Consider the following 67,858-nt stretch of genomic DNA (forward strand, 5'->3'; position numbering starts at 1 on the left):
CGTAAAAGAGGGTTGCCTGAGGAACTGAAATGCACTGTGTTTGTTTTCAGAGGCGCTTGGCAGGGTGATTGTGAGCAGGAAAAGGGGAAGAGGCTTTGAGTCATCGCGGTCCCCACATTACTCAACCTGCTTCAGCAAGTAAGCAGATGCCATCCCTGAGATACAGCTCACTCTTCTCAGGAAAAAGGAGAGCTTTCGCCCTGCCTTACATTGCTTTTTAAACATTTTTTTTTTTTCCGAGCAGGCACCATGGAGGAGATGAGAGACATTAATTGTGAGCAGGGTCAGCGCTGGCCCTTGACCGAGAGGGGTTCCTCCTGCTTCTGTCCCCCTTCTCGGAGGTGAAGGACGGATGTCTAAAACGTCCCCGCTGTGCTGCTGTGGCACGGAGCACTTTTTCTGTCCCAGTCTGTCTGCCAGGAGAGGCACGGGGACCGCAGGGACTCGTCACACGTCAGCCACAAACCTTCTCCAGCTGCGTGGACCAGACGTTTTCTGACAGAGCGCTTCTCTGTCGCAAGATGCTGGGTTTTTGAGGGCTGAACATTTAAGGTGGGAATGTAGGAGGACTTCAGCAATCCGAGGGAATGAGCGGGTCCCCTGGAGATGGGGGAGCCCCGTGCCACCGATTTCCTCTGCTCCGGCAAACGCCTTCCCGGGCGGCTGGGAGGGCCGAGCACAGGGCAGCTCGGCGCGGTGGGAGAGGGGCGGCAGGTCAGTGTGAAGAGGAACATCGGCTGGAGACGTCAGCTTCTGTGGCACTGATGGCGCTCACAGACTGAAGCAGTTTGAGCCTGGGCCAGAATGTGTCGTTGTTTTCACTGCCGATATCTGCCAAATGTAAAAACGCTCCAGTGGCCGTGTTCTGAATTGGTTTTGCTTACCCTGAGTTTCTGCCGAGATCGTGATGTGATCTAGAGTGCTCTGCAGTCCAAAACCGGGCTGGTTTCCAGTGTAAGAGGAGACACAAGTTTCTTTTTAAAGAAGATCTTAATTTTAATCCCTCATGCTGCTTCTTTTGCAATCTCTTCCTTAAAAGCTGTGATCTTTCCTGTGGGTGGGTGCCCTTGGCCACAGCCAGGCACCATCCCTGTGCCTCCTCCATCCCCACTTACAGAGGCAGAGCCGCTGTGACAGGCATGCAGGTCAGCTCTGGGTTGAACTGTGGTGACGGCACACACCGGGCTGCACCGAACTCCCACGAGGTCGGCGGGGACAGGACCGAAGAGCCCTCTCCCCACTGCCCGGCCCCCTCCTGCCTGTGCCCCTGCTGCCTGTCCTCGGGGGCCGGGCGTCCAGGGCACCTGCAGCGATGCTTTGTAAGGGTGCGAAACAAGTCTCTGCGGAGAAACATCAACGGAACTTGGAAATTTTTATTACTTCTCTGTTTTGAGAGCGATAGCCCTGCTTTTCCCTTGCAAAGGGAGAGAGGGGACCTTAGAAATGCCTCTAAATATCTGCAGGGTGGGGGTCAGGAGGACGGGGCCAGACTCTGTTCAGTGGTGCCCAGCGACAGGACAAGGGGCAACGGGCACAAACTGAAGCAGAGGAAGCTCCAGCTGAACACGAGGAAGAACTTCTTCCCTCTGAGGGTGACGGAGCCCTGGAACAGGCTGCCCAGGGAGGTTGTGGAGTCTCCTTCTCTGGAGATATTCCAGCCCCGCCTGGACGCGGTGCTGTGCAGCCTGCTGTGGGTGACCCTGCTTGGGCAGGGGGTTGGGCTGGGTGACCCACAGAGGTCCCTTCCAACCCTGCTGTTCTGTGAGTCTGTGAAAGGTTCGAATGCCAGCTAGGGTTAACTGTGACAAACTCTGGTTCCTTCGTACCGTTATTGTCCCTGGTATTTGTCCAGCCATCTCAGCTGAAAGTGAGCCGGTGTCAGCCCCGTCGGGATGCCCAGCCTTGCCAGCTGCGGCTCCTGGTCACCGGCAGCGGGCAGTACCGGCTGTGAGGGGCACGGGGCTCCGGCCATCGGCTGCAGAGCTGCAGGGCAGCTCCGGCCCCTGCGTTTTGGGACTCGCTAGGCCAGGGGCTGAGGCTGGCGGAGCTGGCAAGCAGCCCTGCCCGGGGGCTCTGCGACGTTCTCAGCCTGCGGGCTTCAGTCCTCGCTTCGCTCCCTGTGGCTGGAAAGTCAGGCACTGACACCGCTGTCCGAAGAAAGCGTGATGTTGCTGTCCTTGCTGAATGGCAGCCTGAGCAGTGCAGGGGATGCTGAGCAGGTGAGAGGGCGAACAAGCTGAGTTCAGGCAGGCGTCTGGAGCAAGCAGTGCTTTGAGGACAAATCATTGTGGAGAGAAGCAGCTGTTTGATGAGAGTTGTTTTGTGCGGGAATGGAAAAATTAAGCAGATTTCTTCAACTGCCAAGCCTAATTCTTAACTCTCCCATGAGCACAACAGGCACCGAGCGCCCTGGTGATCTGCTGGGAGAGATTTATGTAAGTGCACCTAAACCACAGGTCACGTGCCTGGCTTTCCGGCCCCGTGCTCCGTGAGCGCTCGCAGGGGCGAGCCCGTTTGAGTTTCCCCGGCCGTGCCGCGGCGTCTGGCAGTGCCGCTGTAAGTGCCCTCCCGCTGGCATGGCTCTGCGGAGGCTCATTCAGCAGGACCACAACGCCAACTTCGCCGGCTTCGGTGCCGTCGGGGAGCGCGCCGTGCCGACGGACAGCCGGAGGGTCCAGCACCTGGCCAACACGGTGGGGACGCTGCCCCGCGGGCGCCGGCAGGTACGGGTCGCGCCGTGCCCCGGGAGAGCCGCGTGATGCCCGCGCGACCGCAGAGGTCTGCGGCCGCTCCCGAGGCCGGGGTGCCGAAGGGTCGCCGAAGGGTCGCCGCCGGGCTCCTCCAGCCCCACCGGTCTGGGGACCGCAGCGATGCAGCGAGCCGGAGGAGGCTCTTGCTGCCCGGTTTCTTCAGACCTGCGCTTGCTTCAGCGTGGCAGCATGGCAGGGCTGGGCTGCGTTCGGCCGCGCTGGCAGGGAGAGCCCACCGTGGGTTGTTGCCACCCGGCTCTTGGAGCGTTCTGGGGCTGGCTGGGCTGCCTCTCTCCTCTGGGCTTCCCCCCGGCACGTTTGTGCACGTTGCTGCTGTTTGCAGCTGGATGCCCACAATGCTCGCTGTTGCTGTAGATTGCTAGCTGAGCCACTCCAGCTCCGGTCCGTGTGTCTGGCGTGGAGAAGCCTCAACAGAAAATGTTTGAGACACGTTGCAATCTGAAAGCGTTATCAGAAGACTGGCGCGTTGTACCCGCGCGCTTACGGCTCAGCTCTGTTCGGTGGCAGGAACGCGCTTCGTGCCGCTCTTGGTGCTCACGGCTGCGAGCGATGAATTACAGCGCGGGCGCCAGGAGCGAGGGCCGCTGGCACAGACCGCACCGCGCGGTGCCCAGCAGCCCGCGCGTGCGCCTGCCCGCGGCTCCTTCCCCGGGCGCTCGCTTTGCTGCTGTGTGTGCGGTCTCTCCCTCCTCGCCTTCCCTCCCCGTAAACCCGCGGCTGCGGAGTGTTGCCGTCGGTGTCACGCTGTGGCACCGCGCTGCACTGCCGAAGCCCCAGTCGCTCGGTTCTGTCGACTGAACTCTGCACACGCTTCAGTGATAATGCCAGTCCTTATCCGTGGGTCACTTTTCTGGGAAGAATCAATGTTTAACACCGATCCTGGCTTTTTCCAGAGAGCTATTGAGGCCCAGGTCTCAGAGCCTGCCGCAGTGCTCGTGGGTGCTCATGGCCGTGACCAGGCACCCATCAGCTCACAAAGGCCAGGCAGCCGCCGCAAGGAACCGCAGAGACAACTGACTGCGGTTACCTTAATTTACAGGTGCTTTCTGCCTTTTCTGACCGGTGTGAAGTTTTCCACTTGCTCTCGTGCTGTTTCACAGCAGTCTCTGCACCCCCAGACAGCACCTTCCTGCTGCAGGGTCTGCCGGGGGGGCTGCTGCAGGGACCTCCAGCCCGGCTGCTGCTGGGTCCAGACCTCTCCCCCCCCACCCCCCAGAGCAGGCGTTTGCGAGGTTCTGAGAGCAAATTGTGAAGGTGCCAAATTATCACCCCTGTGCAAAAAAAGAGCCTTTTGTTGCTTGGTTTTGTACTGGCTGGGTGTAGCTCTGCTCTCAATTTTGACTCATCGCAGGTAAGATTGGGTAGCTAGCAGCTGGCTGATTTTTTCAGATGAAGCTGGAGCAGGTACGGCGTTGCTGTCTCCCAGTGAGGATGCCTGGTGTGTTTCTAGAGGTGAACGACTGTGACAATATTACAAAGTGCTAAGAGTACCTGTGGTTTTTTGCTCTGTAGTGTTACTAACTTGGAAATACTCAATTTTGTATTTAAAGGGTTTGGAAAAATGAAAGAACTGACATATGGCCAGCTTTACAGGTCTTAATTTCCAGCCGGGGGTCGTTGCTGTTGGCTGCGGGCTCTCTGCGATGCCACCAGCTGCGTTAGCTGTTCTCTAAAAAACTGATTTTAGCCATACGCCTCAGAGAACCACGAACCTACTGTTCCTTTTCACTCCCGTTTCTGGTTGCAGCTTGCCTTAACCAGATCCAGCTCCTTGGGTGACTCCTCCAGGCCACAGAGGTATGGTGATATTCTTCTGCAGTCGCTGTTACTTAATTGCTCGGCGTGAGACGCGTGTCCTGGGAAGCTTCCCGTCCAGCAGCCCCAGCGGGACAGCGGAGCGAGGCAGAGTGGTCCCCAGCACCGGGGGGTGCGGGTGAGGCTGTGGCACTGGGCTCGAGCAGGGGGAGAAGGCATCACCCCTGCAGGGTCCGAGGGAGCGCACAGGGAGGGGCAGCGGTGGGGACCGGTCGTTTCGGTCCGGCACACGGAGTGCACGCAGCCCGGCACCCCGGCGTTCGTACGGAGCTCTGTGTGTTCCCCTTACAGGCACCTCGTTGCTATACTGAAAGAAGATAAAGAGACGTTCGGGTTTGAAATCCAGGTAAGACTGAAAGGACAAGTTGATTCATTTGAAAATAAAATACGGTGCAAACTCGTAAGTGTCGCATCCTGCAAATTAGGTGAAGACAGCACAGGGCGGAGAAAGGTATCTGTCAGTTCCTCGTGAAATTTGAAGAGCTTACAGTTATGACACAGAAATAGGATACGTTACCAAGGATTTTTTCGTAGCGAAGGTCACAGATGAGAATTTCCGGCCTTCCCACAAGTCAGAGCATTGAATGTAGGAGAAATCTCATCCTAATCCAGATAAGAAGCGATCGCAATGCCTTCTTACCTCCATAAGTGAGTATTTTTTTTTTGAGAATTTCATATGAAAATATTTTAATATAAAAAGAGAGAGATCAGAAAACTCTCTCTCCAAAAAATCCCTTATACTAGCATTTTACAATATAGAGACATACGTATTTTTGAAGTAGATGTACAGCACTGGTATGTTTTCTAGTAAATAACTGGGCTAAATGACTTTGGGATAAACCATACAGGGAAAAAACCCCACGTTAGATGTAGAAGTCAGTAAATCATCAAACAGGAAACCCAGAATCCTATCAGGAGCACTGCTAATGGGAGATTTTAGTTCTGTGGACTTTTCTCAGGTAACTCTTGGCTCGGCAGGCCTGCTAAAATCCCGGTTATAAATGAAAGCGAATCCCAGAACCGAGGGATGCCGCTCTGGGGCCGGGGCAGTGCGGCAGAGCTCTGCTTGCCGGCGGGACCTGCAGGCAGCAGCCGCTGCCGTGAGCCCGCGCGGCCCCTCCGTCGCGGCTGCTGCGGCGCAGGGCGTCTGCGACGCGCTCGCCTGGGGCTCCGCACAAAGGGAAAGCAGCATTCTCAGTGAAAGCGGAGTATTAGGGAAAGCTAAACTTTTTCAGATGTGGTTCTGTGACTGATAAGTGGGTAAGTGTTCAGCTCGTGAACGGTGGAGAGCTTTCAGAAGAGAGGATAATTGAGTCAATTATTGGGCTTTTATATAAATTGTCAGGGCAGATTTTCATTATATGTGACATTCTGATTAAAAATAATTGTTCCTGGCATATTTTCTTCCTGAACATACATTCAGCGCGAGCGCTTCACTAGAAGGCCCGGGCTACGGAAAGGCAGCATCTGTCTGGTACTAAGGATCAGCCATTACTTAGAAGCTGTAATTTCATTACTGCGAGTTAAATTAAGGCAAACCAGAATCAGACGATGTGAAACTCTAGGTCTACCATCTGCAGGGAGCTCGCGAGAACTGCAGGGATGGCCGAGCGCCAGAGCTTCTCGCGTGTTGCTGCTTCTTCTCCTGCTTCCCACCCATGGACTGGAGCTGGGAGGCGAGGTGGGCACCATGCGGCTCTCATCGTGCCTCGATGTTCGCAGAGCAGGCGCTGGTAGGACATCTCTGCCCTCGCTGCAGCAGCCTGAAAGCTAGGTGCCCCCTCCAAAGCCACGGGCCTGCTGTCTTCCCCAGTCTGTGAGGAGAAGAAGGTAGAGTCCACCCTCCTGGTTGGAGTGCTTCTCTTGGGGCCATCAGGCACACCCAGGAGATGTCCGCCTCTGCCGATGGCACTGGTGGGGATGTCAAGACACCTCTGTCCAGATGGCTCCAGTGAGGTGTGGTGAATCCCATCCTGCTCAGCCAGCTCGTACCACTCAAGCTGGCCCAACCTTTCAGGTTGGTAGGTGAGACTTACCACTCTGAAATAGGTCAGAAAGACCGAGGCAGGTGTGACCTGCAGTGGCATGTCCTCCCAGACCCTCACGTTTCACTTGGTGCTCTTAGTTTAGCCAAAAGTTTTACTGTTGGTCTACTGTTGGTGGGCATCACTGCGTTGGTGTGATTTGGCCAGACCTGAACTCGCCCGGTCTTCACCTCTATTTGTCCCATGCTGACTGAGGACCTTGGGAATCTAACATGACTTTTGTATCTGGGTTAGATGTGGCTGTCGTAGGTTTTCAGGAAGCTCAGCTTCAGTCTTAGATTTTGGTAGGAAGAGGTGGCTGAATACTCATATTTGCATGTAACCAAGAAGAGATTTCCTGTCATTGCAAGATCTGGCCGGGTTCCATCGCCTACCTTTGCATTTTTCTAAATATATGTCAGCACTGATAATCACATGACGGATTTGTACTTAGAACTACTTGACGTACATTTAATGTGTAAGTCAGTAAGAACAAGCACTTTTTAGGGGCTGCGGGGACGTGTGTGGCTAATGAGTTTCAGAGGCCAGAAGAACAAAAGTAGGCTCAGCTCTTCTTGCTTTTCAGTTCTCACTGCGAGCCGCTCTATCTGGCAGCGCCGGCTGAGTCCCCGCCGCAGTCGCAACGAGCGGGAGTCGGTCGCTGGAGCAGCCCCAGCCGCACCCTGCCGTGCTGTGCCGGGAGCGCAAAATTCCCTTCCGGAAAGCAACCCGCGCCCATGCTGGCAGACACTGCTGACTGAAGTTACAGAGTCTTTCATAATGAATAACCAACTTGCTTTAAAACTATTTTTTTTTAAAAACAACGTCCAGGCGTCTGTCAGGTGTCTGCTGTTCTCCATCGGAGAATGCAACTTCTGATGGCTAGGTCGGAACACTGCGGTGTTCTCACTTGCATGGTAATGCACCCTGCTCGTCACAGCCTTCTCATTTTAAAAAACAGTGTAAAAAGACTATTAATTTTTAAATTGTTTTCATAGCTTTAATATGGGTAACCTGTCACTTTGGTATTAACAGACTATTAGATTTCCGCACCAAAATGATTACTCCCTGGAGGTGTGCACTTGCATCTGCAAAATTCAAGAAGAGAGTCCTGCCCATCTCTCTGGCCTTCAAGCTGGTAACTATGCATGGTTTTTTCCTGCTGTGTGTGGCCTTACCTTGCTTTTCTCCCAACTACTGTTACTGTAGAGCACATGGAAGGTGCGTGTGAGGCAGATGCTAATTGTCACCTCCGTGTACCTCTAACAGGCGATATCCTCGCCAGTATCAACGGCGTGAACACCGATGGCTTTAGTCACAAGCAAATAGTAGAGCTGATAAAGTCTGCAGGGAACTATCTGAGGTAGGCATCCCTCCTTCACATGGTTTTTAGCTCAGCAGTCTCTCCTGCTGGAAACCGAGAAAGCTTCTGGTGCTACCCTGCAGTCCCGTGCTGTCCCAGAGGCAGCCGTCCCCAAGGGTTTGGCTGTGCAGAGCCGCGCTCCTGCTGCGGGAGAGGGATCGGGAGGGCGAGAGGAGCTCCGGGAAGGGGCCCTGGGGTTCCCCCCAGCCCTTTCCCTCCTGCCCCTGCCAGGCCTTTGCTCGCCTCGCACCAGCACCGACGCTGCTGACGACAGCTGTGGCGGAGAGGGGCTGGCCGCGTGCTCCTCGCCCCCGTGTGCCACTGTGCGATGCGGTGCGGCGAGCTGCGGTGCGGTGCGATGTGGTGCGGTGTGATGCTGTGTGACGCGGTGCGGTGAGCTGCGATGCTGTGCGACGCTGTGTGACGCGGTGCAGTGCGGTGAGCTGCGGTGTGGTGCGATGTGGTGCGGCGAGCTGCGATGCTGTGTGACGCGATGCGGTGAGCTGCGGTGCGGTGCGATGCGGTGTGGTGAGCTGCGATGCTGTGTGACACGGTGCGGTGCGGTGAGCTGCGGTGTGACGCGGTGCGGTGAGCTGCGATGCTGTGCGATGCAGTGCAGCGAGCTGCGGTGCGATGCGGTGTGGTGAGCTGCGGTGCTGTGTGACGCGGTGCGGTGCGGTGAGCTGCGGTGCTGTGTGATGCAGAGTGACACGGTGCGGTGAGCTGCGGTGCTGTGTGACGTGGTGCGGTGTGGTGAGCTGCGGTGTGGTGTGATGCGGTGCGGTGAGCTGCGGTGCGGTGCGGTGAGCTGCGGTGCTGTGTGACACGGTGTGGTGTGGTGAGCTGCGGTGTGGTGCGATGCAGTGTGACACGGTGCGGTGAGCTGCGGTGCTGTGTGACACGGTGCGGTGAGCTGCGATGCTGTGTGACGCGGTGCGGTGCGGTGAGCTGTGGTGCGGTGCGATGCGGTGCGGTGCGGTGAGCTGCGGTGCTGTGTGATGCGGTGCGGTGTGGTGAGCTGCGATGCGGTGAGCTGCGGTGCGGTGCGATGCGGTGCGGTGAGCTGCGGTGCTGTGCGATGCAATGCGGTGCTGTGGGGTCTGGCAGCCCTGGCAGCGCTCGGTGCCCCTCCCCGCTGCGGTGCCAGCGTCGCCCGTTCTTCACAGGTTGGAGACTGTCAACGGGGCCATGTTTCTGCGGAAAATGGAGCTCGAGACCAAGCTGCAGCTGCTGCAGGTAACACGATTACTGAGGTCGCCTGCTGTCGGACGCGGAGGCGGCTGGGGGTTTGCTGCTAACGGGGACGGGGGGGGTGGCCGCGGGGCTGGGTGTGCTGGGAGGGGGCGGACACCCGTGTGTCCCCTGCACCCCAGCCGCTGTCCCTAGAATATTTTCCTGTGTATTCTTTTTGTAATATTTTCCCCCACAATAATTTCTGTAACTCTCTAAATATTTCCATTTCTGCCTGTGTCTGAGCTGTGCCCAGCTGGTGGGCAACCCTCCCCTGTGATAACAGAGCAGCTTATTTTAATATACTCTGTATTTAGCAGAAAGGGAAGGCAGGCTTCTGCAAGCAGAGCTCAGGCTCGTTAGGGAGGGCACGCTGACGGACCCCCGACCTGTCGAACTCCTGTTCCCCCTGCCGAGTCCGAGGCAGCCGGGCTGGCAGCAGGTTTTCAGGTGCCGGCATCCCGGCGTGCGCCAGGGCTTTCCAAAGCCAGGACTCGGCCCAGGTGAGGGGCTTTTCCTCCGGGCAGCTCTACGCCAAAACCCTCCACGCAGGAGCACAGCACTTCAAAAAGTGTGTGAACAATTAGTCTGGCTAGATTAAACCTCGTGCCGAAGGGGTTAGGCTTGCCAGAGCTGAGCAGCAGCGACGGGGTTTGCCATACGTGCCGTTGCCTACGAAGTGTAAGTCCTGCCATGGGGGCAATGCCGTGCTTAGACTTCAGCGTGCTCAAAGCAATGTTTGTTTAGTTTGGGTTGCGCTGCGTTTATGAGAGTGCAGCACAGGGGGCTGTAACTGGCTGCACGACCCCGATGTGTAGGTGCTGCTGGGGGGCTGGAGGGCGAGGAAGGGAGGGTCCCTCCCAGGGTCCGCCGGTCTGCGGCGGGGTGCCGAGGGCCAGGCGTGGCTGTGCAGTGGCATCCTGGGCACTGTCACTTCAGCCTGGAAGGTGGGCAGGGGCGAAGAGACACGGGCGAGACCTCCATGAGCTTAGTTTCCCCCCCAGGGCTCGTTAAACTGACGGGGGCTGTGGAGGATGCTTTTGGAATGGTTTTAGGCATCGCTCGCCTGCAGCTGGCGGCTGTCGCTGGTGCTCGCTGTGGGGCTGGGACAAGCCCTGCACGCCCGGCGTGGTCCGGCAGGGTGGGACGCCTTGGGGGGCCATGCTGGCCTCGCATGGAGCTGCCTGTGGCCGTGACCCCGGTGCCCGAGGCTGGCGGGGTGGCTGGGGGTGCTGAGACCGTCTGTCCGTCCGGCTGGTCCGGAGAAACGCGCCAGACCCCAGAGCCAGAGAGTTCAGTGCTGTGTTAACGAGGACACCCCTCCCCCCCGGAAATTATAAAGCCAGAATCTCAAAATCTGCTGCGAAAGATTCTGTTTCGAGACGGCAGTTTCTAGAGAACAGCTGTTTCCCAGAAGTGCCCAACCTCTGCCACGAGCGTCGTTACAGAGTGAGACGTGGGCGTGTGCCGGGCCCTGCGCTCTCGCACCGCTGTGGCTGCGGCGGAAGGAACCGAGCTCTGGTTGTAGCTGTGATGCCTCACGGCAGGGCGTGCTCGGGCGCTGCAGACCCCGTAACCGCAGCGGGACGGCGACGTGCCTGCCGGAGCTAAGCATCGCCGGTTCGGCCGCGCGGCTGCGCACGCGTGTCCCGCCCTGTGCCGGTGGAGCGGGCATCCGGCCGCCGGCAGACACCCACCCCGTACACCCCTATTCCGATGGTCTGGGTGCTGTTACAGGTTAATTAGGTGGGAGGAACCAGGACTAGGAGGTGGTTGCTCTTTCAGTTGGGTCTGGATGGGGAAAATTTTTGGGCAACTCCCCAGCATCTCTTCCTTACAATTTCCTCGGTTTAGTTGAATTATAAATTCCTCAAAACTACTGCGCCAGACCGTGTCCAAAGCCGCTGGGGACTCCTTCAGCGGGAAGAGCGGCTGGGAAAGGCCGGTTGCCCCGTGCCCCTGTAAATCGCTCTGCCCAGCAGCTGGAGGGAGCCCTGGGAGACCCCCCGTGTACCCCCCTTGCAGCCCAGCCTCTGCGGGGTGCTGGGCGCTCGCTGTGCATCCTGCAGCCTCACCACCCCGCAGCCCTGCAGTCGTTCTGTGACTGATTTTCCCGAAGTGTGGAAAAGAGAAAAAAAAAAAAGTGAATGCAGTGGCAGGCTTGCCCATGGCCAGCTGGGTTGCAGGAACGCGTGCCTTGCCAGCCTGTCCGTCTGCGTGCCTGAGGTGCGCCGGGCTCATCGGATGGCTGGGGAAGTGCCCGTGGCGACTGTCGCCACGTGGAGATTCACCTCTCGGCTTGGGGTTTGTTTTGAATCGACTGCCATGGTTTATTTTTACACCAAAAGCCGACCTGCAACAGAGGGAAAGGAAAACTTTGCTCGCCGTGGGCTGGCGTGTGGCGGGGAGAGGTTGTTGGCTGTTCACGGGGGGGTCGGGGATGGTTGGCTGTGCAGTGCTGTGGGCACGGGGAGGGGGTGCCCGTCCCTGGCTGCGGGGCTGGGGGCTACCGCGGGGAGCGGGCATCCCCCTTCGCAGCTGGAGCATCCCGGACACGAGCAGGGCTGTGCTTTCTGCAAGAGCTGTGCAAAACCCTGGGGAAATCGTCTGGGTAAGCAGCGGGACGCCCCGGTGCTGCCTGCGGGTGACCTGTACTCGCGCGGCTGCCGCGGGGCGCGAGTGACGGAGCCCTCTTTGTCCCCCGCAGCGGGCCCTGCAGCAGAGGCGGCTGGAGCTGCGCGCGCTGCTGGCGCGGGAACGGCGCCTGCTGCACGGTACGTCCTCGCGCCGGGCGGGAACGCGCCGGGTGGGAACGCTGTCCCGTCAGCGAGAAGCACATCTTTACCCTCGTTTTCTTTTGCTTTCTTTTCCCCCTGCTCATGCAGGCGTGGGGCAGGCCCTGGGAAAGCTCTTTTCCCAGGAGTGATGAGTTTGGGCGCTGCTCGACTAACGCAGACCAAAGGCTCTTTTGCACGAGTGCTAGGAAAGGAGTTGATGTGGGCTGCAAAGTTTTTTTTCCATTCTTATTTTGGACTTGTAAGGGGGGGGAGAGTTTTTTTTGCTTGGTTTTTGTGTGGGTTGCCCAGGGATCAGCTCTGACTCTGGCGCAGGGAAGGCAGGGAGCACCCCGCAGCCGGGGAGCAGCCGGTGCCGGGCACGGCGTTTCCCCATGCCACCGCGGCACAGACGTCCTGCTGGCCGGCCTCGAGCAGGCGTTGGCAATAACGCTTCGCTGTGGCTTCTGCTTCCAGGGGAGGCGAATGACAACGCGCTGCTGGGCGCGCTGGAGCTGGAGGAGTCCGGCGTGCTGGGCGGCTGCGGCACGCCGGGACCCCCCTTCGCGATGAAGCCCCGCTTCTCCAGCGAGAGCAGCTCCCGCAGCCGGCTGAGCTCGATGACGGTGGACAGCGAGGACAGCTTCTACCAGGGCGGTGCCTTCGAGGATTCGGCTGCGGAGAGCCTGAGCCGGCAGTCGAGCGTGGACGACGACTGCTTCCTCCCCAGGGATGGGGACGGCGGGGCCGGGAGGAACCGCAGCGTCAGCCTGGCCAGCAGCGGGTCCATGTCCCCGCTCTGGGAGGGCAGCGGCTGCGCCAGCAGCTTCGGGACCCTTCCGCGGAAAAGCAGGAGATCCAGCGTCCGAAAGCATCTTTCGAAATTCATTCCAGGCCTTCACCGGGCGGTGGAGGAGGAAGAAAGTCGGGTCTGACGTCACACGTGTCCGGGGCTCTGCCGGCGGGACCGCGGTGAGGCCGGGCACGAGGGCAGCCGCTCGCCCGGGAGCGTGCGGTGCGTGAGACGCGGTGGCACTGTTTTTTTACTCTCCTCACACGAGCTCACAGCAGGACTGGTGATATTTAAAATGCTCTGGGTCTTTTAATTATTTTAATTTTTAATCAGCGCACACTGCGGACCTCTTCATTAACGTGAAAAAATGACGAACTCTGAAACGTGAAGAACCTTTGCAGAACTTCCTCAGCATACTTTAGAGTTAAAAACAGTTTTTAATTGAATGCAAAATTGATGGGTATTTATTTCCTGTTACCGAAGCCGTAGTCTTCCAAAGGTCTTGAATAAAGCGAGTGCTTCTGCTCAAAGCCCTGACAGAGTCCCCCTGGAAAGAGGACGGAGCCCAGGGCGTGTGACAGGGCTAGCCCCTGGGCAGCAGTGGTGGGAAACGAAGGCACGTCCCCAGCTTCCCGGTGCGGCTCTGCGGGAGCAGAGAGTTCAGGCACGAAGGTTGACTTGGTGGCTTGGATGAAGTGATTTAATAAATGCAGGCATAGATGCGAAAAAAAGAGAGAAATTTCATTTCCCTCTCAGGCCACACAGGAACTGTTCCCTCAGCCCAGGCCACCTAACTGTGTTTTTCAAATACAGCTGGAAGATTTTAAATGCAATTTAAACACCTTGTGTGACTCACTCGTCTTTCGGCCGAGCAGACCGTGCGGTTGTTTACCGTTCAGGTGCTGCTGCGGCAGGATTTCCTCGTATTTTCAGAAACCTCAGGCTAAGCCAAATCGCTTCGCTCCGAGATGAACCCCAAATAAAAACAACCTGTTCCCAACAGCCCTCTAATTAACGAGCGTTGCTAAGCCAGCAGTATCTGTACCGGTGTCTGTAATTTCTCTTAAAGGGATTACAGCAGACCGTAATGCGGTGAGCCCCCCGCGAGCGGGAGGCCATCAGGAGGGCAGCTGGTGATGTTCTGACCCGTGGGAATGACGTTCTGTCTGCGCTGCCGAACCCAACGCCCGCCGGTCAGCCCGTGAGCCCCCCGCCGCCGGGTCGGGCTCTGGAGCTGTTGCTAGACAGCACGTTCTTTGCCCCTGATTTGCTGTCTCAGGGTAGAGTTTTGTTTTCTTTGCCAACAGCAGCAGCTGGAGCAGGAATGCCCCTCTCTGCCTGGCCACGGAGTCGTGGCGGGCGCACACATTTTGCCCCTGCAGCTCCTCGGAAACCAGCGCTGAGCTAAAGCCTCCTGTGCCTTCCCCGCGGCCAGTGCCTGGAGACCCCGGGGCTGGGGCTGGACAAGGGCGCCCGGTCACAGCCCCCGTCCTCCGCCTTGCTTTGCAGAGGGAAAAAGCAGTGCTTAGCACACTGTATACGCTCCGCTCCCTGAGCCTGCGTCCCTGGTGGAAATCGGTGCAGCTTCATGGTCCAAAGAGGCGATTCCTTCTGGTACGGAAGGTTGATCTGACAAGCCCTGGGAGATGCGCGCATGCTTTCGGTGTGGAAGGGCTGAGTGAGCCTGGACACCCGGCACGCCGAAGACAGGCCTTAAGAGCCACCAAATAAACGGTGCCTTTCCAGCAGGGGCAGAGAACGCTTTGGTCGCTACAAGACGACAGCCGACACGTTGACGGCCGCGACCGAAAACAGGATGTGGGCGGCAGGCGGGCTCCGCACCGCGCGGGGAGCAAAGCGAGCAGAAAGCTGCTCGAAAACGGGGCTTCTGCTTGCCGAGAGCCGTCTGCAACGGTCCCCATTCCCCCCCAGGGTTGGGGCAGGAGCGCTGGTCACAGGGCATCGCAGCGATGCTCTCAGGGGCCGGGGAGTGCCTCTGCTGCTGCCCCAGACCAGTTCGCCTTGCTCACGCTGGCTGACAGCTCGCGAGCCATCCTCACCCTTTTTTCATGACCTTCACAATTTCTCAAGTGGTGTTTTTTTTTTTTTTCTGGGCTCTCTCGGTCTGCTTTTTTCCACAAAACCGTGACAAGTTGTGGCTTCTGCTGGGAACATTTCAAATCCAGTGGAAAATCACAGAATCCCAGCATGGTCAGGGTTGGCAGGGCCCTCTGTGGGTCCCCCAGCCCAACCCCCTGCCCAAGCAGGGTCACCCAGAGCAGGCTGCACAGCACCGCGTCCAGGCGGGGCTGGAATATCTCCAGAGAAGGAGACTCCACAGCCTCCCTGGGCAGCCTGGGCCAGGGCTCCGGCACCCTCAGAGGGAAGAAGTTCTTCCTCGGGTTCAGCTGGAGCTTCCTCTGCTCCAGTTTGTGCGCGTTGCCCCTTGTCCTGTCGCTGGGCACCACTGGAAAGAGTCTGGCCCCGTCCTCCTGACCCCCACCCTGCAGATATTTAGAGGCATTTCGAAGGTCCCCTCTCAGCCTTCTCTTCTCCAGGCTGAACAAGCCCAGCTCCCTCAGCCCCTCCTCGTAGCAGAGATGCTCCAGTCCCCTCATCATCCTTGTAGCCCTCCGCTGGACTCTCTCCAGTAGCTCCTCATCTTTCTTGAACTGGGGAGCCCAGCACTGGACACAGAAAATCATTCTGGCTTCAAGGCTCTGCTACCCCCTTGCAGATTCAAGGTCCAGCCCTGGAGGCTGCTGAGAGACGTGAGGAGCTCCCGCATTTCTCTGTCTGTCCTGTGTTTCTGCATGTCCTAGGTGTTTTTTTTTCCTTTTTAACTGTGCTCGGAGCAGGTGGCTGTCCCTCCAGCGGCCGCTTTCCTGCTCGCTGGTCGGGGATGGCTGCATCTCTGCCTCCGTGCGTGCAATTCTGCTCTGCCGATTTCAGCTTTCGTACCTGACGTTTCCGTTCTCGTGCCGCTGTTTTAGAGGCTTTCAGGTGTCGCAGCTGGTTGCACCCAGCTTTCGTAGCGCTGAAAAGAAGATCACGGAGCATAGTTGCCATGGGTGACGGGGTTTGTCCTGCCACTGCCAGGCGGAAGGGAAGCACACCTCGCACAGATGTGACGCCAAGAATTTACAGTGGTGCTCCCAGCACAGACCAGCCGCTGGCGACTGCTGTCTGCGTGAAACTGGCTGTGCCACTCACAGGTAAGCAGAAGTAAAGCGAACTCTCCACAGGCACCCGGTTTGTCACAGAGGTCCCTGTCGCGGCGAGACCCAGCCAGCGAAGCGCAGAGCCCGTCCGACGAGCCCCGGCGCTGAGGCCGTGCAAACTCGGCGCGGAGCTGGTGGCCTGTGGCAGAGGACGGCGATGCCGCGCTGCTGCCGTTGGCAATGGTGGGCTGCACGGCCGCGAAACGGCCCCGTGGCACCCGTGTGAGGACCCGAGCTCCTCCGGCGCGGAGGGGAGAGCCCGGGAGAGCAGAGAGCGGGGCTGTTCGGCGATGCTCTGCTCGGGGAGGGAGCCGCAGCGTGAATCGCTTCCGTAAAGCCTGGCTCTTTCTGCACAGGCTGCTTCTTTTTTTGAAAGCTTAAGGAGGCAGGAATCGGAGCACCTCAGGTCTGGGCAGGTGAAACGCTTTCCTCGCCGGAGAGGCGGTTTGGCCCGGCTCTGTTCGTGAGGAGCTGCCTGCGGTGCGGGGAACCCGCAGCGGCTTTCCCCTGTTCCCAAGTCCAGCTCTGAGCTCTGCCTGCTTGGAATCGCCGCTGGGGATGCTGCCCGGCTCCCCAGGGCCCTGACCCCCCGGGACGGGCGGCGGCGGCCCCTCGGCTCCCGGGGGTGGTCCGGGGGTCCCTCAGCAGCGATCCCGTCCGGCTCCTCGCACAGCGCTGGCCAGAGGGAACCAGCAGCTGCCTGTTATCAGCGCTGTCAGAACTTGCATTACTCTGTGACTAGCACGCCCTTGCTGCGTCGCTCCTGCCCATATTTGCCCTGTTTTCCAGAGGAAACCTGCGGCTCCTCCCGCAGCTCCGCTCTGAGCCAGGCGCAGCGAGCCGCAGCATCCCGGCCCCGAGGAGATGTAGCTCTGCCGGGTGTTCCAGCTTTCCTTTCGTTCCTCTGCTGGGTGGAAAGCCAGAATTCTGAAATTTTCTGTAGAAGAGGAATCCCAAGGAACGTTGTTTTTCCTAAACAGAAGGTATTTATCTTGCTGACAAAATGGAAAAGCTTGATTAAAGTTTGTTGACGTGACCCACAGGAGTTTTCCTCTGGGTGTTGAAGTGAAATGCAGTCCCTCCTGGCTGCAGGCAGCGGTGGGAACGGTTGTCTCCAGTGCCCCTGTGCCTGTTGTCCTGCCTGGCTGCCGGGGCCATCGCATCTCCCCCGGTGACCCCGGGTTGTGCGGCTTCTGCTCTGGAAGAGGCTTCTCCTGCAAACTGGGACTGGAGCAGGGACTGGGGAGCAGAGAGTTAATGACAGAGGAGCCAACAGAGCTCTGCAAACACCCTGCAGACACCCTGCCACCGCGGCCCCTTCCTATTTCTGGAGCGAATTTGAATTGCTGTGGCTCTAATGATTTACCTCACCGACTTTCAAATCCCTGTTGCTCCCCAACGCCTCTGAAATCCCAGGTGCTGTTTCTGAAATTTTAGCCAAGGACAGCTCGAACAGAAACTTCCTGCTGAAAAGGTCAGACGGAAAATGATTTATAACAGGTTCATGCAAATCGTGCTTCGACCACGAGGCGCTCATTTGGGAAAACGTGGATTGTCGAGCATCGGTTGTGTAGCCAATAGATGGCACCAGGAAATACCGAAAGTTGTTTCAGTATCTTGTTGGAACCCAGAAGTCGGGCAGGCTGGTTCCTGGGGAGACGGGGACAGGACCTGCCCCTGCTCCTGTCCCCGCGGGAGCCGCTGCGGCTGCCAGGTCGGCAGAGGCTCCCCGCTTCTCAAGCCCGATGCCGTGTTGTCAGCTTTGAAGCCCGGCCGGCAGCGTGCCCCACGCTCGAGCCCCGGTGCAGGATCCGTGCTGGCGGCCCGAGCTGACGGTGCAGCAGGGATGCTCAGGTAAGTCCCAGCCGTGAAACACTCTCAGCAGTGCTTTCACACCAAGGGAAGCCCTGGGGACAGGACCTGTCAGACCAGCAGTCACCTGCCGGGGCCCTTTGGATTATCTCAGGGATATGGAAACAGCTTAATGAGAATGGAAAGTAACCTGCCCCTCTCCAGCCGTCAGCCCGTGCCAGGCACCCAGCCTCTGGCCATCAGCCTGTGCCGGGCACCCGGCCTCTCCTCATCATCCATTTTTCTTGGATGAATTTTTCCAGCAAAAGATTGATTTCATAAATCAATTACAACAAACTCATTTTCATAACAATGATGGGAAGTTATTGATTTGGAGATGCGAATTCACAGGTGAACAAAACCAGTGGAAAGGCTTTGGGTCCATTTCTAACCAAGGGCTGAACTCGACAAGAGGATTTCCAAATCCTAAAGCCCAAAGATGTCAAAAATGTCGTATTGTAGGAATACAAAAAGTCATTCACAGCAGGAGATTACACTCTTACATAAACCGGGCTTTGGGCACCAGGGCTGAGATGAGTTCAGCTACGGTCAGAAAACGCAGCAGTGCTGCTCGGGCGATGCTCCTGCTTCCCCCCCAGACAGTCCCGTCCCACTAGCCCTGGTCCGGCTGGCGGGTGGTGATGTGGGTGCTAACCCCAGCCCCTGCCCGTCTGCTCTTCCACCGCGGTGGCCAGGAGCTGCTTCTGCCAAGGGGGTTGTGCCGGGGTGCGGAGGGGAGCGTGCGGGGCTGGGGGTCCCGCCGGGGTGTCGGCAGGCAGTGAGTGTCCCCTTGACGGGAGCTGCCGCCTCGGTTGGCATCTCGTCATGAGGCGGTACGTGGGCTTGTGCTTCTGGTGTCCACCTCCCAGCCCGGCTCCCCGAGGGCCGAGTGTCGCGGCGCGTTTCGCTGGGTGGCCAGTTGCGGGTGCTTGGCCGTGCCGGTCGGCCGCGCAGCGGGGAGCGTGGCGATGCGCCGTGTGCGGGGCACAGACCCCTCCAGCCATCGGCTTGTTCCCGGCCAGCGTGAAGCCATTCCCTGTCCGTCCAGCGGCACGGCGAGGTTTGTCGGCACCCGAAGCCCCGGGGAATGTTAAGCGGGTTAGGTGGGAGCAGCGGCTGGAGGTGGTCACCCTCCGGGGATTAGCGGCCGGAACAATCGCGGTCCCTGTGACCGGGGGCACACAAAGGGCCGTTGTGCCCAGAGGACAAGCCCTCTGCTGATTACCGCGGGCTGACACGCTGAAAGGCCCGCTCTCCCTGCCAGCACAAAAGCCTCCTTGCTCCAGATTGTTTGTTTATGTAAATTAAAATGGTGCGTTTAATTACGCAACGGGGCGAGCCCCGGCAGCGGGCGAGGTGCTGATTGGGTCGCCCGTGGCCAGAGCCCCGGCACGGCTGGCGCTGCGGCCGCGGACGCTGCGCCGGCAGAAGGGGCAGCGGGCGCTGACCCTCCGAGCCGAGCCCAGCCGAGCCGGGGAGCCCCGTCCCCGGGGGAAGAGGGGCAAGGAGCAGCGCTCCCCACCCCGGGCTGCAGAGCGGGGCCCAGAGCTGCACGGCCCCAAGCATGACAGAAGAAGTCCCAGCGGCACCCGGCATGCCCGAGTGCAACGGGAGCGTGCCCCCGGAGAAGGGCCCGCTCCAGCTCATCGGCGTCGTCGATGAAATAGCAAAGTCTGTCGGGACGGGTCCTTACGCGAACGCAGAAACGAGCCCTGATGCTCCGCTCGCCAAAGAAAACCTGGAGGAAACCAGAAATTCGTTGGCAGAGGACGTGATGCGTGGGGATTTTGATGGAGAGAAGCAATGCGAAGGTAAAGTACGAGGCTGCCTTTCTTCAAGTGTTTGGGAAGAAAAGCTCTGTTTTACGTACAGCCTCATGAATAACTGTGTGTGTTAGTCAATATTCCGAACCTATGGTGGCTGTGACAACGACTCAGAACAATTCAGAGTTAGGGACAAATTTTAGCTGGCGGCTACACTGGATGCAATGAAAAATATGTGACTAAAGAAACCAGCAATTTTTTAATCTGCTCTGACAATCTGCTGCCAATCTGCAGCCGTTAAAACCTAATTATCATCGCTAACTGCTCCATCAATCCATTTCTTCTGCTTTGTATTTCCTAAAGGAAAGCGAGAGGAGAACGCCGGGACGCTACAGCAGGGAGCAGCTGAGATCCAGGACGCGGGAGCCGACGGCCACGAATCGGAGGAAGGTAACGGGAGATGCTGCGTGACGTGAGGTTTTCCCAAAGCACAGCAATGAGTAGCCTTCAAAGACAGTGACACACGGGTGGTTATTATTTTTTTCAAACTCAGCCAAACCTGTATATTCCGGAGAGCAGTGACTCATTTCTCATCCATAGAGGTGCTGCACCTCGGAAAACACGGCTGGCATTGCTCTTCCTGAGGTCTGCCTGCATCTCCATTACCATGGGTTAGCGAAGGACCTGGGGGTCTTCAACCAGGAGATCTCCAACAGCCCTGTGAGGCTGGGAGATGCTTGATCTTCTGCTCCGTGCAGGGGAGCTCAGGGAATGACCTGGGGAGGCTGTCAGTCAGCAACGGGCGGCCTCAAAACCCAAGCTCTTTCTCTGCCTGGTTCATGAAGTGCCTAAATCCCCCTGGTGCCCAAGTACCCAGCAGAAAGTTGCCTGCTCCCAGGTCTCTCTACTCGTTCCTAGGTGAAAATGGTTAAAAACCAGCTGGAGCCAGGCTGGAGCTTGCACCTGCCTCCTGCGGGGAGCGGGGTGCAGGGGGGTGCTTGCTGCCCGTCCCGGCAGCGCGTTAAAATGTATTGAATATGCACGCACACGAACATGTTTAATTATCCTGTGCAAAATGCAGCCCCTCCTCCGACAAGGAGGAGTATTTTACTGAGCATTATTGGAGGAGGAAAGCCATGTCGCTCCGCGGATGGGCTGTTGGCGTTGCTGCCCTCCCATGCTTCCCGCCGGCGGGCTCTCGCCCGGGCCGTGTCGGGGCGCAGGGCTGGCGGCTCTGCCCCCGCTCCCCGGCACCCGGCCGTGCTGCCTCCTCCGTCATTGGCACTTCCACCCGGCCGCACTCGGGACGTATTTTCTATATGTCAGCTGCCACATAAATACGAAAGCCCTCCTCAGAGAAGAGCACATTAACAACCCAGAGTAGCTGTCGCGGCGCTGGCAGAGGTAGCACCGCTGAATGTGGCTCTGAAAGATGTATGGGCCATGCCTTGTAAACAGAAACTTCACCTTCATTACGGAAAGGAAAAAATATATGAACATTTGTCACGGGCAAAACAATATTTCATAGCAGCTACAAAGGAACTGAGGGGGTGAATCATGGCGGAGGCTTTCCCGCTTGGAGCTGACATCCACACTCCAGCTGTGCGGCTTTATGAGCGCACAATCAAAGCTATTAAACGATCCCGCACTGCTCCCCGGCACCCCCCGCCCCAGCCACAAGCACTTTATCTCTAAATTGCAGGCAGCTTTTTAGTACCTAACCAATTTAGTCTAATTAATACTTGGGACCCCACAGGCAAAATGTTGAATAGCCCGTTTGTTGCGACTCTGCAGCATCATTTAACGCAGAGGCGTGCCGAAGAGATGGCCATCTCCGCCTGGTCAGCCGCCGCCGAAGGAGGGACGCGTCCCGGGGGGCTGCGCTGGGGTCCCACGGCATGGCCGGGGCGGCTGGGGGCCCCCCCTTCCCACCCTTGGGTCCCACAGCGGGGTCAGCGCGGCTATCGGCCCCCAGCGCCTGCCCCAGGGATACCCGGGGGGAAGCCGTGCCCGGCAGCGGGGTCTTTGCGGCCGTGGGTCGGCGAGGGCAGGGGCAGGCCAGTGCGTGCAGGGAGGCCGTGCCTCTGGTCCTGGGGCGCGGGGGGATGCCGTGCCGCTGCCCCCTCCCCGGGGCTCGGCCACCGGCACCTGCTCTGAGGGCAGGGCTCCGTGGGAAGGGTGCTGGGGACAGAGAGCAAAGAGAGAAAGCGCTGGGCGCTGAGAAACGCCAGGGCAAGAGGCCCTAAGCGGTGAGCAGGAGAACGCACGAAGCCTTGCTCGAGCGCGGGCGAGCGCCCACGGAGACGGGGTGCAGCCCGCGGACGCGGGGCACGGCACCCGGCAGTCTCCGCAGGACGGGTGCGTTGGCGGCAGCAGCCGGTGGGGCACCGGGAGCGATGCGACGTCAAGAGCACCTACGAGGGGGGCATGGAGGCGGCCGGAGCCGTCCTCACCCACCCACCCCGTGTGTTGCCGCAGGGCCGGGCAGCGGGGACCGAGAGCTGGGGACGGCGGCCAGCCCCAGCGGGGAGCCAGCGGCGGGGACCCTCCCAGCCAGCGCCGATGGGAGAGGGGACACAGCCGAGGAGGAGGAGGAGGAGGAGGAGGAGGAGGAGGAGGAGGAGGAGGACACCGAGGAGGATGAAGTTCAGGTGATCGAAATCAAGAAGAACGGCGAGGCGTCCCGTCTAAAGCAGCAAGGCAGCGGCAAGGAGGTGTCTCCCCCGGCCAGCCCCGGCTGCAACTCCCAGGCGGAGAAGCTGGGGGAGCAGCCCAGCCTGGGGAAGAAAAATGACATCTCCAGACACAGCTACTCCAGGTACAACACAATCTCCTACCGGAGGATCAGAAAAGGAAACACCAAACAGCGAATCGATGAGTTTGAATCCATGATGCATTTATAAACTGAGGTGGAGAATTGCTTAACGAGCCAAGCGTTCGCTCTAGTTTCGTTTTTCTTGTTTCCCCCGAGACGTGTCTCTTCACCCAACACGAGGTCACCGCTTTTTTCCTTTTTGTATATGATTTCGTAATACACCGTGAAAATGTAACATCTTTGCTTTGACAGCGGGCAGAGACATCCATAGCGCAGGAAAATAAATAATCAGTTTGCTAAACGCGATACCATTTGATCTAAAGTTCATCCTCTTATTTTCTGTCCAACTTTTGTAACCGTATTCGAACAATAGGATGTCTGGAACTGGCTGGGGCTCCTCTGGCTGCCGACACGCACGTGACCCACGCCGCCAGCCGTGCTGGTAACCCGTCGGCAGCGCAGCAGCTCCGGCACCCCTGGCCAGGGCGGTGTGAAGAACAAGAGATGACTCTTCGCGGCCGCGGCGCGCTCCGTTCGCCGTCCATCCGTGCCGGCGTCTCGTGTCCTGCTAGCGACCGCCCGTTCCCTCCGCGTGCTGCCGCGGTGGAGGGGCGTTGGCATTCACGCGCAGACGCCGATGCGCGGGGACTGAAGCGGCTGGGCAGGCGTCGAGGCCCCCGCTCCCTCACCGCCGGCGGCGTGGCTCCACGGGCAGCCAAATGGCCGCCGGCAGCGCAGCCCCGCTTCCCCAGGGCACCGGCACCCGGCGCTGCCCGGGGGAGCTGCTGGTGCCGCTGACCGGCACTGTCCGCAGCGGCAGAGCGCGTGCCGGGGCGTGTGTCCACGCTCACCCGGCCGCTACCGGAAGCCTGCGTTCGCCGAACGCCACCAGTGCGGACGCTCTGACGCGTCTTCTCAATTCTCGCGCCACGTTTAGACACCAAATTTTAAAGATTTTTTTTTTCAAAGCAGGCAAGTTCTAGGCACAATCTGTTTTTGTGTCATCTGAACACCACTTTTCTCCATTTTTAAAAACCTTTGTTTCACTACAGTGGTGTTGATGCAGTCTTTTTTTTAACTATTTTACAGAAAGATTTGTCTTGAGCTGGGACTAAGCTTTGCAAATGTCAGCCCAGAAAGCATCTGGGAGTGGTGAGAGCAGCTGACCAGGGGAGGGGAGGTAAGGACAAAGTTAGACCCCGACCTCAGCTGCAGCAGCGTCCTGCAGCCGCAAGCGCTTTTTTAAGGATTAGTTTTACATCCCCAGGAGCACTGAATTTCGTTTTGACTTTTCTTGTTCTACATAAAGGCAATTATTTATTGGCAACGTGAAAATAATAAATGGCAATTCTGCATTGTGCAGACGAGACACAGCCCTCATTGTGCCACTCAGACTTGTTTATTCGCTCTCTGGCTCTGGAAGTTCAGAGGTTTGCTTGTGCGAGCTCATACTGGGGGTTTGTCTGCCCGCCGCCAGCTGCCCCCCGCCCGCGCCCCTCTCACGGAGACTCTTGTCGGAGCCGCACGTTTCTCTCAAGGTGTGACCCCCGCCTGGGCTTTCGGTGATGGTGGGGGGCGAAGCGCTGCTCCAAGGGGCAGCCTCAGCTCCTGGGGTCTGCACGCCCGCCGAGGCGGTGCCGGTGACCGCCGCGTCCCTGCCACGCGGCCGGCCCGACCCGCGCTGCGGAGTGTCAGTAACACATGCGCTTTACTGCAATTACAACATGCAACAGGGCAGAAAGCGACAAAAACCCGAAGTGAAATACAAAAATCAGAGCTAAAGCGAGTCCCTCTGCGTGCTGCTGAGGAGCTGGGGTGTCTCGGGCGCTCTGCGGAGCTGAGGGAGGTGTCTGTCCATCCCTGGGCTCTGCTGGGGTCCGCAGGACGCGTGGGTGCTCGTGCCCGGCTCTGGGAAAGGCGCTGAGGCGGGGCAGGGGCTGCGACCACCCGGCTCGTCCCGGGGACGCAGCTGGTTTCAGCCGCGGGCGATGCCGTCCACACCGTGGTAGAGGCGTGGGCTGCTGCGGCGGGGAGCCTTGGGAGGGGGCGCGGGACCAGCGCCGGGCCGAGCGAGGGACGGCGAGGTGCCGACGGGACCGAACGCCCGCGTTCAGGTAACGGGGCGGGAGGGCGGCAGCCAGGGAGGCAGCAGCGTTCCGTGGCCTGGCCACCCGCCGCCATGGCTCCCATCTCCAGCCTGGCCCCGAGCTCGCTTCAACAAAAGGCAGGGGTTTTTTGTCTCCTTTTAACATGTGTCTGTAACAGTTTTTAACATTTGGCTTATACCCTAGGCAACCGTTAAAATGCAGTTTCCATACTTTTGGGGCAAGTGCAGGCACGAAATGCTTGGTGTACGGATGGTGGGCTTGGGTTCCAGCTACGCGTGGACTCTCACCGAGACTTTCAAGAAACTTGGATGGTCTCAAGTTGCATCAGGAGAGGTTCAGATTAGATATGAGGAAAAATTTCTTTACTGACAGAGTGGCCAGGCATTGGAGCAGGCTGCCCAGGGCAGTGGTGGGAGTCCCCATCCCTGGAGGGGTTCAAAACACGTGTGGATGTGGCACTTGGGGACATGGTTTAGCAGGTGTGGGGGTGTTGGGGTGACGGTTGGACTGGATGATCTTAGAGATCTTTTCCTACCTTAATCATTCTATGATTCTATGGATTAGTTTTTTACCTTCCTTGGAAAGCAGCGTTTGATCAGCTTAGGAGTGCAACTCCCTCTCTTGCTTTCCTTGCTAGCTGGAAAAACGCTATTAAAAGTCCTGGGATGCTCTAGGGTCCTGAGGGCGAGTGCGGATGCTGACTCGGACGCGCAGCTCTGGGACGCAGCGACTACAGACCCAGCCTTAGCCTGGAAATAATTTCCCTCTGTTTCCACAGTGCCAGCTGAGGGCTGATGGCACACAGGTAAGGAGTGGACCCTTCGGGAGGGCCGCGATGCCTTCCCAGCCTCTCCGGACACTGGCTCACCTCTGCGAGCCGTTCCCTGCAGCGCTGTGCGCTGAACTTCAGCGTGAATTAAACCACTCGGCGGGGGCTTGCCAGTTGCCACAACATCTGCGGCAGCTGCAGGGCCCAGCAGCCAGCGCCGGCTGTTGCCGCTGCCTGCACTAATCGCACGCTAAAGGAGAATCCAGCGCGCAGCCATAAATCAGGGGAAATTGGTGCCTGAGTGGTTCTTCCCGGGGTGGAGTTTTGCTGTTCAGTCCGGCAGGAACTCGGGCAGGAGAGCCCCTAGAAAGGGTCCAAGCCAGTCAGAAATGGAGTTAACACAGAGTGCTCAGAGGAAGAAGCATCATCTACTAGAATTCATTCCCTTTTTTTTATTTTTTCTTTCTTTAAACAAACCAAATGGGGCCTCCAACCACTTCGATCCAGGGTACCTCCCGATGGAAGCGCAGCACGGCATGCCCCGTCCCTCCCGGCCGCAGCGCAGGAGGCATCTGTCCCCCTTTGGAATAGCTGCACAATTCCCGCTGCCGGCACGGGGGACGGCGCCGGCACTGTCCCCAGCCCGCGGGGCCGTCCTCCTGCCCGGGGTGCCTTCCTCCCCTTCCCCAGCACCCACGAAGCCTGCACGGCCCCGAAACCTCCGAGCGCCCGGGGTGCGACTAACGGAGCGGGCAGCTGGCTGGGGAGGAGCGAGACGCCGATGGTGCTGGAAACGCGCTCTCGTTTCTGAAGACTGGGCTGACGGGTTCAATCCCACCGCTGCTCGGTGCTGTGCAAGCCCTGAGCACGGCCACAGCTCACTGCCAGCGGCCCCGCAGGCGCGCTCCCGGCGTCGCGCAGAAGATACCGGCAGGGAAGCGAGCACTACGCAAACGGGGAGCCAGCGACAGGCCTGGCGACGGGACGTGACCGCGACATCTGATCATTGGGCGCCGACTCGGTGACAAGTGACTGAATGTCAGCAAACAGCATCTGATGAAACTCCTGCTCCTGACCAAAGAGGACCGCACAAACAGCGTCTGTGTCGCCTGTCTGAGGGTGACTGCAGGCTGGCTGTGCCAAAGCAGGCAGAGGGGACCGGGGCACAGCTGGAACAGCAGCCAGCGGGGAAAATCTGCTGGCCCGGCCGGCATTTTGGCAGCCTCAGCCCGCCAGACGCTGCCGGCATCGATCGCCACGTGGGAGGTGAGGTTATAGCGGGGCCCCCTCTGCGGAGCCGCCGGGGAGGCACAGGGGGCTTTGGGAACATGGGGCGGCGGAGGCTCAGCGGTGGCCGGGGACCCTGGGCCCCCCAGCTGCCTGTGTGGGGAAGCCCCTCGCCCCGGTGCGGGGCAGAGCCGTGGCACTGCCCTTCCCCAGCGGCACCGCAGCCGGGCACGCAGCGGCCTCCCCGACCAGAAACGGGGAGGAAATCCTGAGTCCTGCCTGGGACCACCAGCATCGAGCATTGTGGCTCTTGCTGCCAACGATTCTCCTGTCAAATCTATCCCTTCCAAAACCGGCGATGGCTTTTGGAGACGAAACGTTTCACAGCAAGGAAAAAAACGTGCCCGTGAGGTTAAGCTCAGAGGGACTTTTGGTGTGCGGAGCCTGGCCACCCCACGCAGCCCGGTGCCCGGCCAGGTCTCGCCGCGCCGCGCTCACCCTGCGGCAGTCCCTGTGAAACGTTCGCGCGCAGACGTGTCCACGCACGCCGCTTGTGTCCGGCAGCCCTTCCGGGGGCAAAGCCCTCGCTGAGCTGGGCAGGTGACTTCGCCCACCCGAGCGCCGGCGGGTGGAAGCTGTGGGCTGGGGGACGTGCTGCCGGGGGTCTCTCCCCCCCCCCCCCCCCCCACGGTGGGGGCACGCCGCCCCGGCAGGGACACACAGCACGCGCGGCCGGAGCGGCTCATCGGCCCACGCTTGCCTCCCGCTATCGAAAGAAGGCTTTTCCGATAAGCAATCGATTCCTAACAGAACCCTGACACTCCTCCGTCAGAGGCACCGCGTCCCGCCGGGCCGGGCCCCACGGCCAGACCCAGCACGGGCATGTCGGATGGATTTTTTTATTGTGTTGGTCAATAAATTTCCATTTTCTCAGGCAAGCAGCCCAATTTGCTTCTTACAGACTGCAGAGCCACGGAAGTATTTCTGTAGCTTATGCTGCTGTCTGGGGGGAACTGATGGCTTACTTACGGTAGGACGGGGTACTTCAGAAAATATTTCCATTTAATAATACAGAAAATCATTTGAGTTTTTGCCAAAGTCTCCCACAGTGAGGGAAAAACACGCCCACCTGTTTCAGACGTTGCCAAACCAGATGTGCTGCTCTGGGCACTCCGACCTCTCAGCGCGCTGGTTTAAATTACGGGTTTCAATTACCATTGGGAAGCGAACTTCCATTCTGCAGTTGCTGTCACAAGTCGCGCAGATGCCCTTGCTGACGTCTCCAGACGAAAACACAGGGTTTCTGGTCCAGCCCTGCTCCCTTCAGTCTGCGTAGTAATGGCCAAACTGCCACTTCTGACGAGGGTTTGCGGAGTCACAGGCATTGACCCGCAGGGCCTGGGGAGCGGGATCGGCTTCCAAGCAAGCCGGCTGCTGGAGGTGCTCCGAGACGAGGTGGTCCGTCTGCAGGGAGAGAGACGGCGTTAGGCAGTGGGACTCGGGCAGCAGCAGCCCTGCTTTTCCACCGAGAAAGCCCAGTTCTCTGTGGTGTGCCCTTTTTTCGCACTTCCCTAATACGAACGACTTCTTTGCTGACTTGTGGGACTTGTGGGCGGACCCAGCAGTAAACTGGATTACGAAGGAAAGAGGAGGCTGATCTCCCTCCTTTTGCTTTTCACACCTGCTTGGCTTTATCTGCTCAACCCACGGGGCCAGCAAGGCGATGCTGCAAGTGCTGCCAAAGGTAAGGGACCTTGCTGTGCCACCGCCTAGCATCACAGCGTTTCTTGTGGTCACTTGGGTAGCACCCAGGTGAAATCCTCCTGAAATGACCTGCTGAGCGTTGTCTGGGCAAAAGCTGGATCTTTGTGCATACAGCAAATGCGCTTCACAGAATCACAGGCTGGTCTGGGTTGGAAGGGACCTTACAGACCATGCAGTTCCAGCCCCTGCCCTGGGCAGGGACCCCTTCCACCAGACATCACTCACATCATTAGTGCAACACAAGGACGGTGACACCAGAAGGTGGTAAAGCGTCGTCATCCCTTTGGTGAGCACCCACCGCCCGCTGACCTGCTCTCAGACTTCCTACTGCTGGCAGCAGTGCAGGCTGCTGCGCCCACACCGACCGAGGCCGCCCGGCGCCGGGGAGCGTGTCGGTGCCCGTGCCCTTGGGTGTCAGACCTGTCCCCTGCCGCGGCCGGGAGCATCTGCCCGTGCCTAGCCCCCCGCTCAGCCAGGGACCACCAAACATCTACCTCACGGCTCGAGGCGAGACAAAAACTGCCTGTGCGCTGATAACGCTGCCCGGGCTCCTAAGAGCACGACAATTTTCACGTATTTTTCACAGAACACCCAAGGTGAGCCTTGGTGCCATGGTGTTCAGGCTTTGAAAGTTTTAGTTTTTCAGACTAAAGATGAATGGGAACTTGTCAATACGATGAGCGTATAACTTAGCTGCATTTTCTCCTTCTTAAATTTAGAGTATTTCTCTCTTGAAGTATGCCATTTCACAGCATTTTGGACAACTACTTGCACCAGGCTGACAGAGCTAGAGTCGTGACTCTCTTGCAGGCAGCCCATGTAAGCATCCATGCTTTTCCTTTTCACAAATGCTTCCTTTTAACACCACCGCTGTGAGCTGAATGCCCATCAACATCCAGTACGGTCCACGCAGGTGCTGTCGGGGGTTTCCGTGCACAACCAGGAGGTGTTGTCATGGCACAGCGCTGCCGGAGCGAGCGCCTGGGCACGACCAGCGCCTGCCTCCCCAGCGCCGGGGCACGCGCTGCCGGGACGCACATCGCCCAGACCCGGGCATCCCGACAGTGCAGCCTCAGCCAGTCTGCTGACGACACCAAACTGGGAGGTGTGGTGGATACACCGGCAGGCTGTGCTGCCGTTCAGCGAGACCTCGACAGGCTGGAGAGTTGGGCAGAGAGGAACCCGATGAAATTCAACAAGGGCAAGTGCAGGGTCCTGCACCTGGGGAGGAACAACCCCAGGCACCAGTACAGGCTGGGGCGGCCCTGCTGAAGAGCAGCTCTGCGGAGAGGGACCTGGGAAAGCTGGTGGACAACAGGTTGACCATGAGCCAGCAGTGTGCCCTGGCTGCCAAGAAGGCCAATAGGATCCTGGGGTGCATCAAGAAGAGTGTGGCCAGCAGGTCGAGGGAGGTTCTCCTTCCCCTCTACTCTGCCCTGGGGAGGCCCCATCTGCAGTGCTGTGTCCAGTTCTGGGCTCCCCACTTCAAGAAAGATGAGGAGCTACTGGAGAGAGTCCAGCGGAGGGCTACGAGGATGAGGAGGGGACTGGAGCATCTCTCCTACGAGGAGAGGCTGAGGGAGCTGGGCTTGTTGAGCCTGGAGAAGAGAAGGCTGAGAGGGGACCTTCGAAATGCCTCTAAATATCTGCAGGGTGGGGGTCAGGAGGACGGGGCCAGACTCTTTCCAGTGGTGCCCAGCGACAGGACAAGGGGCAACGGGCACAAACTGGAGCAGAGGAAGCTCCAGCTGAACCCGAGGAAGAACTTCTTTCCTCTGAGGGTGACGGAGCCCTGGCCCAGGCTGCCCAGGGAGGCTGTGGAGTCTCCTTCTCTGCAGATATTCCAGCCCCGCCTGGACGCGGTGCTGTGCCCCCTGCTCTGGGTGACCCTGCTTGGGCAGGGGGTTGGGCTGGGGGACCCACAGAGGGCCCTGCCAACCCCGACCATGCTGGGACTCTGTGACAGCCCGGCACGTGTCTGCGTCCCCGCGAGGAAGGCAGCAGCGCCGGCGGACCAGTGCTTCACCTCGGGCGGAAAGGCGGCTTCGGCAAAGCCGGGACAGAGGGCCGGGTCGCCGACCCACGCCGTGGCTGGCCTCGCCAGCGCTTCACTCACCATCTCCGGCTGGAAGGTGGCCAGGGAGCGGTGCAGCCATGCCAGGCCGCGGCTCCCGCCCGGGCAGCGGCGCAGCCCCAGCACGCCCGCGGCACCGGCCGGCGCGACGCACAGCTCGCCATGCTGGATCCGCCTCAGCCAGGTGTAGTTGAACTTCTGGTTCTGCGGGGAGAGACCGGGCAGAGCCGTCAGCCCGCTCGCCGCCCGCCGAGGAGCCCGTCCTCCCGCCCTCGCGCGGGACGGCGGGATGAGGAACGCCATGACCCATGAGAAGACCCTTCCCGTGGATCTGCGGAGCTCACCCCGGGGGGGAACGGCCCCAGGAACACGGCCGCAGAGCACGGGAAGGGCTGGCCACAGCGGCTGCCTCGCACCCAGCAACGGCCCGCGGCCGGATGCTTTGCCGCCGCACGCAGAACACCGCCTCGTATTTCACGTTTCTCCCCATTTCCACGTGCGGGCTCAAGGAAAGCACCAAACTTTTCCACCCCAGCTGAATTTGCTGGTTCTGGGGCGGTGGCTCGGCCAGCAGCTTTGCCAGCAGGCAGCCCCTGCCCCTCGCTGTCCCCAGGCACCGCGCGGCCGCGGGCCCCGGCGAGGGGCTGCGTCGGCTCCCGGGGGCCGTGTGCCCCGGCGAGGGGCTGCGTCGGCTCCCGGGGGCCACGTGCCCTGGCGAGGGGCTGCGTTGGCTCCCGGGGGCTGCGTGCCCCGACGAGGGGCTGGGTCGGCTCCAGGGGGCTGCGTGCCCTGGTGAGGGGCTGCGTCGGCTCCCGGGAGGGGGCCATCGCCGTGGGGAGGTGCAGCAGCCGTCGCCACGCACTGAGCACGCCGTGACGTCCTCGGCACGCGGGGCATCCTTACCTCCTTGGTCACATCACATGCCTCCAGAGCTAGAGTGGTGTTTTCCACAGTGACGCACGTGGCTGTGGCTACGTTAACGAGCTGGAAAACAGCAACAAAACGCAAAGTTAGAGGCAAATTCCCGAGGAAGAGGAGAGGCTGTGACACTGCAGTTCACCTGCTGGATTCACAGGACAACGATGAACACTGCCCACTTCGCCGAGTGAAGCAGAGATCACAGAATCACAGAATCCCAGCATGGTCGGGGTTGGCAGGGACCTCTGTGGGTCACCCAGTCCAACCCCCTGCCCAAGCAGGGTCACCCAGAGCAGGCTGCACAGCACCACGTCCAGGCGGGGCTGGAATATCTCCAGAGAAGGAGACTCCACAGCCTCCCTGGGCAGCCTGGGCCAGGGCTCCGTCACCCTCAGAGGGAAGAAGTTCTTCCTCGGGTTCAGCTGGAGCTTCCTCTGCTCCGGTTTGTGCCCGTTGCCCCTTGTCCTGTCGCTGGGCACCACTGGAAAGAGTTTGGCCGTGGAGGGGTGCGTGAATGCACATCTGCTCCGTCACACACGTTTTTCTACCGAGAGAAGCTCGAATCTAGCCCTTTCCAGAACCACTCAAGGCTGGACGAGACATGTTCCTATTTGGGGTTATTTCAGACACCGCTAGTGTTCCTGTCCTGCCAGTGCCCCAAGCGCCAGCTCCCAACAGCGCCGACCGCAGAGCCCCTTCCCGCTGCTGCAGCGTGAGGGAGGCCGAGCAGCCGCCGCGCGCAGCCGACGCGAGTGCCCCTGGTCCCCGTCCCCTCCCGGCCGGGGCTCGGGGTCCTGGCCTCCGGCCGCCCGCCATGGACCCCGGGGAACGGCTCCACCGCTACGGGCGACGCGCTCGGAGCCTCACCCCGCGGCAGCTCTTCCTGCTGCCCATCAGGTCGGTTGTCTCGGTACCCCTCACCGATGGGGAAACGCAGCCGCGGTCCCCCACCGCGGGGAGCCCTGGCAGCCACATCGTCATCATTAAGCTGTTCTTAACGGAGCTGCCACTCTGCCAGCCCACCCCCCGCCCCGGGCTGAAGCCCACCACGCCGCAGAGGGCTTGGTCGGCTGCTGCCCGCAGGCACCGGCTCCTCGGACGACCCTGGCGGTGCGTCGGTCGGGGCTGCTCCCGTCCCCGACGGCCTGCAAACGTCGTTCCTTCTCCCTCAACATTTCTGAAGAAGTTACAAATTAATTCTGGTGCACAAATAGGCTATTCAGGAAACAGTTCTCAAGCAACTTCAGACAGCGTTCAGCACAGCTGAAATTTGCAGAGCTAGCTGTAAAACAGATTTTCTGCCCTATTAGATATTGACAATGAAGACAAAGGAGCGATTCAGGTGGCCTGAATCAGGACAAAGCAAGGCAACACCTTGAAAATTTTCACAAACAGCTCTGAGAAGCTGAGGGTTTGGTTCAGGTGAGGCAGAAGTCGCTCCCTATGGTCTAACAGCTTTGCACTGAATTTGACATGATGTTTTGTTGCTCCAGTTGAAAGAAAAGAGCTGAAAAAGTAAATATTTCTGAAGAAATGTCTGTTTTCTTATGTTCTCAAGGCTACTACTGCTAATTCTTTTTAAAAACGTGTCACTTATGACAATGTTCCACTGCAGCACCCAGCCTAACCCAAACGGTGCTTTCCGGAAGGCAAGGCAGGGACGCGGGCTCACGGCTGCCCCGGCGACAGCCCTCGGCTCGGGGGGCTGCCGCTGTCCCGCCGAGACCGACGGACACGTCGCGGCGGACGCGCTGCTCACGGCCCGCTGAAGTGCCCGAGGCCAGCAGTGTCCCGTAGCTTTCCCATGCGTGCGCAGAGGTCACGCAGAGGAAGCACGGCGTCGCTCCCCGCGCTCTCTGCAGCGCTACCCTCCCGCACCTCCACGGCTCGACCACCACCGTAACGCACCGGCTGCGCCTGGCAGACAGCCTGGCTTTCTCCCCAGGGATTCCCACGACGGGGAACCTCCACGTCATGCCCTCGGCCGGCAGAGAAGCCTGAAACGCGGCCAGACGGCTGCTGTGCTTTTTCCTGGCTCCCAGCAGGGCCGGTGCATACGCGGGCCGTGCGCCTTGGCAGGGACAGAGGGGACAGGCAGTTCTTGTTCTCGCTCCCCCGGCCGTGCCAGCCGTGTGGTCACCGGCTCCTGGCCACCTCCTCTTGGCCAGTGCTGCTCCTGCTGCGGCACTGGGAGATGGGGAGGGACGGGGAGGGCAGCAAACCCTTTAGTTCTCATTCCTGGCATTGCTGTAATATTTCTAACAAACCAGATATTTTTCTTTTGTTATTGCAATTATAACTCCCTTGCAATCGCAGTTTTATCTTTTCTGGGTATTTGGGGCTTCTAAATGTTCACAGTAGCAGTCGGTACTCTGCTGAGGCTCAGGGCGAGGCCAAATTCAGAACTCACAGAATCACAGAATCATGGGATGGTTTGGGTTGGAAGGGACCCTTAGAGGCCATCCAGTCCAACCCCTCTGCCATGAGCAGGGACATCTTCCACCAGCCCAGGCTGCTCAGAGCCCCGTCCAACCTGGCCTTGGATGTTTCCAGGGACGGGGCATTGACCACCTCCCTGGACAACCCATTCCAGGGTTTCACCACCCTCATGGTAAAAAACTTTTTCCTTACACTCCGTCTGTATCTGCCCTCTGTAACAAAACTCCTGCTTTAGTCTGGTTTAATCCACGTTTTAGCGTGGGTGAGGTGACACTGAACACCCGTGGAGCAGCTGCCCAGGCAGGACTCGGTTCCCGGGCGTGGAGATGGCGGGATGGCGGAGGAGAAATGGAGCCCGGCCCATCCTCCCTCCTCACCCGCCCGCCAGCGAGGGGCTGCGGGGAGGCACGACCGAGGGCTTCACCCGCAACGCCCGTGGGGTGCTCCCTGCCCACGGACACCTCCGAGGCACAGGCTCCCCCTGCCCTGCAGCCATGCCAGGACTGGTCCAGGCTGCTGCCCTGTCCGTCTGTCCGTCCGCAGGCAGCTCCCTGCCCGTCTGTCCGTCCTCAGGCAGCTCCCTGTCCGTCTGTCCGTCCGCAGGCAGCTCCCTGACCGTCTGCCTGTGCTCCCTGCCCGTCTGTCCGTCCGCAGGCAGCTCCCTGTCCGTCTGTCCGTCCGCAGGCAGCTCCCTGCCCGTCCGCCCGTCCGCAGGCAGACCCGGTGCCGGCAGCGGACCAGCGGGTTTCTGCTGCCCTCTGCTGGCGGCCCAGCACCGGTACAGCCCGGCAGGGAGCGGGGAGGGGTCTCCAGGCAGCTGTGCGGGGAGGGGGTACCTTGAGCCAGCAGTGTGCCCTGGGTGCCCAGAAGGCCAATGGGATCCTGGGGTGCATCAGGAGGAGTGTGGCCAGCAGGTCAAGGGAGGTTCTCCTCCCCCTCTACTCTGCCCTGGGGAGGCCCCATCTGCAGTGCTGGGTCCAGTGCTGGGCTCCCCACTTCAAGAAAGATGAGGAGCTACTGGAGAGACTCCAGTGGAGGGCTACGAGGATGAGGACTGGAGCATCTCTGCTACGAGGAGAGGCTGAGGGAGCTGGGCTTGTTCAGCCTGGAGAAGAGAAGGCTGCGAGGGGACCTTATAAATGCCTCTAAATATCTGCAGGGTGGGGGTCAGGAGGATGGGGCCAGACTCTTTCCAGTGGTGCCCAGCCACAGGACAAGGGGCAACGGGCACAAACTGAAGCAGAGGAAGCTCCAGCTGAAGATGAGGAAGAACTTCTTCCCTCTGAGGGTGACGGAGCCCTGGCCTAGGCTGCCCAGGGAGGCTGTGGAGTCTCCTTCTCTGGAGATATTCCAGCCCCGCCTGGACGCGGTGCTGTGCAGCCTGCTGTGGGTGACCCTGCTTGGGCAGGGGGTTGGGCTGGGTGACCCACAGAGGTCCTGCCAACCCCTACTCTTCTGTGATTCTGTGATACCCAGGGAGTGTGCAGGCAGGGGGTCCCCAGGCAGCTGTGCGGGGAGGGGGTCCCCAGGCAGCTGTATAGGCAGGGGGTCCCCAGGCAGTGTGCGGGCAGGGGGTGCCGGACATCCCACCCTGGGGCACAGCCCCCAACCCAACCTTGCACGGGCAGCTCACCGGGGTTTAAACACCAAACCAGCTCTTCAGCCAGAAACCGTCTCTGGGAACCGTGACCTACTTCTTTATAAAAACACCGGGGAATCCAGACCGCCGTGACATGGTACAGATTCACAAATGTTACCAGGGAAGCAACTCGGAGACAAACATGCTGGGATGCTACCAAGTCCCTAACCAGCCACGGAAAACATGTCTAAACGAGGGACAGCAAGTCGTTGGGTACGTACCAGCCCGCTGGCTTTCACCAGGGGAGCTTCCAGGTCCGGGTAGACGTTCTCCAGGTACCACCTGAAGCTCTTGCACTGAAGCTTCTTTCGCAGTTGGATTTGTTGAGTCAGGTCGCCGACATCCAGGTTTTTCAAGACTAAGTGGTAAGCGTGGCCGTAGAATAACTCCTTGTACTCGTCCAACCAGACCTCCGCAACGCGGGCCAAGTTCCTCTCCACCGTTCTCACCCGGTCTTTCGGGAAGGAGTAAGGGTTGTCGTTCCTGAAGATGTGCCCAACCCTGGAGCACGGAACAATCTCGATCTCTCCCCCGCACATCCAGACCTGAAAAACAGAGGTTGCTTTGATGGAAACACGGGCAGGTGTCGGGTGCTGGCTTTGTGCGAGCCGGAACTGAAGCAGGGAAATAAGTACAGTGCTGGGGGGGATGGGGTCTCCGGCAGGGGGCTGCCCCGGGAGACCCTGCCTGCACCCCAAGCACCCGAGCCGGGCTGAGGGGGATGCAGGCGTGTCGGAGCGACGTACCTTGAATGAAAGCTCCATATTTTCACCTCCCCAAACATCCAGTCCTGGGTCATACGTTCCCAGCTCAAAGAAATACTTCTTATCGATGGAAAACAGGCCACCCGCCATGACGGGGCACCTGGGAAGAGAGAGGCCACACGGCGTGTCAGCTTGCCGGGAAGCGCCCGTCCCTGTCCGCTTGCTTTGACCAGGGAATCGCCCAGAAGCTGTGGGCTACCAAATGCTGGGGGACGGTGCCCGCACCTGCGCTCACAGAGACAGCCAGGACCACCCGGTTCGTCACCTCACTGCACGCAGCGTTAAAACCGATGACGGTCTGAGAGCCGCGACGGGGCGTGGAAGGGAAACACGCAACGGCAGGTTCCCCCGATCCCGGCAGCACCGGCGAAGCGCCAGCAGTGCCGCAGGAGGTGAGCAAGGCTTGCCAGGCTTTGCCGTGGCGGACGGTGTGATCGCCCCGTGCGCCATGGCCTCTGCTGTCCTTAGGAGCAAGGAACAAGGTCTGGCCTCGAAGGAGCCTTCGCTGCCAAGCTGCCAACAAAGGAACAGGTTGGCTCACAAAGCGCTCGGGTTTGGTTTTTTTACCTTATTATATCAGTTTCCTTGATTTTATTTTTCTCGATGACCTCTTGCGGAATCTGCCTCCATCCAAAATTCATTGGCCAAGTAAAAATCCCACGCTGAAAGTTGTCCACGGTCATGTAACTAAACGGAGAAAGAGATGGGGATGACTAATTCTGAGTCACATTCCTGATTGAAATGTCACCCTTAATGAGTGAAGATGAGAATCTGTACATAATTAAAGCGGGATTTTAACGAATTTCATCAGGAATCCTCTTCATGTACTAAAAGTCACGAAAAAGGGAAAAGGTGTGTGCGGCAGGCGAAGGGGCCACGTCCACCGCTCGCGTTAATTCCGGGTGTACGAGAAGGTTCAAGGTCCTGTGCAGCCTGCTGTAGGTGACCCTGCTTCGGCAGGAGGGTTGGACTAGATGACCCACAGTGGTCCCTTCCAACCCCTACTATTCTGTGATTCTGTTACGCCTCGCCGGCGCAGCGCTGCCGCAGCCCAGCTGGGAGGTCTGGACCTGCACCGTCCTCGAACCCCCGTGTCAGCGGCCCAGCCAGAGGCTTTGCTCACGCGGCCGCCACGGATCTCGGGTCTCCCCGGGGTGCGAGCCACCTCACCTCATGTCCTTGTCGCTGATGACCTCGATGACGGGGCAGGCGACCTTGGCGCGGTGCAGGCGGACCCTCTCCAGCAGTGGCTCCAGCCACCCCACGTTGCACTCCACGTGCGAGTCCAGGAACGTCAGCACGGCGCCTGCGGCAGAGGCCGGGGCAGCGTCAGCCCTCGGGTGCCCCGTCCCCATCCTGTCCCCATCCCGTCCCCATCCCGTCCCCACCCCCGCGGGCTCGGGCTGCTGCCGATGGTGCCACCACCACCTCCACGGCTCCCGACGCCCTCCCGGCCGCAGCCCTGAGCACTTTTCCCCACTCGGCTGTTGCAGCCGGCAGAGCGAAGCGGGCAGCTCCCGGCAGAAACGGCTGTTTTGGTGCCGAGATGGAGGGGACTCCAGCTCAGCGCTGGAGACGGCGTATCAGCACCTCGGGGGGGTCCAGGCAGGGCTGCGGAACGGCTTTCATCCCACCTCTGGCCATCTCCGCTCCTGCCAGTCTGGCCCGTATTAGTCCGTGCCTCTCCTTGAGATGGAGGATCTTCACTTTCGGGAACCGCGACATGTATTTGTCCAGCTTCTCCTTGAGGTACCCTGCAGAGAAGGAGGAGAGGGCAAGGCTGACCGACCCACTGCACCCCTGCTTCCAGGGCTGGAGGGCAGCAGGCAGGTTTTCCCTGGAACCACCTCCAGGACACACCAGGGCCCTCGGGTCTGGGGCGCGAAAATCTGGACACAGCGGCAGGGCTTCTGGTGCACGGCGTCCCGCTCTGCGCCTGCTCTTCGGTGAGACCCCAGCCGCGCCGCCGCCAGCAGGTCTAGGCTGAAGGTGACGAGCTTAAAAATCTCCGCTGGAGACGTGTCTCCCGGCACTGGGTGCCGGGGTGCTGCTTGGCGCCGGGGGCTCGCCAAGGGCTGCCGGGCCGTCCCGGATCTGCGTCCCCCGAAAGGACGGGGCTGTGGGTGCTGGCATCACCTCCTGCTCCCTGCACAGCGGGCACCGCTCGGCATCGGCGCAAACCCAGCGGACCCGTGACGGGTGCCGGGCGAGCACCCTGACTCGCTGCACGGCGGGGACGTGGGAAGGGGGGAGCAGCAAGGGCAGGGCTTTTGGTGACAGGCCATGGGCAAAACCCCACCGGCCTGACTGTTCATGATCCAAGCCAGGTATTGAACAATCGCTCAAAGACCCCAAAATGAATTTTTGTTCCTCATTGCTATATAACTGCAGTTCAAATCTGGCTGTGAGCTCTTTTCCTTTGGCTAAAAAAAATTTTTTTTTTGTGCTCTGCAAATTTCTCGACATTAAGCACCACATTTAAAGACCTGGCCCAGGTTCAAACTGCACGAGGGTTTGCTGTGGCAGATCTCCACTTCGCAGGTTGCTTTTGCCACGGTCTCCTGTGGCTGCGGAGGCAGCTGGTGGCAAACTCTCAGCAAAAAGTGGGTGTGGGAAACGTGGTTTGGGGGGCTGGAGTGGCGGGCCATCCGCTCTCCTCCACGGTGCCACCGCTGCTGCTGCTCCCAGCGCGTCGCTGGCAGCCAGCCGCCCGCTCACGTCCTTCCGGCCCCGACCTCCCTCACCGATGGGCTCCGCTGATGCCCTTCAGCTTTCTCCAGGAGAATATAACTGCGCTTCACACGCCAGTTCAAAGCTTTGAAGGGCTCCAAAGGTGAGAGATTTGCGGACACGCTTGCTGCAGGTCATCGCTGCTGCTCCTGGGACGACAGCAACGCTGAGCACAGCTCTCCGTAACTCACCCGCACGCAGAGGTCTGCGTTGCAAACCCCGATGTGGCTTCAGATGTTCGCTGGCTAGAGAGCAGATACAAAGGGAAGCCATAGGGAGAAAGTAAAGAGGAAACTTGAAAGGATGCTTTTGAGGGGAAACGGTATGAATGTGTTTCAATGATTGTTTTAAAAATTCGCAAACCAAGCCTTTTTCCTCTTTTTTGCCCCTATTGTCTTGTTGCGCTGCAGGCTCTCTGTACGCGTGGCATGAGCGCTGAGGTCTGTCTGAGGCAGCAGGTTCCCCGGAGAACCACCAATTGGAAAATGACATAATTCCCAAATTTCTAAGGGCTGAAGTCAGCAGAGAGCCAAAGCGTTACAAAGCAGAGGTTCGGTATCACCTGCGACGCCTGTGAGCACGCGTGCAAAGCCACGGCGCACGCGCAGCCGCCCGGCTCAGCACTGCTCTCACTGCAGCCGCCCGCTCTCCGCGCAGCCTGCGCAGCGCGTGCTGTCCCTCCCGGCCACCAGCCCTGCAGAGACCGGGCACCCCTCCGGGAGCTGCACCGAGAGGGGTGACAGCATCCACTCGACACACGCACAAGCCCCCATCCAGGACCCCCTGCAGATGCTGGGCCGGGGGGGACGAGCTCCCTGGTGCTCCCGGTCCGCAGCACCTCCGGCAGCCGCCGGCGTGAGCGTGGACTCAGCAACGCTGAGCCGTGCAGGCAGCAGCGGCTTGGGGGGTGAACCAGGATGGGGGAGCCTGGCAGGGCATCGGGCAGAGGCCACAGCCTGATCTGGCTTGACCTGGGCAGGCTGGAGAGCTGGGCAGAGAGGAACCTGATGAGGTTCAACAAGGGCAAGGGCAGGGTCCTGCACCTGCGGAGGAACAACCCCAGGCACCAGGACAGGCTGGGGCGGCCCTGCTGGAGAGCAGCTCTGCAGAGAGGGACTGGGAGTGCTGGGGGACGACAGGGTGACCATGAGCCAGCAGCGTGCCCTGGCTGCCAAGAAGGCCAACGGGATCCTGGGGTGCATCAAGAGGAGTGTGGCCAGCAGGTCGAGGGAGGTTCTCCTCCCCCTCTGCTCTGCCCTGGGGAGGCCCCATCTGCAGTGCTGTGTCCAGTGCTGGGCTCCCCAGTTCAAGAAAGATGAGGAACTACTGGAGAGAGTCCAGCAGAGGGCTACGAGGATGATGAGGGGACTGGAGCATCTCTCCTGCGAGGAGAGGCTGAGGGAGCTGGGCTTGTTCAGCCTGGAGAAGAGAAGACTGAGAGGGGACCTTAGAAATGCCTCTAAATATCTGCAGGGTGGGGGTCAGGAGGACGGGGCCAGACTCTTTCCAGTGGTGCCCAGCGACAGGACAGGGGGCAACGGGCACAAACTGGAGCAGAGGAAGCTCCAGCTGAACCCGAGGAAGAACTTCTTCCCTCTGAGGGTGACGGAGCCCCGGCCCAGGCTGCCCAGGGAGGCTGTGGAGTCTCCTTCTCTGGAGATATTCCAGCCCTGCCTGGACGCGGTGCTGTGCAGCCTGCTCTGGGTGACCCTGCTTGGGCAGGGGCTTGGGCTAAGTGACCCACAGAGGGCCCTGCCATCCCCGACCACTCTGTGACTCTGTGATTCTGTGATTCTGCCCACACCAGCCCTGGTGCCCATCTGGCCTCTGGTCCCCCTCATCCGGAAAGATAACAGCACCGGCTGGGGACGCACTTCAATACACTGAAAGGCGAAAATGCGATTTCTTCCTACCGCTCAGAATTGAATTACAGAGAACAAATTGTATTTTGGCCTCAAGTTATATTAGTTTCATAAAGGTAGAAGAAGCTTCCCCTACCTTTAGTGCTGAAGTCGTCCACCAAAATGACTTCTTCAATCAGGTGTGGCGGAGATCTGCTGAGGACGCTGTGAACGGAGCGGAGCAGGGTGGACCACACTTCATCCACGAAGCACATGATGACGGTGGTGGTGGGGAGGTCGTCGTGAACCCGCTGCTCGGAGCACCTGCAACAGCAACATGGGCTCACAGGCGCCGGCCGGCCGCCCTCCTGAAAATCTCCAGCCTTGGGGTTTGTGGGGAAAATGTGCAGGGAGGGGGGAACTGCCAAATGTAAAACACAGAGGGAAACCCCCGCAATGGGATTTTGTCGGGAGAGGGACCGAGAGGGGAGCGGGGGGGGCTCCCCACACAGCAGCCCCGGGGACAGCGGGCACTCGCTCCTCTCCAGCAGGGACCTCTGCTTAACCCCCACCCCCGGGCGACAGCATCTCCTTCCCGTGAGCAAACCGCGCCAAGGCGCCGGCGAGCGAGACCCCCCCAGCTCCGCACCGCCGGCCCGGGGTCTGCGCGTCCGCCATTTCGCTCCGCGACAGCCCAGACGCGACGCTGGGTCCGGGCTGCGCCTGCGGCACGCGGCAACACGTCAGTGAGCGGCTCCTCCGGCCGCCCGCCCGCAGCCCCGGCACCGCTGGGCTGCGGGGCAGCGGGGGTCCCTCGGCTCTCCCACCCCGCGCGGATCGCTCCTCTCCCCCAGACCCCCTCTCCAGCAAGCCCGCGAGCAGCTGCGGCTTGGATTTCCCTCTCTCGTCAACAGGCTGGGGTCTGAGCGCAGGTTCTGCTCTCTCGTCCCACCCGAGCAGACCCCCCCTCACCACCCTCACGGGGAAGAATTCCTTCCTTGGAGCTAATCTGAACCTCCCCTCTTTCAGCTTGAAGCCATCACCCGTTGTCGTGTCACTCCGTGTCCTTGTGCAAACTCCCTCTCCAACTTTTACACTGTCCTGTGTGAGTCTGGCCTCCATTTCTTTGCTAACTATATATATATATGTACATACATATATATATTTTTATATATGCATATACAATACTTAACATATACAACTAATCACAGAATCACAGAATCACAGAATAGTAGGGGTTGGCAGGGACCTCTGTGGGTCATCTAGTCCAACCCCCTGCCGAAGCAGGGTCACCCAGAGCAGGCTGCACAGGACCTTGTCCAGGCGGGTCTTGAATATCTCCAGAGAAGGAGATACTAATGTTGTGTAGCAGTCAAATCCTTCTGAAATTCCACCCCTGAGAAGGCTTTTAAACAAAATTAGCCCACAGCCCCTGTGTTCTGCCGCCGGCGCCGTGAAAGCCAGCGACACGCAGGCTCGCGAGCTGCTGACGTCGCTTTGGGAAGACGCCGCCTCGGACCTGCCGCCCCGCGTCGGGAAGCAGCGCGGTACCGAGGACCTGAGGCGCAGGGGTGCCCAGCGCCGTCCCCTCCCAGCCCTGTCCCCGCCACGCTGCTGCTGACCCACCCAGACCGTGCCGTGCCATGCAGCATGACACCTTTTTTTCTGCCGGGCCAGGAAATCCGTGTCCGTGTCTAAACCCGGATAACCTGCTTGTCCCCGGGTCGCTGCCGCGGCAGCCTGGGAGAGCTCAGAGCACGCAGGGACGTTCGCCGCAGTGCTGGGCTGAACGGGGCTCTGCGGGGAGCCCCCCGCCCACCCCCGGCCTTCGCCTCCTCGGCGGGACCCCTGCAGAGGCGCGGAGCTCGGCGAGCTCGGAGAGCAGCGAGCGTTGCGCATGGACAGGCAGAGCGAGGGCTGTGACGGGACACATCTCCGTCCGTCATCGGGCTAGTCCGGCACTCCAGCAAGGATCACAAGGGAACTGGAGTCCAAACCGGCACCCCTGCTCAGCCAAGGCGCTCCGTGATGCCGGGACGTCCGCCCCGGCGCAGGGGCGGGATGCGCGGGAGGCAGGCGGGCGGCACCTCCCGCTGCACCGCTCAGGGCTTTGCTGCCAAAGACCGAAACACGGTGCTGGCTTTGACCCTTTCCTGCGCACAGGCAGCTGCGGTAGCGGGCATCCTCTGCCCGCCAGAAAGCCGTCCTGGCTGTCCCCATCTGTCCCCTCCCGAGCAGGGCCTCCCCTCGAGCGCCGTGGGAATGTCTGCGCGCTGCGCCGTGGGACGGGGACAGATCACGGCACCGCTCCCGTCCCACCGAACCCGCGGTCTGTGGGCGCAGGAGGGGGACACGGGGGTCTCTGCAGGAGGCAGGTCTCACCCGCCGAGGGGCAGAGACGCCTGCGGCGGGAAAAGCGGAGCGTGAGAGGAACCTGTGTGAACCGGCGCCTTCCCCGGACCCTGCCCGCGCCGGCCCGGCACCGCAGCTCAGCACGGGGAGCCCTCGAGCCCCTCACCCCGTCTGCCCCTCGGCAAGGCGCTGCCCACACCGTGCCCTTTACTTTTCCACGGGGACCAGGGGCAGGGGGTGTCTCTTTTGCAGTGCAATACTGAGATGTGCAGAATCAGCTGTGCATTTCGTGGCGACGGCGGTGACGGAGCGACAGCTTTCCAAACCAACGCTCTGTGTCCCCACGCGGGCCCACATCCCCCGAGCTGCCCCTGGAGAGCGGGTACCGACTGCAGAGCTCTGCAGCACAAGGTCCGCAGAAAGAATCATAGAACCATGGAGTTATTAAGGTTGGAGAAGACCTCTAAGATCATCAGATCTGTCACCCCAGCACCCCCATGCCTGCTAAACCATATCTTGAAGTGCCACATCTACACGTTTTTGGCCCCCCCCAGGGATGGTGACTCCACCACTGCCCTGGGCAGCCTGGTCCACGCCTATTCCGGCATCCCCTGGACCGCTCCGACTGCAGGCTGGCAGTGCCGGGCCATCACGCCAGCGCTCAGCGCGGGGCTCGGTCTCCCCTCGGGCAGGGGAGGCCGTCGGGGTCCTCTGCCTCGAGGGGAGGGCAGCGGCAGCTCGCTGGTGTGAGAGCACGCCCGGGCAGGGGGGCTTCTGCGCTCCAGGCACCAAACGCACGAGTTCCGAAACCGAACAGTGCTCGGGGCTGCACCCGGTAAGCCGGGTACAACGAGCCCCGCCGCCCGCCTCGCGTGCCCCCGCCTCTGGGACAGCAGGGCTCCGCGGGCTGAGACCATCTGCAAACTCTACCGGCTTCCACGTTCGATGACACGCCGCTCTCCCCTGGAAAGGCAAAAGCCGTCTCACTGCCCGCGCGCACGGAGCGACGGGCTGGCTCGGCCCCGCAGCCCTCCCCGGAGCCGCCGCGCGGGTCCCCAGGGCCGCGGCGCAGGCGTCGCTGCGGGGAAGCAGGTCTTACCCGGCAGGCCTGGTGTCCGCTACGGCTCGGTCCACGGGGATCAAGTCGCTGAGGTAGACGTTAAAGTTTCCTTCTTTCCACCTGCTTCTTGCTTCTTCTTCTTTATCATCGGGGACTGCAACGGGGTGCCCGAACTGTCCCGGAGCCTGGGGGTCTCTCGGGGCAAGCGTCGCATCCATGGAGAAGACCCTGTGCGTGCCTGGGGGGCTGCGGCCCGCCTGCTCCCGCCTGTCCGTGCCAGCGGCACGCGGCCCCGGAGCCGCTCCTCGCGTCGCACCCAGCCCCCAGCCCCGGCCACCCAGTGCCACAGCCCCGGTGACGTGGGCGCCGTCGCCATCGCCAACCCCAGTGAGGGCATGCGCAGCGTGGGCGCTGTCGGTGAGGGTGTGCGCAAGGTGAGTGCCGTCTCCATCGCCAACCCCAGTGATGGCATGCGCAGCATGGGCGCCGTCTCCATTGCCAACCCCAGTGAGGGCATGCGCAGCGTGGGTGCCGTTGGTGAGGGCATGAGCAGTGTGGTCACCGTCTCCATCACCAACCCCGGTGACAGTGTGTGCAGCGTGGGTGCTGTCTCCATCACCAACCCCAGTGACGGTGTGCGCAGCGTGGGCACCGTCGGTGAGGGCATGAGCAGCGTGGGTGCCGTCTCCATCGCCAACCCCGGTGAGGGCGTGGGCAGCGTGGGCGCCGTCGGTGATGGTGTGCGCAGCGTGAGTGCCGTCTCCATCGCCAACCCCAGTGATGGCGTGCGCAGCGTGGGCGCCGTTGGTGAGGGCGTGCGCAGCGTGAGTGCCGTCTCCATCGCCAACCCCGGTGAGGGCGTGTGCAGCGTGGGCGCTGTTGGTGATGGCGTGCGCAGCGTGGGTGCCGTCGGTGATGGCGTGCGCAGCGTGGGTGCCGTCGCCATCACCAACCCCAGTGATGGCGTGCGCAGCGTGGGTGCCGTCGGTGATGGCGTGCGCAGCGTGGGTGCCGTCGGTGATGGCGTGCGCAGCGTGGGTGCCGTCGCCATCGGCGAGTCGCCGCTCTCCGCGCTCTTCTCGCCTCTTCGTGGAGCTCCCGGCGGGGCCGGCCGCGGGCCGCGGGGCTGCGGGGCTGCCGGGCTGTGCCCCCCCCTCGCTGGTGAGGGGCTGCGCGGAGGAGGGGGGTTTCGTCCCCACGGCCGCGTCCCCCGGCCCCGGCCCCGGCGCGTCCTCCCGCAGCCGCCCGCCGGGCTCGCCGAGGGAGAGGCGGAGCGCGGCCATGTCGAGCAGCAGCCAGGCGACCGAGGCGGCGAAGACGAAGGCCAGCGCCCGGCCGCTGCCGCGGAACAGCCGCCGCAGCCCGCTCATGGCCGAGGCCGCGCCGGGCGGAGCGGGGGGGCCGGGCCGGGCCGGGCCGGGCCGGGGCTCCTCTCGCCCCACCCGGCCCCGCAGCCCGCGCCGTAACCCGACACCGGGGGACCCGCCCGGCCCGGCCCGCGGCGGTGCGGAGCGGCCGGGGAGCGGGGAGCGGGGCGCTGCGCGGCGCTGGGGGGGCTCCGGCCGTGCGGGGCCGTCCCGCTCCCGCCCCAGTGCCCGGGGGGGGCGAACGCTGCAGCCCCCGGCGCCCGAGCCGAGCCCGGGTTAAAGAGAGAGCCGGGGCAGCGCCCCTCCCCCTCCTGTCCCGGATCCCGGGCCGGGACGTGGCGGCTGGGCTGGCCGTGCGGGCAGGGAGGGCTGTGCGGGCTGTGCTGGCAGTGCAGGCTGTGCAGGCAGTACGGGCTGTGCAGGCAGCACGGGCAGTGTGAGCAGTGCTGGCTGTGTTGGCTGTGCAGGTAGTGCAGGCTGTGCGGGCTGTGCTGGCAGTGCTGGCTGTACTGGCAGTACAGGCAGTGTGAGCAGTGCTGGCTGTGCAGGCAGTGTGGGCTGTGCAGGCAGTACGGGCTGTGCAGGCAGTACGGGCAGTGTGAGCAGTGCTGGCTGTACTGGCTGTGCTGGCAATGCGGGCTGTGCTGGCAGTGCTGGCTGTACTGGCTGTGTGGGCTGTGCAGGCAGTGCGGGCTGTGCTGGCTGTACCAGCAGTGCAGGCTGTGCTGGTGATGCTGGCAGTGTGGGCAGTGCTGGCTGTACTGGCTGTACTGGCTGTGCTGGCCGCTCAGGCCGTGCTGGCTGTGCTGGCTGTGTGGGACTGGGCAGCAGCTGCCCCAGCCCAGGCAGCGCTCGGTGGGCTTTGCGGGGAGCCCTCGGAGCACCCCCAGGGCCGCCCTGCTGCGCCTGGTCAGCTCTGCGTGGCTGTGGCTGTGGGTCCACACCGGTGCGGTGCCCCGCAGCACCCCCCAGTCCCCCCCCGTGTCTGCTGGCGTCAGGCGGTGCGAGGCAGAACCTGGCGAATCGTGCGTGGGGCTGTTCCCGCGGACGTGGTCACGCAGGGTGGGCGGTGCAGGGTCGGGGTGTTTAGGAGGTGCTCTGCGCAGGGTGGGGGTGCGTCGGGCACGGAGGGCGGTCACGCAGGACCCCCCGACGGGACTGCACCAACTGAGCAAGACGGCAGCTCGAGGAGTCTCTGCCATCCCACCGCGGCCAGGAGCCCTGCAGCGGAGACCCATCACCAGCAGCACCGGCCACAGCCCTGCCCGGGGCACTCGATTCCCCATACCGGGGTCCCCGGCCAGCAGTTTCCCTCCGTGAGCGACCGCGTCACCGTTGCACGGTCGGTGTGGCTCCGCTGCACCCGGAGGCACGGTCAGGTTAAAGAGCGGCGAGGGCGGTTGTGACGCGCGGGCATCAGTGGTGAGAGCTCCAGGTACGGGCGCTGGAGTGAGAGAGGAACAGCCCTGGGCCGGTCAGTGTTTTGCAGCTCTCTTAAACTCTGGTATTACTAACTTCAAAGCAACGCACAGTATCCCACATCACAAAACAAGAGATTTTTTTAAAATAAAGGGCTCCAGCGCACTGCAGTGCGTGTGAATATTGAAAGGAAAAGAAAGGAGTGGAAAAAGCTTACATTCATACTTTAAGAAGGGTAGTAATTTCAAAGCCCAGCCTATGGTTATATTGTGAGATCAAAGCCACGTCTTTTTAAAGGAAATAGCAATTCTGCTGTTTTTCCAAGGCTTTGCTTTGCAAAGCAAACTCCCCTCAGACGTGGCAGTTCTGATTTCAGCAGGCTGCGTGTGTGGATGGAGCACGCTTAAGGACTTTCAGCAAGAGGGAGTGAAGGGTAAGACTGTAAAAGGGCAGTTAAAAGCGGAGAAAAATGAGCAGCTGTTGGAGACTAAGGAGGCTTGGAGTCAAGATTAAACTGAAATGAAATAGTATCTTCAGTTTAGAGATAAAAATTTAAGATAAAGCACGGACTGCGGGTTCCTTCACCACGCTGGCACTGTTTTTTCATGTTGGTTTTTGTTTCTTCCCATGCCGTTCCTGACCGCCTCACCCAGCGGTGGGAGCGCTGGGGGGCCTGCTCTGGCACGGTGTCCCAGCGTGGCCGGTGTCCCCGCTGCTGGGCTTCGGGCACCGTGGCCCAGGGCTGTGCTTTGGGTGTGGGGTCCGTGCAGACCCCCACGAGCCAGCCCCGGGGTGCGGCCGGGGAGCACCGAGCCCTCGGGGCTGCGGGGAGCGCGTTCCTCTGCCGAAGGGAGAGGCCAGCCAGCCCCCTTCCTGGTGACTGACGGCCAGGTTGGACGGGGCTGGGGGCAGCATGGGCTGGTGGAAGGGGTCCCTGCCCAGGGCGGGGGGGTGGGACTGGGTGATCTGTAAGGTCCCTGCCAACCCAAACCAGCCTGTGATTCTGTGATTCTGTGACGGGGCACATCTCTGGCAAGGTCCAGCCCTGCATGGGGCGTGGGGTGGGGACAGAGACCCGAGATGTTCCTCCAAGCTTCGGCTTCACGCTTACGAGCTGTGACAAAGTCGTTGCTGTTTTGGTGTGGTCAGGCATTCCCACTGCTAACTCTGGGCTTTGGCTCTCCTCCTTGGCGAGTGTCAGTGTTCCAGATAGTTGAACAGATTCCTTGACACAAGACAGCTGCTTTTGTAGGGAGGAATTAATTTAATCAAGGCTACTCCATCATTAAAATAATCTGAAGTGTCAGATGGAAAAGCACAGGAGCAAGCTAACTTGAAGATGAAAACTCAACGTTTTTTCCAGCCAGAAGTGTCCCAGAAGCTGAGGTAACATTATAACAAGTCACTCTGGGTCTCTGTATAATATTTTAGTAACGTAAAAAAAAATACTGTCCACAGAGAAGTGGTGAAGGAACGATCTCTTACTAAAGCCTGGCTGGCTTGAGAAATTGTATTTCTTCTCTGGAGCAGAAGAGAGCATGCGGAGTCGAAGACAACACAGTGGTCCACAAAGGGCAAGGTAAGACACGTGTGGCTGACCCTGCCACGTGGAATACAAGGGCCCTTTTGGCTGAAAACAGCGGCAAATAATACGTACGGGTGGGGAAAAAAGCCATCAAGCTCTTCTATATCTTAATTACTTGCTTGTTTAATTACTTCTCCATCATAGAGCACCACAGTGTGCTCATCACGGGCAGCCAGCACGGGCGTGGGCACGGGCACTGCATTAAGCAAAGTGTGTTGGAAAAGGCATTTATCTAAAGAAACCTGCTCTGTGCGTAGCAGGGGCCGGCAGCAAAGCAGACAGATTTAAGCGTGAATGCAAAGAGAAGAAGGAAAGATGCAACAATTAAGGATCTTACTCAGACATTGGTGTATGTCTTTGTGTGTGTGTAAAATTTAACCTGCCAATATAGCGAAGGTGATGCTGGAATAGGTTTGTATCTAACTTGTAGTAACCTGCCGAAGAGCAGGATACTTTTCACCAACTTTAATGCTTCCCTCCCGAGCGCAGAAGTGCCAAGCTTTCTGCAGCCTGGCACGACGAGCAGGTCTGGCAAATGATCCTTAATGGAAGTGAAAGGTGCAAACTGGGGAATGCTGATGGAAAAACAAGTGAGGAGGGGAGGAGAGTGCAGAGAACACCTGCATGGGCTCCGGCAGGTTAGCATCTGGGATGCCTCCGTGCGCTGCAGGCGTCGAGGTGTCTGTCGTGTCGAGGTGTCCATCACGTCGAGGTGTCCATCACGTCGAGGTGTCTGTCGTGTCGAGGTATCCATCACATCGAGGCGTCCATCACATTGAGGTATCCATCACATCAAGGTGTCCATCACGTCGAGGTGGCTGAGGCGTCGTCGGGCCCGTTGCCCTCCGGCTGGGAGGGTTTGTGGCTGTGGCAGGAGCTGGGGGAGGACTTCTGCCCCAAAACCCCGGCCTCAGCTGCGCCTTTCCAGCGAGATGCGTGGCTGCTGGTGGGCAGTGCTGTGCCCGGCCGGTGCTTCCAGAGCCGTGTGGGCTCCTCTGCAGGTCCCCCTGACAGGTCCTGCCCTCGTCCCTCCCCGGAGCCCGGGCGTCACAAACCTTACGGCTGTCTGAGCGCCCTGACTCGTCCCCTCTCATTCACATCGTACCTTCGAAGACGTTCCCAGTGGTGAAATCACGTTTCTGTTTCTGAAATGCATTCATACCTACCAAATGTTAATGAACTGCTAGAATAGTGGTGAATTATTGGTGAGCGGTTTGTTCATTAAGATATGAAGTTCCATAAGATACTAGTTATTTGAAGTAAGAGTAATAGGATAAATATCTCTGTATCTGTGTGTCCTCTCTGAGGTCCAGCTGGCTTTGGAATCTGCTGATTAACTTTAATTGAATTTGACAGAAAGACACATGTCTTGAAGACATGAAGTACCAAGTGGAGGAAAGAACCACCCAGCTCAGCATCCCACGGAAAAAAGCAGGTGGGTGCTTAGCCGCTATATTAGACACCAGAGAATCCACACCGGTGGACTGTGGCAGGGGCTGGGCTGCAGCGGCACCCCGCCAGACCCCTGCCCTGTCCCGTGGGATGCCCGGCAGCAGGGAGCACGCGAGCACCCGCACGTGCCTCCGGCCCCGGAGCTGCTCGCCGTGCCGTCCGGCAGCGGAGAGCCTGCTCCCCGCGCAGCCACCGCCGCCACTGCCGCCCCGTCCCGGGCGGACGTCGTCAAGTGACGTCGTAGGGCTGGGCAGGGTACGAACACAGGTGTGTCCTGCGGTGTGTTGGCACATCACAGAGAAGCCTCAAAACTGGAATGAAGACTCGTTTCTCGTGTCACTGTCGAGAGAGGGGAGCTCCACCTTCACTGTGCGCTCCGTGAGTGTAACCTCCGGGGTGCGATGGCTCGTTGCTCTCCCTGGGGAAGGTCACTCAGTAAAGGCTTAGGAAACGCTGAATTTAGAATTCGTCTGTACTGCCAGGGCACTTGGTGATTTTCCTGAAGCCTCCACACACAGCAATTACAGTCAGACAAGAATGGAAACTTTGAAAAAAAGTTCATGGCCGTGTTCCGCAGCAAAACCGCAAAGCAGTAGGTGTCGGATGCTGGAAAATACCGGGCAGTTGTGTGTTGGACGCTTCAAAATCTGCAGACGAAGAAACGAAAGTTTGCATTTCTGTTTTGAAAGGTTTCCGGGTTTTCAAGCTGACCTCTGTGTTCTGGGGGAGGTGACAGTCGGTGTGCGATGGCGGCAAAGCTCTGGTTTTGGTGGCTCTTTGCACAAAGCCCAACCGAGAGCAGCTTTCCCCGGAATGGAGCTGGTTATGTAAGAAAAGATTAGAATAGCTGCTTGTGTTTATTTTTGTTATAAATAGTGACCCAGATTCGCCGTGGCTCTGGTGACACACGCCGCCGTGACGTGCGCGGTGACACACGAGGGGTGCGGGGACGCCGGGGAGCGCGTTCACCGGGACCGGGATGGCGGGGCTGGGTGATTTGCATAGAGGTCGTGTTTTGCTAATAAGTGTCTTGTAGAAGCAGACAGCATGTAAAAGAGGATGGTTAAAACCTGACCCAGCAATGTTTTTAAATTTCAAATTATGCATAAAGTATGCATTAAATTAATTAAGGAATTCATTAGGAAGAGAAGAGTAAAGAAACTAGTTAGCAGTGTGCAACGTTTAGTAAAGCAAGCCATTTTCTATAATTGTCTTATATGATTTGTCTCGTAACATTATCCTTTGATAAATTGTTGCAGCATAATATGATATATGTAGCTTATTAACAGTTTCATTAATTACTATTAGAGCAAAGACACTCTGAAATCTGGCACACATACGAACAAATGTTGAAGCAGATGGTTGAAATTAGTGAAATGCAATCGGTTGCTGAACCCTTTTACCTAATTACATTATTACATCAAAATAGTTAAACTAAATTTGTCAAGTCGTCGGCGAAGCGCTGGGACGTCTGGAGCCGCTGGCACGGTGCGGTGACCCCCCCGGGGTGCAGGGACCCTCGGCCGACCTCCCCCGGCTCCCGCGCCCTCCCCGGACCTCCCGGCAGACCTCGGCCCTCGCACCCCTCGCCGCGTCCCGGGTTTCTTCCTTTTCTTGACACGGCCCGGAGATTTTCTGGTTTTTGGACCAGAAGCCCTGAAAGAAAGTGTGGAAGATAAAACCAAACCCAGGTGTGAGACGAACGGTGCCTCGGTCTGTTGGGTACCCGAGCCGTGAGCTCGGACAGGGCAGGTACCCGCATTAGTGCTTGCTGTGAGCTAGAAAGCTTCACTGGCCGCCCACCACGCAGAAATCTGTGTAAAGAGGTTGTATGTACTGCTGCAGGGGTCAGAGGGGTGAGGAGTGCTGAGAGTGGCATTGGTGCTGTGTTCCTGGGGTCTCGGACACCAAATACACAGTGCCCTGCTGTGGGGGCAACCACAGCTACAGCAGCCTCTTGTTCCGGCCTCCTGGGCTCTGTCCTTTGGTACCTGACCATACCCAAAGAAGTGTGAAGCACGTAGCTCCCTGTGTCCTTGCAGTCCAGCTGTCCTTCCTGGGAGCTGCCTGCACCCCGAGCATCCTCACCTGGGAGGAGATGTGTCCTGGGCACCCCGAGCATCCTCACCCAGGAGGAGACGTGTCCTGGGCACCGTGAGCATCCTCACCCGGGAGGAGATGTGTCCTGGGCACCCTGAGCATCCTCACCTGGGAGGAGATGTGTCCCGGGCGCTGCGGGCAGGGCTGGGCAGGGCCAGGCAGGGCAGGCAGGGCAGGCAGGGCAGGCAGGGCAGGATGCCTCTGCAGAGGGACAGAAAGTGCTGGAACTGAATTAACTCTTCCCGTTGAGTTATTTGCTTCATCTCTCCTGGAGGACACCAGGCAGTCTGTGCTCTGTATCCTCAATTGCTCATATGTTAATATTTAAAAAGCACCGTACTTGGTAAAGCAACTGATAGCAGCAGATGTCTATTCCTTATCTGATATTTTAAGATGAGTGATCACAGAAACGGATTAATCTAACAAAACCTCCTGCGAAATCCGGGGTAACCAGGCGGTCGCTGTGCTTGACAGTCCTGTCCCGAGAATGAGTGACGATGTTTTGGTAGTTTGATGGCCACGAGACGATGTGTCACGTAAAGCCAGGCAGCACGGTCGCCACACGGCAGGCTGTCATTGTCTTGCTGAGCAATTCGCATGCATGATGCATAAGAAAGTAAAAATAATCAGTAATCTATTGCAAGCCGGGGAAAGTAATCAGTAATAAGTAATGTGCTCTCCTTGGACTTGCCGGTCAAAATGGTTTCCTAAGCAATTCCGAAAACCCGTAGGTTATTTAAAAATGAATTCCTGGTCTTGTTCCTGGTGCATCCAGAACCCAGTCCCAAGCGTCCCCATCACACGCCGGTGCCCGTGGGGAGGAACGGGCTCCTCAGGCCTCGGCTCTGGCCCTGCTGCCTGGGAAGGAAGCAGCAAACGACCAGGAATCGAAGGCTGAAAGCTGTTCTTCGTCGCAGCGGTGATGAGAACCTGAGAAGCTGATAGAACCTTCGCGTCCGCGCAGCCCCCTCCTCCCGGGAAGGTCTGCCCGGGGTTCGCAGCGGCTGAGCCCCGGTGAGCCGTGCTCGGCGGGTGTGGAAGGCAGATACCTTCCCACGTGCTTTATCAGCCGCGTCAGGAAGGTTTGCAGCAGAGGTGTCACCGCCTGTTCCCGTCCCGCTCTGCGTGAGCTGGGTCGGGATGTTTTACCCACAGCCATCCCTTGCCTCGTCGCTTTGCCGTGCTGTGCTGGAGCAGGAGCTGCCGCTGTCCCTTTGCAGCCTTGGTCAGGCAGAGGACTCGAGGACTCGCCCAGCCCGGGGACAGAAGGACCCGTCACACGCCCTGCGAGAGGCTGGCCCCTCCGAAACCCCCACGGGAGCGTCCCCTCCCCGCCGGAGCGCCGAGGTGACCCGCGCCCACCTCGCTGGGGTTCGCTCAGGGCGATGCTAGGGCAGAGGCTGCGGTACCCGGCCGTGGCACGACTTTCCCCTCTCCCTTGTCCCAGGCTTAGTGATCTTCACATTTTTCTAAGGCTGTGATACGATTTCACTTGCGTTTCGCAAAGGCCCTGGCTCTGCCAGGAGGCCGATCTGCGGGCTCTCCCGGGTGACGGCGGGTGGCACCTTCCAGCGGCGGGGTTAACGTGGGTCAGACCGTTTTCATCAACAGCACTTCCGAGAGAGAGCCGGGCGCTAAGGCTGCGCATGACTGAGCGTGCGGGGCCGCAGCAGCCGATTTCCTCGCACACACAGTGGTAAAACCTGTCGTTGGCCCCCCGTGTGTCATAGAATCATAGAAAGTTTTGGGTCGGAAGGGACCTCCAGAGGTCATCTAGTCCAACCCCCCCCGCAGCGAGCAGGGACACCACTAACGAGATCAGGTTGCTCAGAGCCTCGTCCAACCTGGTCTTGAATGTTTCCAGGGATGGGGCCTCCACTACCTCTCTGGGCAACCCGTTCCAGTGTTTCACCACCCTCATTGTAAAGAATTTCTTCCTTATATCCAGCCTAAACCTGCCCTGTTTTAGTTTAAAACCATTACCCCTCGTCCTGTCACTGCTGTCTCTACTAAAAAGATTGTCCCCATCTTTGTCTTTGTGTCACCAGCTAATGCACCTCTGGCACTTACGCCCTGACTCCTTCTCCCCACATTGCTTCCCCGGGTTGCACGTCCTGCAGGTGGATCTGCTGGCTTTGGGAAGGTGTCCAGTCACCCGTCCGGGATGCTGAGGGTCTCTGCGGTTTGCTCAAACCTTCCCGATGTTCACGTCCGACGAGTGGTTCCCACCCTACCGTGGTGGGAGAAGCTGAAGACCCCGAGGACAGATTTTTTAAGATGCTTGGGAAGATGTTGGAGGACAAGACCCGCTGCAAGGCGCCTTGCAAGGCATACACGCAGGTACCGCAGTGGAGGTTCAGGAGCCAGGAGGGTCTGTGGCTCTGAGCCGTGCGGCCCTTGGCAAGCCTTGCCCTACACGGATGGGTTTCCCAAAGACCCGAGAGCGGGTTGATGCTCACGCGACTGGAAGCGTCGTTTGCCAGTGCACAGGAAGCTTTTCAGCAGCTGGGACTGCAGCTTGCTCGGAGCACACCTGCATTTTAGCTCAGTTTTTCACCTAGCAGGAAAGGAGAGTCAGGCTAAGACCTTGCGGCTTAATGATGTATTTGGAGGTGGCCATTTGCTCAATTTTCCACCTGAATAAATTTAAAGGCACAGCTGAGATTAACATGTCAAATCTTCATTTGAAATGTACCCTACTGTCATGGGGATGCTATCGGACCTGTTCATAATTAGAACCTGGCACTTCTGCTTAAGCGCAGCCACTAATTCAAAGCCGTGGTGTTTAGCTTACCTCGCAGCAGCGCTGGGAATAAGGGCGCTGAATTGTTGACAGAAGATATTTTATATACATTTAAATAGATTTGTTTACCTCTTCCTTAATTCAAGCGAATGTGAGCTCCTTTTACGCCTTTGGAAGTATTTTCCTTTAAATGAAGTGTTAGCTCCGTCATAAAGACTGCCTTGTATGCTGATTTGATTTAGTAGAACTGAAATGAAACTGAAGTATTTAAGAGCATTTCTCTCGTTTTCTGTTCCCGGGGTCTCCCAGCACGCCGCTCTCCCCGAGGAGTCACCAAGGGCTGAGGGGACGGCCGGTCTGCGTGCCGGCCGGGGGGCCCGTGCAGCGCGTCGCTGCGTCTGAGGTTCTCGGCTTTTCCAGGAGCAGAGCTCCACCAACCAGCCGCCCAGCACCAGAAGCACAAACCCGAGGGATTCGTGAGCTCCTTCCACCGCGCGGACGGGAGGAGGGCTGAGAAACGAATGCGCAATTATTCCGCAGAAGTCCATCAAAATCAGCATAATTCACAGTAGATTCCAGCTCTGCTTTGAACCCTGAACCCAGTAACTAAATGAGCTCTCGATTTCTTAAAGAGCCTATACCCATCGGGTACGTTGAATCGTACTGTCAGTAATGTAAAAAAATTCTCTTGAAAGCGCAGCTGGGCTGCCGTGAGTTTTCTCTCGGGAAGGGTTCAGGTTAGCCGAGAGGGCTGGAGGCATCTCGGGCAGGTTTGCCAGCCCGCCCTCACGCTGGAGGTGGCCTCAGGTGGGCAGAAGGAGAGGGAATAATGTGAAGCCGTAAGCACAAAGCGTGAAAAACCCGTAAGCGCTGAATTTCTCCCCGAGCATCAGCAGGCGTGTGGGAGGGGAGTGGGAGTGTGTGGACTGAGTCACTGCACATAATTTCATGTGTTTGGGTTTTATTCTAATTACCCACACCGGCAGTTTTCGGGAGATCTCCCACCTTGGTGCTCCTCCGGGCTCCCCGCCGGGTACCAGCCGCGGCGTCACCGGGAGCGGTGGGCTGGCATCGCCGCGCGGTCGCAGCCCGTGGCCAGCAGCCCACCCCTCGCCGGCCCGGAGACGCGCCAAGCACCGCCGCGGCGGCCGCGCTGCGAAGGGACGGGCCCCTCCAGCCCTGCAGCCCGGTGCTGTCCCCGGGATCTGCCCCGCGGGTGACAGCGCAGAGCGGACGCCCGGTTCACCGATCACAGGTGCCTTCGGGCGAGAAGGCTGCGGTGGCTGGTGTCGGTCTGCCCTTACCGGTGGTCTGGCGCTGCGGCTCTGCATGCGGCGCGTGCAGTGAGGACTTGGGTGTCCAGGAGGTAAAAAGGTGGAGAAGGGAAGTGTTCTGTACCTGGGAGAAAGCACTGCAGGTCTGTGCCATCCCAGCACCATCCCGGCGGTGCCTGTGGACGCAGGCACCACAGGATTGCCGAGAAACCCTTCCAGCAGAAGTGCTCTGCGCAGGGCAGGCGCATCTCTTCATTCAAGGTGCTGGAAATCACTAGGGCCAGCTCTTCCCTTTGCTTTCCTCAAGCGCCAGCCTCTCCTGGGTCGTGCGAGGAGCAGCTCTCTGGATGAGAACCAAGTCCCGACATCCCGACGGGCTCCTCAGCCAGGGGAGCGGGAGGTGGGGGCACAGCAGCCTCACAGAATCACAGAATGCCAGCATGGTCGGGGTTGGCAGGGACCTCTGTGGGTCACCCAGCCCAACCCCCTGCCCAAGCAGGGTCACCCAGAGCAGGCTGCACAGCACCGCGTCCAGGCGGGGCTGGAATATCTCCAGAGAAGGAGACTCCACAGCCTCCCTGGGCAGCCTGGGCCAGGGCTCCGTCACCCTCAGAGGGAAGAAGTTCTTCCTCGGGTTCAGCTGGAGCTTCCTCAGCTTCAGTTTGTGCCCGTTGCCCCTTGTCCTGTCGCTGGGCACCACTGGAAAGAGCCTCCCGACAGCCCCTCTCACTGCGCGGCTCCTTGCTGGACGCTTGCTTTCTGCACATTCTCTGCTGGCTCGTGAGCCAAAACTTCGCCCGTGAAGGCTGGAAACCCTGCAGCACAGGAGGTGCTGAGCAGCCCCCCAGCCACGGCGGGACCGTGCCCCTGTGCTCGGGGGGATCCCTGCCCCGCAGAGCGGGCCCCCCGCACCTCCCGCGGGGAAGGGGCTGCCGCTTTCCGCAGTGCCGTCTGATGCTGTCCCTTCCACCTGCTGTCCAGAAGTCTGGCGAGATGTGCTGTTCCCACCAACCCTTTCGCTGAGGGGAGAGAACCCGTGGGAGCTGTGGAGCAAACCAGCAGCTTCCACGGTGGCCAGGCCGAAGGGCTTTGTACCTGAGAGGGGCTGAGCTGCAGAGGATGGATGATGCTTGTGTTAAAAAGTAGAAGGTTGGTTCCTTTAGGTCGCAAAGTCAAACACTTTAAACTTTGGAAGTATCAGAGTTACTTTGCCTCTTGGTGGGCGACCACCAAGGCGTGCATAACCCGTTTCAGGGCTGGGGGAAGGGGAACAATCGTCAGTTAGGATCTGGAAGCCTGGGGAGAGACGAGGACATCTGCACAAACCAGCAGCATGAAGGGTTGTTAGCTCCAAATTCATCTCACTCAGGGCACTCGGGAGGTCTGGCAACAAATTCAGACCTGGAGGGGTACCCAAACGTTGTAAAAATGCAGATAAAAATTCAACACCATTGTGTCATCTTTAAAATACAACTGCTTGGTTCCTGAGATAAACTCACGGGTTGGGGGTGGAACGCCTAGTGCTGACGCTGGATTTCTGCTTCGTGTCCCCAGAGGTCCCGGCTGGTCAGGTAGAGTTGCCGTGCAAAAGCTGGCCAAATCTCTGTTCTGCGGCCGCGCTACCCGAGGGACTGGCTTTTGCTCCTGATTTCTTGGGCTGAGCTCAATTTTGACAACACCTGCTTAGGCTCGACTTTGCTGCATGGACCTGGTTTCCTCTGGAGGGACGCGCGGGGGCCGAGACGCTCCCCGGCACGGGAGCTGCGTGGCCGTTCGGCTGCCGGGCTGGCCGGGCAGAGCCGAGCGGGGTGCGACGGCAGCGACCCCCCAGCCCCGCCAGAAGGACCGGGGGAACCGGTGGGGCGGGGATGGTGCCGGCCGCGCTCGGAGCCGCTGCCAGCCGCGTCGCAGGGTCAAACCGGCGTGCCATCTGGTGAGCAGGTACGGCGGCGTCTGAGCGGGGCGGCGGGCAGCGAGGCGGGACCGGGCGCCTTCGTCCCATGAGCTCGCCGGAGGAAGGATTCCAGGCCCAGAATATCGGTGCGATGCTGTCCTGAGCTTGTGCGCAGATGGCGGAGAAGATCTACTATTCTGAGTCACGGAGAAGGGTAATAAAAATAGGTTCTGCTACTGTGTAAAGAAAATAACAGGTACTAATTAATCTGGGTGCTGTCGGAGGCAGAGGGGAGCGGCGAGCAGGGGTGCGGGGGCCGAGGACAGCCCTCAGCACGCTGCCGCGGGGCCAGGGAGCACGGCGAGGCTCTCCCGGCCCCGGCGTGATGGGAGGGCTGGCAGAGGGGCCAGGGAACCCAGGGTGGCTTCAGCTGAAAAGGGTCTTTGGGTATTTTCCAATGCTATTTGTAATGCATATGCAACCAAGCAGGCACTTTTTTTTTTTTATTTCTATTCCACTGGAATTAAATTAATTTTAAAAATGGCACTATAACTATTTTGCTGCCTCAGGGACCATTTGTTTTAAAATCATTAAGGATTTTTATATGACACTGCGCTGACATTTGATGTGAATAAATTAAGGGGATTAGTATAAACCAGCGTTCTTTCTGTGCAGACTCCCCAGCGTGTACCCGCGCCCGTTCGGAGAGGGCAGCCTGCGTGGAGGCGGTGCTGCCCACGTGCCCGCGCAGCGGGACGATGCCCCAGCGGCTCTCGGTACCTCTGCACACCCTCGGCAGGGCAGACCCCGCCGGTGAGCACCCCGCCGTGCCGCGGGAAGGCAGCGGCGTGACGCGGCCGTCGCAGGGCGATGGTCCGAATCCGGAGCCCCTCACTGCATCCCACCTCCTCCCTCCGGCTCCGCGGGTTCTGGCCCGACTCGGGAGCCGCAGTGTCCCCGCTGGGAATCTGCGCTCCACCGGGCAGCCGGCCGCGTCCCAAGGAAGCAGCCCCGAGGACGCCGCGTCGGAGCGGGACCGGGCGGCTCATCCCTGGCCCTGCGGTGCGGCTCGGCGGCTCCGGCACCCCGGCTGACCTGCTGCGGTCGCTCCTCAGCACGTCTGGTGCTGCTCGGGGGCTCCAACCAGACGTGTGGTGTAGTTGAGGAAGGGGTCCAGGGGCTGACTGAAGCCTTCCTGGTGCCATCAGCCACTAGCAGAAGTTGTGCTTCGTGCATGCGAGCGAGAAAATCGTTTGTCGGCAAACGAGCTGTGCCGCTTGAGCTTGCAAGAAACGATGTGGTTCTGAGACCTGGAAGTGACCTGGATTCAGACTTGAAGTAAGAAGTATTAGAACTTTATTTGTTTTACTCTGTTAGAGGAACACCCGGTGCCCATTGTGTTGGACTCTGGGGATGAGCATTTCCGGACACCGCCCGCGGGGATGCGACTGCGTCTGTAGCTGCCCAGCTGGTCCCTAGCCCCAGCTTTGCTCGGGACTGCTGCGAAGGCACTGCTGGATCCCCTACAACCCATAATTTCTGACCGCAACACAATTGCCTCACGCACATTACTGAAACCAGCAGGGGAAGTTAAAAGCATCAGAAGGGAAGTTAAAAGACGACACTTTTCGGTGTTCTAACCCCACCGTGTGATATTTAAGCAAATTGCACGACTCCATCACCGTTTTCCTCTACGGACACGTGCGGTCAGGAAGGCTGCGGTGCTGCACGAGCCCCATCGTGGGTCTCTCCGACCCATCAACGTCAGCGAGAGCCCACAGACCATGAAATGCCCGCGTGCGCAGTGCCGTTAAGGGCAGGTTAATGCAATGGACCCGACACGGGGCCATGCCTGAACACCCTGCGGGAAAGGAGTTCCTGCAGAGAGCAGCTACTCCTCTGCTGGAGCAGCACCGTGCGGGGAGCGCGTCAGACCCGAGCGCTGATCTCCAGCGTCTGCGGCGGGTTCCCCGGCAGGACCCGCGCTGCAGCCTGCGCCCGCACGGCAGGGACGGCTTTGGGCTCCCCGCGCTTCGCCTCCCCACCCCGCTCCCAGGAGCTCGCACGCTCCCCGGCTCTGCCTCTGCGCGGGGCCAAGGCAGAAGGTCTGGTCTCTGCAGAAAGCAGCTTCTGTGGACGTTAATGTGCCGGGCGGCAAAGCAGGGCGAAGCCTGGGCACGAGCCCTGGCTCCGGCTGCGGGGGGACACAGGGCCCGGGATGCTCCAGGGTGGGCTCACAGCCGCGCACTCCCGTTTCCACCAGCTTCCCGGAGTTTCGGTGGGTGTTGCACTGCTCTGTCGAAGCGATCCCTGACAAACGAGGGCTAGCTAAAGTGGATTAGTTTAAATCGAACGCTTATCCTTTCTAAATGTCATGAATGGGCAGTTTCGGCTTGCTGAGACAAGGAGTGACCTGGGCTGTGCTGGTGGGGTCCCTGCTCCCCTCTGATTGCCTTCCTGCGCCCACCAGCACTGCTGAGGCTGAGGACACAGCCCAAGGGCGCAGGGAAGAACAGGCAGGACACAAGCCACGGGATCAGACAGACGCTGTCCCAACTGAGGGAAGCAGTGCAGCCAGACCTAGGGCTGGGAGTGCAGGGTGAAGGGGTGCAGGATGCAGGGATGCAGGGTGCAAGGTGTAGGATGCAGGGATGCAGGGGTGAAGGATGCGGGGTGCAAGGTGTAGGATGCAGGGGTGAAGGATGCAGGGTACAGGGGTGCAGGATGCAGGGGTGCAGAGATGCAGAATGCCAAGTGCAGGGGTGTAGGACGCAGGGTGCAAGGTGTAGGATGCGAGATGCGGGATGCAGGGGTGCAGAATTCAGGGTGCGAGGTGTAGGATGCAGGGATGCAGGGTTCAGGGGTGCAGGATGCAGGACACAGGGCTGCAGGGTGCAGGGTTGCAGGATGCAGGGGTGCAGGACGCAGGGCTGCAGGATGCAGGGGTGCAGGATGCGGGGTGCAGGACGTGGGGTGCAGGATGCAGGGGTGCAGGACGCGGGGTGCAGGATGTGGGGTGCAGGATGCAGGGGTGCAGGATGCAGGGTGCAGGACGTGGGGTGCAGGATGCAGGGGTGCAGGACGCGGGATGCAGGAGGCAGGGTGCAGGCTGCGGGACTGCAGGATGGAGGTCGCAGGGTGTGGGCAGCCGTGCAGGGCTCCGTCCCACGGAGCGAGGCCGCTCAGCCCTAGGGCTGGGTCCCACCACCCTCCTCTCCGGCCCAACCTGGGGTCCCCTCGCCATCGACCTGGGCCGTGGGACGTGACCTCTGGGGGGACCGAAACCCTGGCGTGAGGGCGAGGAGCAGAGCTGGTCAGCTTTCCCTCCGCCACCTCACCCTCGTACGGCCAAGTGCTGTTAATAACAGTTGAAAGGCTGTGGTTGTCAGTCACGGCTCCCTCTTTGTAAATGTTACCCGTTTCATAAATAAATCAGAACCTGCAGACCCTGGGTTTTCAGAAACTTGAATGCTTTTGTTAAAATTGTATGAAGCAAATTCACAAACACATGATTTATATTATCTCAGCACAGCACAGGAGATGATAGAATATACTATTTAAATTAACTCCTCTCCCAACAAATGAAATCAATTCTGTTCTTGGGTTACTTTTCATCTGCCTTTTGTCTTGTTGCTGAATCTTTTCTATTTCTTTCACTCATTCATCTATTGTGCCCTTTCCTTGATCTGATAGCATTAAACATATAATTAAGTCATAAAGGAGGGAACTGATGAGTATAGCAGATGGTAATTGCTTCCTACATTTGAATGAAATGATATGCATTGCTACAATTTACAGCTCTCGCCTCATATTTTATTCAGGAACCTTTTATCTCTTTTCCTGCAGAATTATTCTGCAATAAATTTAGACATCTTATCAATAGCTTGTGTGATAGTAGCAGAAACGGGCAAAAACTGAACTTTGTGCATCTTAATGTTTAAAATAATTTTCTACAATAATTGAATTATCTACCAGCAAGTATCACACACCGAACCCGACTGCTTGGCTGTTTTCCTTTGAAAAGCTCACCCCATGATCACAGAGAACGCCCGGCCTGTGCGATCGCGCCTGGCTGAGCCGGAGATGCCGGGCGCCTGCCAAAGCCCCTCTCTTTGGGCGCGTGGTGGCTCTGCGGGCGCTGGGGCTCTCGCGGGGGCCGGGGGGAGCAGGGGCAGCCGCGCGTGGCACGCCGTCGGTGCCCGTAGACGCTCCGGAGGGTGCAGCCGGCGGCGTAACGGGGGTGCGCGGGGTGCCCCGTACTTCCCCACGCTTAGAATAAACAAGAAAAGTTGCAACTAATGTCCTCCGCAGACCGAGACCACAGGAACTGCTGAAATACTGCTGAGATTCCGGGGCTTGAAGGGCGCGGGGAGAGCTCTGCCGCCAGCCTGGCGGTGCCAGCGGCCGGGGCCGAGCGCAGGCAGGAGGAGGCAGCAGCGGCTGCGGCTGCTGGAGCTGCGTGGCCCTTGCGAAAGCCTCCCATGAAGCGGATTTCTCTTTCTGTCTGGTTCTTTAGAGTAAAAGAATTAGTCACTCAGACAGAAAATGGAATAGCTTGGCCAAAAAAATGCAAGGAAAGGAGAAAAGGGATGTTTTGCGGAAGAACATCCATATTTTGATACAAGTTGTTAAAGAGTCAAAGGGGTCACGGGAGAAGAGGCACCGGAGCAAAATTAAATCAGCTGATTTTATCTGCGTGGACAAACTGGAAGAAAAAAAGAGTGATGTTAAAAGTTAACTTTTTGTTTTTAAATCTAAGTTCAGGACTAAGAACTGTTTCTTAGTTTTAATTCTATTTCTTAGCTTTTATTCTGTTTCTTAGTTTTTATTATGTTCTATCTTCTTCTTTCTTCATTCTTATTCTAATTCTATTCTATTCTATTCTATTCTATTCTATTCTATTCTATTCTATTCTATTCCACTCCATTCCGTTCTATTCTATTCTATTCCATTCCGTCAGTTGGAGCCACTTGGGCTCTGGTAATTAAGAAAGCAGCCAAGTGCCATGGTGCTGTTGGGGGGGGGGCACACAAAACAGGCTGCGGCCCGCTGCGACCTGTGTCCCTGTGCCGTGACACTACATGGCCGGAGGCAGGTCTGGGGAGCCTCCTGTGACCGAGGTCACCATCGCGGGGGGAGCCTTCCTCCTCCCCGCGCAGCCCCACGGGCAAAGGCAGGTCTCACACCAAGGGCGCTTTGTGCCACTTTACTCTTTGTAGTTTATTTTCTTTTTAATTTTCTTTGCAGAAGCTCAGGCCACCCTTAGGGCTTGGAGGGCTCTGTCACAAGGTGCCCCCCAAACCTACTCAGAACCAAACCCAGCCCTGGGGTCCCATCCCAAATACCCATGCCCGCCACAGAGCACTTTGCCCTCTGGAGACCCGTGGGAGAGCCGCAGAAACCATCCCCTGCCAATCCTGTATCATTTCACCCTCAAAAACTGAAAATTTTCAGTCACTATTAATTCTGAACTTCAAAAATTCAGATTGCTTTGCAAAAAGAGAAACTTCTTTTGGTACCCAGTGAGTGCAGAGGGATTTCCCTCCCCGCTGCGCGCGGGACCCTGGCTGTCCCCGTGCCCTGCCTGCGCCAGCCCCAGCCTGGGGAACCCCTGCCCTCGCCCCGCTCGCCACCGCTCCCCGTCGGGTCCGGCATCGGCACTCGCTCCGGCTCGGGGACCGATGTTCCCGCAGCCGGGAAATCAAACAGAAAAGACAGACAGTGAAAAAGTGAAATGCTGATGAGAAACTGTTACGGTATCGTGGGGCTGCACATGGTCACGTTCTTTTTTTCACAGAAGATTGTGGTAATAGCATGAAATGCAACAATATCGGCAAGAAACTGGTCTTTGTGTCATTTCCCCCATCATCTTTTTTATTAGGTTACAAGTGTGATTGATAAAAGCAACTTCTCTGCGATGCTGTCCTCAGCTGCAGCACGGGCAGAGGTCACCGCGGTTATGAGACCTGCTGGTGCGGCTGCAGAACGGACAAAGCTTTGGGGGCACCGGCTGTCCTCGAGGTCTGCAACGGAGCAGCAGACTCCGGGCTAAATATTGCCCCGAACGGTTCCCACCGGGGGAGCAGGGGTTCGGGGGGGGGCAGGGACCTGGCCAGTCCGGCGGGATGGGGCAGGGGGGAAACACCGCCGTGGGGCTTGGGAGGGGAACGGTGTCTCACACACACCCCTGGACGCTGTGGGTAAAGCAATGGAAAATATTGAATAACGCTGGCAGGCTCCCAGCGCGCCCGTGCCGGTGCGGTCAGAGCGTGCCTGGCCACACAGCGTGGTGCCTGCTCCTGGGGAAGGACCGAGTCCTGCAGAACCAGCCAGAGCGTCACGGGAACGCTGCGTCCAGGTCTGGTGCCTGCTCCTGGGGAAGGACCGAGCCCTGCAGAACCAGGCAGAGCGTCACGGGAACGCTGCGTCCGGGTCTGGTGCCTTCTCCTGGGGAAGGACCGAGCCCTGCAGAACCAGCCAGAGCATCACAGGAACGCTGCGTCCAGGCCTGGTGCCTTCTCCTGGGGAAAGACTGAGCCCCACAGAACCAGCCAGAGCATCACGGGAACGCTGCGTCCAGGTCTGGTGCCTGCTCCTGGGGAAGGACCAAGCTCTGCAGAACCAGCCAGAGCGTCACGGGAACGCTGCGTCCGGGCCTGGTGCCTGCTCCTGGGGAAGGACCGAGCCCTGCAGAACCAGGCAGAGCATCATGAGAACACTGCATCCGGGTCTGGTGCCTGCTCCTTGGGAAGCAGCCCGAGCAGTCAGAAAGCACCTAGTGAGCAGCCATGAGGACAACCGGAGACGCGGCAAACCTGCCTTGCGGCACGACGCCTGGGAGGTCGATCTTGTCTGCCCAGGAGAGCCCGCCGTGCTCCGCGGCGTGGAGAGCAGCAGCGGGAAGCTGCATTAACTCAGACTGAAACGTGGTGCAGATCCGTGCAGGCGATGAACCGTCGGAACACCCCGCCGAGGGAAAGCGCTGGTTCTGCGCTATGCCAGGATGAGGGTTTTTTTAGAGAGACGTGAGCTCAGGAGATACAGTCCTGACGCAGATGGGTGAAGTTTCTGGCCTGGCTGCAAAAAAGCTCTGGCTAGGTTATATCACGGTCCCTTCAGAGCCCCAGTGGCTCGGGGTGGCAGGGGCCGGCAGCTCTCCCGTGCGGGGCAGCGGGGCAGACGGGGACGGGCTTGCCCCCGGCGAGCCGGGCAGAGGGGCTGGCTTCACTGGGCTGCGCTGCGCCCTTGTCGCGTGCCCGGGGAGGAGACGGGCTCCGCGCAGCACCTGGGGACTGTCTCTCACTGCTGTTTCTCGGGAGTTGAATTTTCAGTACCTAAGCAGCTGCCACAAAGCACCCAAAGGGTATCACAGTTAGTTATTTCCTTAAGATGCAATTTCTGCCATGTTTACCCCAAATTAGACATTTGTAACAACTCGCACGTGAAGTTTCTGTTGCTCTCGGTGAAGTCTCGGGATGGTTTGATTTGCAGCGTAAGGCACTGCCGCAGACATTGGTGATAAAGCCTGTACGTCCCGAGCGCGTGGCAGCGGAACCGCGAGCTGGCAGCAGCAGGGCCTCAGCTTCTCATCGCCTTCCTTCGGCGGAGAGAGGCAAGAAGGAGTTGTCAGCAATAATTTCCTGAGTGATTTTTAAAAACCCGTGACTCCCTCCCAGGTTAGTTGTAATAAAGAGTCACTGCTCCCTAAGCTTGCTTGGAAAATTATTACCTATCAGCAAGACAGAAGACAAACACATGAGCTATTGACAGCAGCAGAGAGTGAGCCCCTCATGATGACTACGACGAGAGAAGCGTTACCTTTTTTCCCACAGCCTACCTGAAATGAAGTTCTTTTTGAAGATGGGTGCTCCGCCGAGCGCTGGGAGCTCACGTCAGACGGCCTCAGCGCGTCTGTAAGGCGGGCGGTTCGCCAGCGCGGGGTGAGGCTGCGTCCCGGGGCAGGCGGAAACGCCACGGGACCCCGGTCCTGCTCCCGCTCCCATGGGAAGGGCTGGGATGCCCGCAGCACCGATGCACGCCGGCCGCTCCCTGGAGCATCTTCCCTTGCCAAGAGCTCCGCCAGCACGGCCTGGCCCAGGGGATGGTGAGCGTTTGGTGGGTTGTGCTCTGCTGAGCTTTCTCACCAGCCGGGTTCATGCGACACGGCGTTCCCACATCCTGACACGAAAAGCCCAATAGTCAGGAAAGGATGCATAACCCTTCCCTTCTTCCCCTTTCCTCTTGCTAGCTGGTGAAGATGAGGAATACCACAAACAGGACGGGTAACACGACAGCCCATCAAAGCCCCGCGTCTGCTCTGCGCTGTGTCCTCAGCCGGGGCAGACACGTCTCCCGATGAGAGGGGCACCAGGGTGGGGACGGGGAGGAACGGCCAGGTCCTGACCGGGCTGCAGCGGGGGCCAGGCTGGGCCGAAGGAAGGCTTGGTGAGCTCGGGGATCAGGAGAGCAGCGATGGGTTGGGGAATCAGGAGAGCAGTGGTGAGCTCGGGGATCAGGAGAGCAGCGATGGGTCAGGGAATCAGGAGAGGAGCGGTGAGTTCATGGATCGGGAGAGCAGCGATGGGTTGGGGAATCAGGAGAGCAGTGGTGAGCTCGGGGATCAGGAGCAGTGGTGAGTTCATGGATCGGGAGAGCAGCGATGGGCTCGGGGATCAGGAGAACAGGGGGTCACGGCGCCAGGGTGCTGTGGAGCAGAGGGTGCCCGTGCAGAGCGATGCCTGGCTTGGGCTCGTGGCTCAGTGTTGGGTCACGGGGCCAGCTCCAGAGGGGGGAATACACGAGGCAGCTTGTATGGCAGAGCATTCACGATAAATATCAGTTTTGTCAAAAATGAAATACTAGGAAATACTAAAATCCGCTGGTTTGTTCCAGCAGACGTGGCCAGCTGGGAAGCCGCGGGCTGGCACGCAGGCACGCCCCGGGAGCCCCGACGGAGAGCCCGGGCAGGCGCCGGCGATGTCCCCGCGCTGTCACATGGTGGTTACCTTGCAGATGGAGTTTAACACGACACAAATGATTCCCAGCATTTTATGAAATTTAACTTTTTCTAACCTTCAGCTCAGGAGAAATACAGTCATAATGCAGAGGTCCCTCTGTTTGCAGAGAAAGGAGGGGGACCGGAATAATTCGGATTTTGGGAGCTGATGGGCTAAATTTGCAGTAGTGTGTGGTCAAGCTGCTATTGATGCCTGAGAGTTTCCGATTGCTGGTAATAGACTGGGGAAAAAAAGATAATGTGTTTGATCGATCAGCATGGACAAATTTCATTTAGGGGATCAATAACAGTTTATACTTGACAGAGCGGAGGGACCACATTTATTTTTCCCTTTGATTGAATAAATGTTTTCAATGAGACCGCAAATGTAAAGCAATCCTAACCATTCCTTAACTTGAGGCACAGCTTCCTGCTCCAGTGTTATTGCGAGCAATGTGTATTTAAAACTAATATACAGCGCGACGGATAGCCAGAGGCTGGAGCCGCTGAATGAAACTAATGTGCAGTTTATTAAAACAGAAGACACGGAAAGTGCACGGGCGAGTTTTCCTGACTCCCAGCAATGTGAAATACCAGAAAGAGACATCACTTGGGCATATTTTTCAAGGGTGGGTAGAAAAGAGAAGATTTTTTTCTGAGGTTTTTTTCTTTTTTCTGTCTCAAGCATAATTCCTGTGAGCTCCAAGAAGATACGTAGGAGGGTAAACACGCAAGAGAAAACAGCTACGTCTCCACTAACATATGTTGCCTCTTCTCCCCAGCAGCCACCACGTCTTCACGTTCTCCTGCGGCAGCGTGAGGGACCGAGGGGCCGGGCTTGGCTGCCAGCACTGCAATGCTCCAGCATCGCGGCGGGGCTTCTCCCCTTGGTACGGTCGTTGTTGCCCGTGTGAACTTGTAGGT

At 59.2% G+C, this 67,858-nt stretch overlaps 3 protein-coding genes across 4 annotated transcripts; 2 read left to right on the forward strand and 1 right to left on the reverse strand.

Moving 5' to 3' along the window:
- The first annotated feature begins 2,541 nt into the window (after positions 1-2,541).
- Positions 2,542-13,715, forward strand: CYTIP (cytohesin 1 interacting protein). 2 transcript variants are annotated; one of them, XM_075430850.1, is made up of 8 exons: positions 2,542-2,723; positions 4,519-4,568; positions 4,878-4,932; positions 7,646-7,748; positions 7,880-7,973; positions 9,140-9,209; positions 11,911-11,977; positions 12,455-13,715. In XM_075430850.1, the coding sequence occupies exons 1-8, from the start codon at positions 2,577-2,579 to the stop codon at positions 12,910-12,912; spliced, it is 1,044 nt and encodes a 347-aa protein (XP_075286965.1). In that variant the 5' UTR covers positions 2,542-2,576; the 3' UTR covers positions 12,913-13,715. The 2 variants fall into 2 exon arrangements, with proteins under 2 accessions (XP_075286965.1, XP_075286966.1); XM_075430851.1 differs by having other exon boundaries at positions 2,676-2,723; positions 4,519-4,704.
- A 5,481-nt stretch (positions 13,716-19,196) lies between these two features.
- ERMN (ermin) lies at positions 19,197-22,728 on the forward strand. Its single transcript, XM_075430449.1, has 3 exons — positions 19,197-19,653; positions 19,969-20,055; positions 22,084-22,728. Exons 1-3 carry the CDS (start codon positions 19,407-19,409, stop codon positions 22,506-22,508), a joined length of 759 nt encoding a protein of 252 aa, XP_075286564.1. The 5' UTR covers positions 19,197-19,406; the 3' UTR covers positions 22,509-22,728.
- A 4,515-nt stretch (positions 22,729-27,243) lies between these two features.
- GALNT5 (polypeptide N-acetylgalactosaminyltransferase 5) lies at positions 27,244-45,475 on the reverse strand. The gene is made up of 10 exons (XM_075430309.1): positions 44,145-45,475; positions 40,851-41,017; positions 37,757-37,876; positions 37,293-37,428; positions 36,690-36,809; positions 36,105-36,222; positions 35,580-35,903; positions 31,266-31,346; positions 30,405-30,566; positions 27,244-27,988 (listed from the first exon to the last, which is right to left on the reverse strand). The coding sequence occupies exons 1-10, from the start codon at positions 45,473-45,475 to the stop codon at positions 27,848-27,850; spliced, it is 2,700 nt and encodes an 899-aa protein (XP_075286424.1). The 3' UTR covers positions 27,244-27,847.
- Between the last annotated feature and the right edge of the window lie 22,383 nt (positions 45,476-67,858).

This window comes from Opisthocomus hoazin, chromosome 9 (genome assembly GCF_030867145.1).
Source record: "Opisthocomus hoazin isolate bOpiHoa1 chromosome 9, bOpiHoa1.hap1, whole genome shotgun sequence".
Classification (NCBI taxonomy): domain Eukaryota; kingdom Metazoa; phylum Chordata; class Aves; order Opisthocomiformes; family Opisthocomidae; genus Opisthocomus; species Opisthocomus hoazin.

Excerpts from the sequence above, each read along its gene's own strand:
- GALNT5 (XM_075430309.1), bottom strand. The coding sequence starts at position 45,475 with ATGAGCGGGCTGCGGCGGCTGTTCCGCGGCAGCGGCCGGGCGCTGGCC. Across the intron at positions 41,018-44,144 it reads GCGGACACCAGGCCTGCCGG|GTGCTCCGAGCAGCGGGTTC; the intron begins GTAAGACCTGCT and ends TTGCTGTTGCAG. Across the intron at positions 31,347-35,579 it reads TGGTGAAAGCCAGCGGGCTG|CTCGTTAACGTAGCCACAGC; the intron begins GTACGTACCCAA and ends GCTGTTTTCCAG.
- CYTIP (XM_075430850.1), top strand. The coding sequence starts at position 2,577 with ATGGCTCTGCGGAGGCTCATTCAGCAGGACCACAACGCCAACTTCGCC. Across the intron at positions 2,724-4,518 it reads TGCCCCGCGGGCGCCGGCAG|CTTGCCTTAACCAGATCCAG; the intron begins GTACGGGTCGCG and ends TTCTGGTTGCAG. Across the intron at positions 4,933-7,645 it reads CGTTCGGGTTTGAAATCCAG|ACTATTAGATTTCCGCACCA; the intron begins GTAAGACTGAAA and ends TGGTATTAACAG.
- ERMN (XM_075430449.1), top strand. The coding sequence starts at position 19,407 with ATGACAGAAGAAGTCCCAGCGGCACCCGGCATGCCCGAGTGCAACGGG. Across the intron at positions 19,654-19,968 it reads TGGAGAGAAGCAATGCGAAG|GAAAGCGAGAGGAGAACGCC; the intron begins GTAAAGTACGAG and ends TATTTCCTAAAG. Across the intron at positions 20,056-22,083 it reads CGGCCACGAATCGGAGGAAG|GGCCGGGCAGCGGGGACCGA; the intron begins GTAACGGGAGAT and ends GTGTTGCCGCAG.